The sequence below is a fragment of the Thalassophryne amazonica genome, chromosome 4 (genome assembly GCF_902500255.1).
Source record: "Thalassophryne amazonica chromosome 4, fThaAma1.1, whole genome shotgun sequence".
Lineage (NCBI taxonomy): Eukaryota > Metazoa > Chordata > Actinopteri > Batrachoidiformes > Batrachoididae > Thalassophryne > Thalassophryne amazonica.
Window position 1 is genome coordinate 54,730,145 of NC_047106.1, and position 72,089 is coordinate 54,802,233.

The following is a 72,089-nucleotide window of genomic DNA, read 5'->3' on the forward strand; positions in this document are numbered from 1 at the left end:
CCCCTATCAACACTCCCATCTCCGGCGCCTGCTAACGTCACTCCTTTCCCCTTTGGCGGGGGCAGTGCGGTTTTAGCTGCAGCCCCCGTTCTTCCCCAAGCTGACGCCGGCGCATCACAGGGTTGCTGCGTGGTCCTCACCCACTTGCCTCAATTCGGATAACGGACTTCTTCAAACTTAGTGCACATAAACAATGTCAAATGTGTATATGCTGTCTTTAATTCTGATGTGTGCCATTATTATGGTAAACAAGTAATAATTGTGGAATAATTGCTGTCTGAGGTACCTGAGTGTAAACTTAATTTCTCCACTGTGAGATCAATAAAGTATATCTCATCTCATCTCATAACTCAAAGTTCTTGTTTGACACAGTGGTAACACTTATTCATGGACAACCACCTGTAAGTTGCTCTCTGTTTACAGCACAGATTTTTTTAAAAAGGGAAAGTTCTCTGTGCTTCTGCCAAGCACAAAAATCCAGTGCAACCAGGTCTGGAAAAGACTTGGAGTAAAGGAGTACAGCTGGTGCAACACAGACGCGGGTACAAAAAACTTGATTGAGGTGCCAAAAAACAATGAAGAGACATCTTCCTCAGAGTCGAGATGTAATTTTTACACCGAAACGCTAAACTCTTCAATGTTTTTTGGCACCTCAATAAACTTTTTTGCACCCACTTCTGTGTTGCACCAGCCATTCTCTATTTCTTGATTACTTTGAGAAGAAAACAGAAGACATTCAGTTAAACATCCCAGCATGCCAGATTTACAGAATTTGATAATGTCACTCGGTGTGCTGACGAAACTCGTAATGTCTACAAAAAGCACAACCTGCTTATTTGTTTCCTTACCAACAAAACTGTTTAAGGACCTGTGGCCTACTCTTGGGCCAACTGTGCTGGGAATTATTAATCTTCTGGATTAACTTCTGGATCTGTTCCTAAAAGTTTCAAATCTGCAGTGATTAAACCATTATTTAAGAAATCTAATCTTAACCCTAGTGTATTGAAAAACTATCGGCCAATATCAAATCTATCATTTTGCTCTAAAATTCTGGAAAAGGTGGTGTCAAGGCAGCTCATGGACCACCTGACTGAGAATAATCTCTTTGAGCTACTGCAGTCTGCTTTTAGAAAATATCATTCCACAGAGACAGCTCTCACTAAAGTGGTTAATGACCTTCTGCTTGCAATGGATTAGTACACCACTACGGTTCTGGTGCTGTTAGATCTTAGTGCTGCGTTTGATACCATGGATCATCATATTCTACTCGATAGGCTTGAGAATCATTTTGGGATTACTGGGAGGGCCCTTGCATGGTTAACGTCATACCTGACCAGTTGTTCTCACTGTGTTTTGCACAATAACACTACCTCTAACCTTAGTGACATGAAATTTGGGATTCCACAGGGGTGTGTCTTAGGCCCCCTGCTTTTTTCCATTTATATAGCACCCCTTGGGCACATATTGTGGCGTTTTGGGATTGCCTTTCACTGCTATGCTGATGATACTCAGTTATACATGCTGATAACTGCTGGTAATCTCATCCACATAGAGTCCTTAGAAGATTGCCTTGCATCAGTGAGAAGCTGGATGTCTAGCAGCTTCCTTCTTTTAAACTCTGATAAGACTGATATGATGGTTCTTGGTCCAGTGGGACATGGCATCATTTTGACCATCTAACGCTTAGCCTGGGATCATGTGTCATACATCACACTGACAAAGTGAGGAACCTTGGGGTAAGTTTTGATCCTATGTTGTCCTTTGACCTCCACATTAGAGATATTACGAGGACTGCTTTCTTCCACCTACGAAATATAGCGGCCAGTGATCACCTTAGTATTTCTTCTGTTTTTCTTGTTGCTTAATGCTGGCAAATTATCCTGTATTTGTTGTCTTTCTGATGCCTGATTCAGTTTTTTTTTTCTCCTCTCTGTTTGAGGTGCGGCTGTATGCAGAGATAGGTGTGGTGTCTGTTTTTGAAAACCCTCCTGTCCTGTGTACCGACAACATTTCCTGTATATTCGTTTTGTGAATTGTTTTATAAATTGTGTCAGTAGCATGGCAAAAGCCCCTTTGAGTCTGGTCTGCTTGAGGTTTCTTCTTCAAATTATCAGAGGGAGTTTTTCCTTACCACTGTCACCTGTGTGCTTGCTCTAGGGGTTGGTAAGGTTAGACCTTACTTGTGTGAAGCGCCTTGAGGCAACTTTGTTGTGTTTTGGCGCTATATAAATGAAAATAAATACTTTTTTTTTTTCTGTATTTGGAAGAGACTTATTTGAAAGTACAAGGACAGTTTTTTTAACAACAAAAAGAAAAATAATGGTTTGTTTATTTTATAAATGTACTAAAAAGAGTTTAAATTGCATTTTAATTGCGTTGTACTTCCACCTCACATACGATGTGAGGCACATACACTGTTCAGTGGCTTCAAGAAGCAATTTGAGCATGTAACAAAAACATTAATTAGCTCTTAGCTTCCAATGGTAAAACAGTGTCTGTTGTAAATAAATAAATAATACACCGGGTTTCTAAATGTTTCATTGTGTTGTACGTTCAACTCACATATGATCAGCTGTTCATTAAGTGAAAGAAGCAGTTTACTCATATTTTGTGCCAATATATATATATATATATAATTCGCTTGTTAGCTGTGCTCCACAACACTGTGTGAGCCTTCTAAATACATAATACGGCAATTAAATCCATTTTGCTTCTTCTTCACACCATTTTGCTTCTTCTTCACACCAGCTTAATCAAATTAAGTGTCATGGGTGGCTGGAGCCTATCTCAGCAGTCACAGGGCATGAGGCAGGGTACACCCTGGACAGGACGCCAGGCCATCACAGGGCCACATATAGACAGACAAACACAGTCATACCTACAGTCAATTTAAAGTTTCCAATTCAGCCAAGCTGGATGTTTTTGGATGTGGGACGAAGACGGAGGACCCAGAGAGAATCCACACAAACATGGAACATGCAAACTCCGCACAGAAAGGCCACAGGTGGGAAGTAAGCCCACAACCTTCTTGCGGTCAGGCAACAGTGCTAACCACTAATCCACAGTGCTGCCCTAAATAAATTAACTGAAAATAAAATAATCTCACTGTCATTTTCAATAAAAAAGATCTGGCATCACTGATGCTGATTGTCACAGCACTGATAAACTCTTTATATCATCCCAGAGTGTCAAGAAGGATATAATTATGCAGTGTACTGGTCTCAGTTCATATACTGTATCTGCAATGCTGGCAGCAATTGCAGGCAGAAAGTCCAAATTATTACTACCAGCTGCAGTTGGAGGAATTAGTTTTGGATAGGAAAGAAACATGACAGTAATCAGTGCTCAGACACTACAAAATATTCACAAACTCAGTGTGGTCTTTCACTAAAACACAAGGAAGGGAAAGAGTCCAAATTCCACTCTATCACCCTCTAAAGGCACACCAATTTGGAACTATTTTGACTTCTTAAATAAATAAACCCCCCTTTATTTTCAATTTTAATTATTACAGGCATAAAACAGATCAATTGTAGTTTTGATAATAAATATTTGGTCTTTCTAATTTGGGCCAAAGGTTTGACATGATCCAAAAAACACTTCATGGAAAATATTCATTAAAAATCAGCTATTAAACCCAAACCACTTCAAATATTGTTTGAGATTCCCCCCACACACACACACACACAAATGATATTGGACTTGCTCAGCATCTTCACTTGAAGAGCAGGTGCGTCTGTGGGATAAGAAATGGAGTACCAACATACAGACAATGGGTACTGGCATTGGCTAGGGATGTAACCTGCAGATTACTGACCACTTTATGATCAGATGTCTGGGATAACCACAGGCCCAATGGGGCCTCAAGGTCTGTATAGGACTTATAAACACAATAGATCCACTTCCAAATTATAGATGCAAAAGCTGGTGTCATTGTTGTGTGGGCCGCCAGGAGGTACTGCTGGCCCACCACCAGAGGGCGCCCTGCCTGAAGTGCGGGCTTCAGGCACGAGAGGGCGCTGCCGCCATGGACACAGCCAGGGGTGACAGCTGTCGCTCATTACCTCTTGACAGCTGTCACCCATCTACTCAACATCATCTCACTCCATAAAGACCAGACGTCATCTACACCTCGTTGCCGAGATATCATACTTCATAGGAGGTAATACTCTCAGCCTTTTTGTGAGATTTGTAACTCTGTTATTGTGAGAATTTGCAGGAGAACCGGTCGTTTGTGAGGAGGCTGTGCAAGACGGCGCTCCTTTTCAGCTGAGACCGCTGCAACATATTGAATGAGAGGTGGAGGTGGCATTCCCACCGTTGTTGTTACTGGGTGTACACACACCCACACTTCACTGTCTTTGTTCTTCGCCAGCAGTACCAGATCCGACAGTCGGGGACGGTGATCACCTGGGAATTCGGGACTTGGCGGCTCCAGTATTCACCAGGTTCTGGGGCGGCGGAAATCGTGTGGTTCCGGCTCTTCTCAGGACAGACGTCTTCTATCCTCGAGCCTGCCCACACGTCACCTCTGTGTATTGACTGTTATGATATTCTGTGATTGTCTGTATGTTCGTTGTGCACATTCACAACATTAAATTGTTACTTTTTGGCTCATCTATTGACCGTTCATTTGCGCCCCCTGTTGTGGGTCCGTGTCACTACACTTTCCCAACAGTCATTTAAGTTTCAAATTTAAGGATTCAATAAATTTGACTGTATGAGGTCTGTCCAAAAAGTATCGTACCTTTTTATTTTTTTAAAAAACCATATGGATTCGAATCACGTGTGATTGCATCAGCCAAGCTTGAACCTTCGTGCGCATGCGTGAGTTTGCGTCATTCGCCTGTGGGCAGGCTTTGAGTGAGCACTGGTCCACCCCTCCCTTCGGATTTCTTTTGTCTGAGAACTTGCTGAGAGACTGCCGCTTTGCTCCATGAAATTTTTTTTCAGAAACTGTTAGAGACAGGCAGTTGGAAACCATTCGATAGATTCCGTTGGATATCGAAGATTCTGTCGGCGTTACGCGGATTATGGACTGTTAAAACCTTTTAAAGACGGCCCACAGCAGCGGAGGGCGCGTGGCGTGCCTCCGCACGTCTTTCATTACAAAATCTCCTGTAACAGTGGAATGTGCCGCAAAAGTGCTATGTCCAGCTCTGCTGCCATTTCTGTGGTAGTCACATGATGTCCCAGATCAACACAGCGTTCAGTTTAGAAATGATCTGGTTGATCCAGTCTGTCGATGGCCGCTCCGCACGCCGTGTGCCCCCCGCCGCTGTGGGCCATCTTTAAAAAGGTTTTAACAGTCCATAATCTGCGTGACGCCGACAGAATCTTCACCGATATCCAACTGAATCTATCGAATGGTTTCCAACTGCCTGTCTCTAACAGTTTCTTAAAAAAATTTCATGGAGCAAAGCGGCAGTCTCTCAGCAAGTTCTCAGACAAAAGAAATCCGACGGGAGGGGTGGACCAGTGCTCACTCAAAGCCTGCCCACAGGCGAATGACGCAACCGACAGGCGTGGAAAAACTCACGCATGCGCAAGGAAGGTTCCAGCTTGGCTGATGCAATCACACATGATTCAAATCCATATAGTTTTTGAAAAAAATAAAAAGGTCCGTTACTTTTTGGACAGACCTCGTATAGTGTCAGCAAGCAACTTATTCCACAAAGAAGGTAATCCCTCAGTAGTGAGGTAGATCGCCTTCCAATCAATCAAGAGAAGGAATATGTACATTCAGGGTCGATCCAGAGACTCCTGTGTGTTTGTGTGTGTGTGTGTGTGTGTTGAAAGTGGGAATGTTGTTGCACGCTGACAAATTGAATGAATGAATGAATGAATGAATTTATTCGGCAAACAAAGATCCAAAACAACAAAAAAACATATAAACAAAGAAAGAAAATAATCCAACAATGCACCCATGTGCCCGAAAGGGTGTAGGCAGAAGCAAAAGCTTGTAAATGTCTACCCCTTTAACCAAAAATAAAAATTATACATATGTATATAAAATTATACATATACCCATTGATCCCTGAACTAACATTTTGAAAACACAAATGCAAGCAGCGGTGCACCAAAAAACAAAATCATAATCTTTAAACTTAATTTAACATACTATAGCAAGTAATGAAATAGTTTTTGTAGAGCCTTTTAAAACCAATCAAAGCACCAAGTGATTTTATGTTATCCTGGCAATTATTCCAAATGTTAACACCTTTAACAAAAACACAATGACTTTTTAACAAACATGCGGTCCTTGACAGATCTTTATCCTGGTCCAATAACTGGGAAATCCAGATGAGTGGAGTCTTAGGACCTGCTGCAGCCTTCAGCTATTGGGTTACAAGCCATCAACTCCTCCACCTGATCCGCTGTAGAGGACTTTGTTTCGCCAGAGCCCCACTGGCCACCTTGTGGTCAGGCTTCCTGTTGACTCTTCATGCAATGTACCCACCGTATTTCACTACAACAGGCAATCCCCTACTTGATCTGTCACTGATGTGTCATGACACGGATGAGGGGACAGGACACCAGTATGTCACAGGGCCACAGACAAGCAAATAAACACATTCACACCTACACACACACTTACGGACAATTTAAAGTTTCCAATCCACCTAACCTGTAGGAGGAAGCCAGTGTACCTGGAGGGAACCCACACAAACATGGGGAGAACATGCAAACTCCACACAGAAAGACTACGGGGGGGGATCGATCCCATGACCTTCTTGCTGTGAGGCAACAGTGCTAACCACTAAGCCACTGTGCTGTCCTAAAAGCAATACATATTAAACAACTATGAGACACAATAAAACCTCTTGTACTTGTACACAGTGGGCCAGAAAATAATACATTACAATCAGGTGTTTAATGGCTGCCATTAATTTTTAGAAGCCCTGACTCCTGTCTGGGAAAATGAGGGCGTTCACATAAAAAAAAAAAGTTGAAAATTTCAGTTCATAAATTATTATTATTTACTATCTTTTTAAATACGAGGTCTATTAGAAAAGTATCCTACCTTTTTATTTTTTTCAAAAACTATATGGATTTGAATCACGTGTGATTTTATCAGCCAACCTTGAACCCTCGTGCGCATGTGTGAGTTTTTTCACGCCTGTCGGTTACGTCATTCGCCTGTGGGCAGGCTTTGAGTGAGGAGTGGTCCACCCCTCCCGTAGGAATTCCTTTGTCTGAAAACTTGCTGAGAGACTGGCGCTTTGCTTTATCTAAATTTTTTCAGAACCTGTGAGGCACATCGAAGTGGACACCATTCGAGAAATTCAGCTGGTTTTCGGTGAAAATTTTAACGGCTGATGAGAGATTATGGAGTGTTACTGTCGATTTAAGGACTTCCCACGGAGCGGGACGCCGCGCAGCGCTCCGAGGCGCCGTCGTCAGCCTGTTTCGAGCTGAAAACCTCCAAATTTAAGCCTCTGTTGACCCAGGACGTCGTGAGAGAACAGAGAACTTTCAGAAGAGGTCGGGATCAGCAGTTTATCCGGACATTCCACTGTTAAAGGAGATTTTGTAATGAAAGACATGCGAACGGATTGGCGCGTTGGCAAGCAGCCGGCGCGGCGCGCCGCCACACAGAAAACACCTCCGTGTTGATAACCATTTGTAAAAACCAGGTGGCTTTTGATGGCTTTCAGTTGAGTGAGTATCTGAGAAATTGTTTAACAGCTGGACATGTTCCAACTTGTCCTTAAGGCTTCCAACGGAGGTATTTTTCCTGTGGCGGTACGCCGTGCCGGCTGCCTGCCAATGCGCCAATCCATCTGCACGTCTTTCATTACAAAATCTCCTTTAACAGTGGAATGTCCGGATAAACTGCTGATCCCGACCTCTTCTGAAAGTTCTCTATTCTCTCACGACGTCCTGGGTCAACAGAGGCTTAAATTTGGAGGTTTTCAGCTCGAAACAGGCTGATGACGGCACCTCGGAGCGCTGCACGACGTCCCGTTCCATGGGAAGTCCTTAAAGCGACAGTAACACTCCATAATCTCTCATCAGCCGTTAAAATTTTCACCGAAAACCAGCTGAATTTCTCGAATGGTGTCCACTTCAATGTGCCTCACAGGTTCTGAAAAAATTTTGATCAAGCAAACGCCAGTCTCTCAGGAAGTTCCCAGACAAAAGAAATCCGACGAGAGGGGTGGACCACTCCTCATTCAAAGCCTGCCCACAGGCCAATGACGCAACCGACAGGCGTGAAAAAACTCATGCATTTGCACGAGGGTTCAAGGTTGGCTGATGTAATCGCACGTGATTCAAATCCATATAGTTTCCTTTTAAGAATCGTTAAGAAATGATTCGATCCCCCGACATCAATCGCCTTTTTGCTTAACGATTCCCTTATCGGTCCTTCAGCCACAGTATGCCAGAGCAGCCATTGATTTGAGGGTGTTTATTAGGAAAATTATCATTTCTCTATGTTTATTGCAGACCCACTGCTTCTGTAGCAAGAAAAGAGAATCATCCTCTGTTCTATTCCTGTTTTGTAGGATGAGGTGCACAGCTCCAAACGCAAATTTTAGTCGGAATTAATAACTTTAAAGTGAATTGGGATTATAAACCAAAGACACCTCTTTCCAAATGTTGTAATACAGACGACAAGCTATAACTGACCAAAACCATTTCTTTTTTCTTCCAAAATGAAACGTCCTCTGTTCCTCATGAAACATTGATGGTGATGTGTAGCACAGTTGCCTGCAAGAGCTCAGCTCAGAGTCTTTGGAGTTACATTTGTGTCATTAATATCTGAAAGGAAATGCTTTTGACAAAAACTACAGATTTTGTTTATTTCTATTAATGTCCAGAGATCAACGAACCAGTGACCATGTACAGATTTTATTCATTTGATTTTATGTCCAGAGATCAAGGATCCAGGGAGCAATTTCATATTTATTTCCTTTAAGACTCAATAAAATGTTGTTGACATAGAAACCAGTAAAGCCTACTTTTACAAAGAAAATTCACAAGTGGTATTGATAAGGGAATCAATAGAGAATCAGATCAATAAGTGGAATCGATAATGGCATAGATATTGATAAAATCTTATCAATACCCATCCCTACATAAGATGACGTACACTAAGTGCAACTATTATCAAAAGGATTTGCACATATTTACTTCAGAATGGCCATATACATAACCACTCAAAGGTTTGGACACATTTTCCCATTCAAATGAATGGGAAAATGTGTCCAAACTTTTGACTGGTCGTGTATAGTACATACAGATTTGAACAAAAATTACAGAAAAAAAAAAGATACGAGGTCAAAAATGCCTCACTGTTTTGCTAAATCTAAATTATTCACAGCTTTAGATCAGTATAAATCTAGACAAATGCAAAAGTTAACCAGAATAACAAAGACTAATATTGTGTCATAGTTGTCTCTTGAGGAAAATGTGGGAAATGTATGTTTTACTTGAACACAATACTGGAGACAGAGACTATTTAATCACAAAGAAGAACAGGTACCTCTGGGAAGAGCACGTGCCTGTATTAACATATATACATGCACATATATGCACATAAGCACAGACAAAAACACACCCAGAAAAAAATCAGTATGCCTCTGTTTAAGCAGACAGCTCTGTCCAAAGTCTAACCTTCTATGGTGTTTCGGAGTGAGCCATGCAATAACTCGTGCAGCCTAATTACACAAAGATTCATCAATCAGCTACAAAACAAGGCCAATACTGTGACGTTAACAAGGCTCAGGGAGGTAGCAGCTGGAGTCCACTGAAAGGCATATGGAGAAATTTAAGAGGTGAATCCAAATTGTAAAGAATAAAGTGGAAGAATAGGGCACTGTCCTTGTTTTGGAAGTGTTTCAATGGCTATTCATCTACAACCTATGTGTGTGTGTGTGTGTGTGTGTGTGTGTGTGTGTGTGTGCGTGTGTGCGCGCGCGCATGTGTTTTAATTTCAAATCTAATAAGCAGAGCCAAGGACATGCATGCTCACGTATTGTGTTTCAATGGCTATTCATCTAGAAACTGTGTGTGTGTTAATTTCAAATATGATGAGCAGAGCATGCACACATACATGCAACACACAACCAGTGATCACAGACAGGTGAAGTGAATAACACCGATTATTATTGCTTACTACAGAACATTCTTTTTTTCTTGCTTGTAAATAATGTATTCATTTCTACTGTATATGTTGCTGTTCCACATAGAACCTGACCTCTGTACTTTGGTATTTATCTATTTTCCTTCTTTTACCTTGTTTTTGTATAATTTGGACTGTTGTTCTGTGACTGTCCCCAAGCTGCTGTAGCATCATAAATTTCCCCATCATGGGACTATTATAGGATTATCTTATCTTACTGAGGCATTACCTGGAGGCTACATTTGCATGGACTCTACATGGAGTATATGTCTACATCTATACTCTACATCAGCCCGATTTTGGTGAGCTGATAACGAAAGGCGGGCCGATAACGTCATTATCTGCCAGTTGCTTTGGTCCACTTTGGAACACAGTGTTTTTTTTGTTTTTTTTTTAATACTGTGCCATCGCTGCACAATGTGGTGGTAACCCTGTTAAGCAGCAGCACCCACCACATCTCTCATCAAACCTCCCACCCCAAGGATTTATTTTTTTAAGTTAGACTTTAGACGTTGTAATTACTATGGCAGGTGGTGGCCAAGTGGTTGTTGCACTTGGTTTAAGTGCAGGAGATTCCCGGTTCAAACCTCATCCCTGCCACATTTTTCCATGTAATGTGGAGTTGCAGGAACGGAATTCAACATAATACTTGTACCAAATCAACATGCAGAGCCATCTCAGATCTGCTGTGGTGACCCCCAAGTAAAAACAAGGGAGCAGCTGAAGGGACTTACTTTTTATTTTGTAATTATTGTAAATTTGCCCTATTTTCATATTGTATCCACCCCACCCCACCTAACACCCATGAAACAGCTAGTTAGGACAAGATTATTAATAATAAACTAGTCTTGATAATTTCATTGGATTATCTGCAATGACAATAAATGATATTCATTCATTCATTATTCATTATAGTGTATAGTGTATATATATATATATATATATATATATATATATATATATAAACAGACAAAATCCATTATACGTATGTCACAAGTTAGTCACATTCACAAGGCGCCAAATGATCTACGGGGAATCCTGAAGTGGGACCTGCCCCATTTAATGGCCGGGTCAAAACTTCATCTGAAATAAATAAATAAATAAATGCCTGCCTTAAATAATTGCCAGACATTATGTGCATTAAAAATATTAAATTTGGATGAGTCACTCTTTTTTTCTAAGTCCACTGTGGAGTGGTAGCTTAAAATCCTAAAGCTTGACATGTTTCTGCAACTCTACCTCTGTGGACATGCAATGACATCGACGTGCGTGTTGATCTTTGAAAGTTTTCCAACGCATTTTATGCAATTTACCACAGGAACGTGGCTTTTTCTGGATTAATTTGTCCCTCAGTAAGCTTCTTTATACAATCATCAACCTCCAAACTGTTAGGATTTAGTATATTTTTGTGTTGGATTTTAGTTATTTTATGTGTATGTGTTCTGTGGGTGTTTATTCTTTTGTTGGTCTCTTTCCTGCTTGGGCTTTCTCTGCCCCTGTCTCTCGGTGCTTGGTGGTGGCCGTGTCACTCTGTCTGGCTAGACCCATGTTCTGGTGCTTTCCACACACCTGTTCCTAATCTGTAACTCATCACCTGGGTGTATATAAGCTAGACTGGTTGCACTTGTCTCTCACAACATTGATGCGCCTTGTGCCTTCTCTCCAGCTCTGTTCTTGTGTTTTCTCATTCTGCCAGTCTCATCATGTTTTCAGATCACCTGCCTGTTTGTTTGGCCACACCCTTGCCTGATGATTTTTGTACTGTTTCTTGTCCTGGACTGCCTTACCATGTACCGACCCCAGCTAAGTTCTTTATTAAACTGTTTTACTCTACAGAGCTGTGTTTTCAAGTCATGCAGTTGTGTCCAGGCATTTCTGTCCACCACGGTTGATACAAAACAAAGGTAAGGTGTACAATTTCTTCCATGAATTGCCGTTCATTACAGCATCATTTCTGACTTTGTGTTGTGAAGTTGGTCATATTTGCAGACTTTTCTGCCAAACGTATTTGATTCATGATTGAAACATGATCAGTGCCCACATTGCAAAAACTTTAAAACATGACGGGACAGGATGAGTGAAATCAGAAAAGTGACAAATCACAACCTTTTGCGGTGTCCGTCATTTAGCAGGTGCGCTTCTCCACAGTCCTGTAGAGGGGCTGTGATCGAAAGTGGTTTGGTTCACCTCACCCAGGGATATGTGTGAAACTTAACACCATATTACAGTGCAGGCAACAAGCAGCATTTTGTTAATAATCACCAGCCTTGAATTAAGCCCTGACTCATTTAGGTCCCATGTGTGGGCATGGTTAGAAAAAAATAAACAGCCAGTCTTTGAATGAAAGAAATATGGTACCCGCTTTCCTCAAATCGACCAGTGTCAGAGCTGAAACCTCATTTTATACCTCCATCACTGGGCACATCCAGACTGCTCTGTCCAGTATATGTGAGGAGTTTTTAATAGGAATACATTGCGATCGGACAGGACATTTTGTCTGATGTGAGGAAAAATCCGTTATACAAAATCCCTTATATACAGAGTTTATTACATGTGAAACCATTCAAAAGCATTGGGACTTTTGCTTTTATCTGGTGTGCAAATATTCGGTTTATACAAGTATGATGACGGTTTAGGCAAGTTTTTCTGTAAATCCTACTCACCGACAGACACTATGCCATTTTTTTAATGTCATTTCTGCTGTTATAGATTTTGAGTGACAATCAGCAAAAAAAAAATCCGGTCTGCATGGGTCTTCGCCCTCATCCGGGCCTTCAACAAAGCAGAACGGGCGGCACGCCACACCCGACGGCACTTCCGCAGGTGGGCCTGGACCGAGGGCACACCGACCTCTCCCTCAACCACCGGGAATAATGGGGGCTGATACCCCAAACACACCTCAAAGGGGGAGAGGCCGGTGGCTGATGACACTTGACTGTTGTGGGCGTACTCGATCCAGGCCAGATGAGTACTCCAGGCCGCCGGGTGCGCGGCTGTCACACAACGTAGTGTTTGCTCCATTTCTTGATTGGCCCGCTCTGCTTGCCCGTTGGTCTGGGGGTGATACCCGGATGAGAGACTGACCGTGGCCCCCAGTTCCCGGCAAAAGCTCCTCCAGACGTGCGAGGAGAACTGGGGACCGCGATCGGAGACGATGTCTGATGGTATCCCATGCAGGCGGACAACGTAGTGGACCAGGAGGTCCGCTGTCTCCTGGGCCGTTGGGAGCTTCGGGAGGGCCACGAAGTGGGCCGCCTTGGAGAATCGGTCCACTATCGTGAGGATGACGGTGTTTCCCTGGGACAGCGGGAGGCCCGTGACAAAATCCAGGCCGATGTGGGACCAGGGGCGATGAGGCACGGGCAGCGGCTGTAGCAGTCCCGGAGCCTTGCGATGGTCGGCCTTACCCCTGGCGCAGGTGGTACAGGCCTGGATATAGTCCCGGACGTCGGCCTCCAGGGACGCCCACCAGAAGCGCTGCCGGACAACTGCCACGGTTCTTCGCACCCCTGGATGACAGGAGAGCTTAGAGCCGTGACAGAAGTCCAGGACTGCAGCCCTTGCTTCTGGTGGGACGTAAAGTCTGTTCTTTGGTCCAGTCCCGGGGTCCGGGCTTCGTGCCAGGGCCTCCCGGACGGTTCTCTCTACGTCCCAGGTGAGGGTGGCCACGATAGTGGACTCCGGGATGATGGGTTCCGGTGGATCCGACAACTCCGTTTTGACCTCGTCTTAGTGTACCCGGGACAAGGCATCCGATTTCTGGTTCTTGGTCCCGGGCCGGTAGGTGATGCGGAAGTCAAAACGGCCGAAGAACAGTGACCAGCGGGCTTGCCTGGGATTCAGCCGCTTGGCGGTCCTGATATATTCCAGGTTCCGGTGGTCAGTGAAAACCGTGAATGGCACGGACGTTCCCTCCAACAGGTGTCTCCACTCTTCAAGAGCCTCTTTCACCGCAAGGAGTTCTCGGTTGCCGACGTCACAGTTCCGTTCAGCTGGGGTCAACCTGCGGGAAAAATAGGCACACGGATGAAGGACCTTATCGGTCTTCGCACTCTGGGACAGCACAGCTCCTATCCCTGAGTCCGAGGCGTCCACTTCAACCACTAACTGGCGACTAGGATCGGGCTGCACCAGAACGGGTGCAGACGAGAAGCGCCGTTTCAACTCCTTGAACGCGGCATCGCAACGATCCGACCAGGTGAAGGGGACTTTTGGTGAGGTCAGGGCTGTCAGGGGGCTAACAACCTGACTGTAGCCCTTAATGAACCTCCTGTAGAAATTCGCAAAGCCGAGGAACTGTTGCAGCTTCCTACGGCTTGTGGGTTGGGGCCAGTCTCTCACCGCCGCAACCTTGGCCGGATCAGGAGCGACGGAGTTGGGGGAGATGATGAACCCCAGGAAGGACAAAGAGGTGCGGTGAAACTCACACTTCTCGCCCTTAACAAACAGCCGGTTCTCCAATAACCGCTGCAGGACCTGACGTACATGTCGGACATGGGTCTCAGGATCCGGAGAAAAGATGAGTATGTCGTCTAGATATACGAAGACGAATCGGTGCAGGAAGTCCCGCAAGACATCATTAACTAATGCTTGGAACGTCGCGGGAGCGTTTGTAAGACCGAACGGCATGACCAGGTACTCAAAATGACCTAACGGGGTGTTAAATGCCGTCTTCCACTCGTCTCCCTTCCGGATCCGAACCAGGTGATACGCATTCCTAAGATCAAGCTTGGTGAATATCTTGGCTCCATGCAGGGGCGTGAACACCGAATCCAACAAGGGTAAGGGGTCTCGGTTACGAACCGTGATTTCGTTCAGCCCCCTGAAATCGATGCATGGACGTAATCCGTCATCCTTTTTCCCCACAAAAAAGAAACCCGCACCCATCGGGGAGGTGGAATTCCGGATCAACCCGGCAGCCAAAGAGTCCCGGATGTAGGTCTCCATTGATTCGCGTTCAGGTCGTGAGAGGTTGTACAGCCTACTGGACGGGAACTCAACGCCTGGAACCAAATCAATGGCACAATCATACGGGCGGTGCGGGGGAAGGGTGAGCGCCAGATCCTTGCTAAACACCTCTGCAAGGTCATGGTACTGCACCGGCACCGTCCCTAGATTGGGCGGGACTCTGACCTCCTCCCTGGCCTGGGAACCGGGAGGAACCGAGGAACCTAAACATACCCGATGGCAGGTTTCGCTCCACTGAACCACTACCCCGGACGGCCAATCGATCCGGGGATTGTGTTTCAACATCCAGGGGAAACCTAAAATCACACAGGAGGTGGCCGGAGTCACGAAAAACTCGATCTCCTCCCGGTGATTCCCCGACACCACCAGAGTTACTGGTGGTGTCTTGTGAGTGATTGGAGGGAGTAGGGAGCCATCTAGCGCCCGTACCTGCACAGGCGAGGTAAGCGCCACCAGAGGGAACCCTATCTCCCTGGCCCATTGGCTGTCTAGCAAATTCCCTTCTGAGCCCGTGTCCACCAGTGCTGGGGCCTTCAGGGTTAAATCCTCATAAAGGATTGTAACTGGGAGTCATGTGGCGATGTGGGTGTGTCCCACGTGCATGTCTCGGCCCACCCCTAGCCCAGTTTCTAGGGGTGGGCGTTGGTGTTTAACCGCTCGGGGCAGTCTCTTAATTGATGCTCAATCGAGCCACAAACAAAACACGCCCCGCGGGCCAGCCTCCTTTGTGTACCCGGTGCCCTAAATGTTGCCCTACTCGTGTCCATAGCTTCGTCAGCAGGGGGGGCTGTAACCGCACGGAGCACAGGGGCCGTGGAGCATGGGGAGGGCGGAACGCGGTCGGAACCGGAAGGGAGAGGGACGACGCGTGCCTGGCCACGCCCTTCGTCTCGTTCCCAACGGCGCTCATCTAACCGATTGTCTAATCGTATGACAAGATCGATGAGCCCATCTAAATCCCGCGGTTCGTCCTTAGCCACCAGGTGCTCCTTGAGGACCAACGACAGTCCGTTTACGAAGGCGGCGCGGAGGGCAGCGCTATTCCAGCCGGACCTCGCAGCCGCGATGCGGAAGTCGACTGCATAGGCAGCTGCGCTCCGGCGCCCCTGTCTCATTGACAGCAGCACGGCTGAAGCGGTCTCTCCTCTATTAGGGTGATCGAACACTGTTCTGAGCTCCCTCACAAACCCATCATATGTCAGAAGGAGACGTGAACTTTGCTCCCAGAGCGCTGTAGCCCAAGCGCGTGCCTCACCACGAAGCAGATTTATCACATAAGCTACTTTGCTAGCGTCGGTCGCGTACATGACGGGACGCTGTGCGAAGATGAGCGAACACTGCATAAGAAAATCCGCGCATGTCTCCACACAGCCTCCGTACGGCTCTGGGGGGCTTATGTATGCTTCAGGGGAAGGTGGGAGGGGTCGGTGGACCACCAGTGGAACGTCGCTGTTACGCACAGGGTCGACGGGAGGGAGAGCCGCAGCGGCGCCCGGAGGGCGCGCTTCCACCTGCGCGGCGAGAGCCTCCACCCTGCGGTTCAGGAGGACGTTCTGCTCGGTCATCAAATCCAACCGAGTCGTGAAAGCGGTGAGGATCCGCTGCAACTCACCGATTACCCCTCCTGCGGACGCCTGTGCGCCCTGTTCTTCCATTGGCCGTTCAACAGCCGGTTGACGCCCCTCGGGATCCATGACACTGGCCGAGATATCCTGTTGTGAAAGTGTAGGAACACGGACCCACAACAGGGGGCGCAAATGAACGGACAATGGAGTAAGTCAAAATAACAACGCTTTACTGTTGTGAATGTGCACAACGAATACAACCAATCACGGAAATGGACAACAGTCAATTCACAAAAGTGTCGTGTGGGCAGGCTCGAAGATAGGAGACGCCTCTCCAAGGTAAGACCGGAACCACACGGCTTCCTCCGCCACAGGACCCCGGGAATACTGGAGCCGCCAAGTCCCGAACTCCCAGGTGGCCACTGCCTCCGCGTGTCGGACCTGGTACTGCTGGCGAGGAACAAAGAACAGTTAAATGGGGGCGCGTTTGCACCCAGGACTCCGAACAGCAGGGAAGTTACCTCCACCTCTCGTTGGAACAGTAACCCACAAACTAAGCACAAATCCAAAAGGATACACTCCGTCAGCTTTGATACGTTACCTCTCAGGTAGAAACGATATCTCGGCAATGAGGTGGAGATGCCGTCCTGCTGATATACCCCACTGATGATTGCTGTCAGCTGTCTCAGGTGATGGGTGACAGCTGTCACCTTGGCTGCTCCCGTGAGGCGGCGGCGCCCTCTGGTGCCTGGAGCCCGCACTCCAGGCAGGGCGCCCTCTGGTGGTGGTGGGCCAGCAGTACCTCCTCTTCAGCGGCCCACACAACAGTTTCAGACTTGATCGACATCAGACGTTGCATCCCGATCAGGAATCCGATATAGATTTTATCCTCATTATTTTGATCAGCGCTATTTCAAGCTCATTATTGCAGATTAATGGGCCTTTCACGCGTCAGAAGCTTCAGAGGCATCAAGAATCGATCTAAAAAGCATTATTTTCAATGAGACGTGTTGCTTTTTAGAGGCATCAGAAGCATTGCATCAAAAGCCAATTTAAAGCAACGCTTCTGATGAAAGTGCGCATTGCGGCTTGTCAGCAGGCTGACGCGGTCAAAGTTAGACCCATTCTTTTTTTATTATATTATTATTTATTTTTTTATTGAACAAAAGAAAAAAAACATAAGTTCAACCCAATCCAACTTTCAACGCTCTGAGCTGTGACGTAGCTTCGTTCTGTTCAATAGGAACGACGCATCGGGCCAAAACATGGAAGACTAGTGGCAGAAACCACTGATCTCTACAAAACAGATCGTTGCAGAAACCACTGATCTCTACAAAACAGAACCGTGTCACAGGACTGCTCATTTACAGAGCAGTTTTCTGAAGAAAAATCCTTGGAAATGTTTTTTGTTGTTGTTTGTTACCTCAAAATTTCTGATTACTGTTTAAAAACGTTTAGAACACTTGTAATTAAAATAGCTAAATCACTAAATTGTTCTTTAGAAATCTTTCATCTGTCAATTAAAACCACCTGTTATTTCAGATTAGATAATTTCTTGTTTAAAATAAGGAACCTTGGACATTTATTTTTAGACAAATAAAATAACATGGAAATTTGTACATTTTTTAAGTCTGGTAGATTATTACTTGATTGTTCAAGCTACCTCAAGGAGAAGTGCACTGTTTAAGTGATAAATAATAAAATAAGGTGATTAAAATGAAATTATTATATATTTAGCACTTTTTGCATTGTTCATTCAGTTTTTTAAAGTATCAGATCGGGACTCGGTATCGGCAGATACTCAAAATCAGATGACTCGGAATCGGAAAGGGGCCAAAAAACCTGATCGGGACATCCCTACTTCTCACCCACTGAGTGTGTGTTTGACATTGGCCTGAGCATATAAGCACAGCTATATTGACAGCTAGACAGGAACTGAACAGCCTATAGAAAATGACAGGGCCCTATTTTACCACAAAACACTCACACAAGACATCCATCCATTCTTTGTTCCTTGCTTACCCAGGCTAGGCTTGCAGTGGCAACAGGTTAAGCATGACGGCAAGATGTCTTTCTCTCCAGCAAAATCCTGCAGCGTCATGATTTGTGCCTTGGGTCACTTCCTGTGATGCTTTTATTTTGAAGTTCCTGCTTCTTGTGTGTTTCTGTAGCTTGCTTTCTGTGTTTCACTTCAGGTCTTCCCTGTTCAAAGTACTCCCTAGTGTATTTACACCATTGTCGCTGTCTCATCCGTTGCCAGAATGTTGAGCATTCATGCCAGTCTTTTTGTGTTTTGTCCTCAAGCTTCATGTTTGACTTCAAGTTGCAGACTGTGTTGTCCTTGTGATTCCATAATTTATCCTGTCATGTTGACACCATTACCTGCTACATGGATCTACTGTGTTTTGATAATAAGCTTAGCTTCCCGGACTGGTCTAATGCTTTACCCTTCATGGACACATTCACACAATTGTTTGCTTACTTGGTGCACCCTGACCTACTACCTGGATTACTTTTTTGCTACTGTAGAATGTTCTCCTGGTACTGGACTGTTAAAAAAGACTTATTGCTTTGCCAGACAGTGTGGTTTTATGCATTGGTGTCCCTTGCCATGTTACAATCTTAACAATTCCAATGTTTTCTCTGAGACCTTCCCTGAGGAGGACATGCCTGGAAACCTTTCACATGTTGCCATCCAGGAGCTATCCTATTCAGATACTGGAACATCCTCTGTTAACTCAGTTCTATGTGCCAGGTCATCTAGATGCGACAAGTGGGCTGTCTCCCTGTCCTTAAAGGTGACCCCTAAAATCCTGGAAAGGAAATAAATTTCTTTCACCTATGTCAGTGATCACATTCTTTCAGTCACTATCCAAATTTTATGGTCAAAGGTGAGGGTTGAGACATAGACAACGTGGTAAATTAAGATATTTGTCTTCTGCTTAAGCTCGTTCTTCACCATGACAGTCTGACGTATGGCCTGCATGACTACAGACACCATTCCAATCTGCCTGTCTATCTCTATTTTTCCCCATCACTCCTGCACAAGACCCCCAAGACACTTAAACTCCTTCACTCTGAAGGTAGAAAAATAAGTCAGCAGACCATGGGATTTTCTCTTACCATTTTCCTTTTCTGTGGAATAGCTTGTTCACTTAGACAGTACAGTCCAATTTCATTGAGTCTTTTCAAGCCAGACTGAGGATATCTTTTCTCTTTCACTTATAATTAGTTGTCGTGCATCGTTGGCTTGTCTCTCACTTTAATTAATTGCAACATCCATGGGAAAGAATCCAATCTCATCAAACACTAATGTTGGGTGGTATTAGAGTATAGCACTGCCAACAGAGATGTTAAATACATGCTAAAACAGTATTTCCTTCCTCATTATTAATCTCTGTTCTGTTTTCTGTCCAATCTGTTTCCTCATGATGTGTGGGGATGTTAAGTGGATATTCAGTTGATGGTAAAATGGCAACGCCTTATCACTACTAACAATGTTCTGTTCTTTCTGTCCAAACTGTTGCCCAGGGGACATCTATGGGCGTCTGCCAGAGTATGATCAAGCTGCCATGTCATCTACCTCATGGCCACCATGCTACCCCCTTTACCCCTCGTCCCAATCAAATATTCAAGCTTCCTTTTTGACTCAGATCTAAGTGATGGTGAAACCAACCACAGCCCAACATAATTCCCCCAGTCGGCACCGCTACTCATATACACAGACTATGTAAGAATTGTAACTAGGATGAGTGGCAAGTTATCATGTCTTGAACACCAACAAGAAGATCAGTTGGTGTAGTGTAAACTTTGTGGATATCTCCCACCTGTATGACCTCCTGCATTGTCACACAGACTTTAGATATTCTGTTTCTCTTGAACCATGATCAACATCTCATTGTTCTGTTCTTATTTATGCTATCTCACTGATATTTGGTTATCTCAGTTGCAACTCTCCCGTTATAATCTACAGCATGTTCTGGCAATCTTTTTGGATGCATTCTGTTCTGAGTTGATTGTAATGTCAGTGGCAGATGGCCACATGACTGAGTCACATCTGCTTAAGGTTCACAAAATGAGTGAACAAAATGTAGCTGTATTAGGTGGCATTTGAGAGAGACATCATACATACAACACATACAACACAAATACTTGAATGAATGGGACTCCACTGTCAACAGGTCCACACCGAGAATGCTTTGGCTAACTGGAAATTACTCTTGAGCTCTGACACATGTAGCGGATATAAGTTAAAACAATATTTAATTAAATTTGAAATTTAATTAAATAACTTGAAAGGGGCACCACCTGCATAACAACATGAACATAATCATGTTATGATCAATATTAATTAGTTGTTGATCTGAAAGTTATAACGTCCATATACGATTGATTAAACATCTGTCTTCACCTGGACACAAGACAAACAATTGGTGTAATATTTACATATGAAAATTCAGTAAGGTATATCTTAACCTAAACCAGTCTGCCGGGGTAATGAAACCACCAAGCACAGAACTAGAAGTTAAGTAGCTACATGAAAATTCAGTAAGGTATATCTTATACAAGGTCTATTAGAAAAGTATCCGACCCTATTTTTTTTTCAAAAACCATATGGATTTGAATCACGTGTGATTACATCAGACATGTTTGAACCCTCGTGGGCATGTGAGAGTTTTTTCACGCCTGTCGGTTACGTCATTCGCCTGTGGGCAGTCTTTGAGTGAGGAGTCGCCCACCCTCTCGTCGATTTTTTTCATTGTTTAGGAATGGCTTTGTTTGATCAAAATTTTTTCAAAACTGTAAGGCACAACTGAGTGGACACCATTCGATAAATTCAGCTGGTTTTCGGTAAAAATTTTAACAGCTGATGAGAGATTTTGGTCTGGTAGTGTCGCCGTAAGGACGGCCCACGGCGCCTGACGGTGATCTGCGCTTCGAGGCGGCAGCGTCTCGCCGTTTCAAGTTTAAAACTTCCACATTTCAGGCTCTGTTGACCCAGTAAGTCGTCAGAGAACAGAGAACTTTCAGAAGAAGTCGGCATGAGGAGTTTATTCGGACATTCCATTGTTAACGGACATTTTGTAATGAAAGAACGTGCGGGCAGAGTCGCATGTCAGGCCGGACCCGACCGCGGGGGGTCGCGACAGGAAAAACACCTCCGTTGGAAACCTTAAGGGGCAAGTTGGAACATGCCCAAGCTGTTAAACAATTTCTCAATTACTCACTTGTTGAAAGCCATCAAAAGCCACCTGAATTTTACAAATGGTTTTCAACACGGAGGTGTTTTTCCTGTCGCGGCGCACACAGATTCGCCGAGTCGTCACGGAAAGGACTCGGCGAATTTGCGCGCACGTCTTTCATTAAAAATGTCCTTAAACAGTGGAATGTCCGCATAAAGTCCTCATGCTGGCCTCTTCTGAATCTTCTCTGTTCTCTCACGACGTCCTGGGTGAATTAAGCCTTAAAGTAGGATGTTTTCAGGTCGAAACAGGCCGACGATGGGGCCTGGAAGCGCTGCATGACGTCCCGCTCGGTGGGAAGTCCTTACAGCGACAGAAACACCCCATAATCTCTCATCAGCCGTTAAACTTTTCACCGAAAACCAGCTTAATTTCTCGAATAGTGTCCACTCGGATATTCCTCACAGGTCCAGAAAAATTTTTGATAAAGCAACATGCGCCGTCTCGAGCAGTGTGTGAAACAAAGGAATTCAGCTGAGAGGGCGGGACCACATCTCACTCAAGGCCTGCCCACAGGGAAATGACGTCACCGACACGCGTGAAAAAACTCACACATGCGCATGAGGGTTCAAGCATGATTTGTGTAATCGCACGTCTTTCAAATCCATATAGTTAAAAAAAATAATAAAAGGGTCGGTTTGTTATCTAATAGACCTCATATATTATATTCCAATTCTAAGGTGGAACTATATCAGTATACAAAGGTATATCTAAATATATACAAACAGTATATGGACCAGGTACAAACAAACGTGACTGAGATTTTGAGAGTATGAATAATGATTCATAATTTTATTGCTGAGACGACCTGTTGATGATGGGATGTGAAAAACAAGAAAAATGAAATAACAAAATATAGCACTGAACATAGAAATTGATAGGAATAAACCTGGTTGGAATTTAGCAGTGAATTTCGGGTTTGAGTTATTCTTAGTATTATTTTAAACATGAACAAAGAATGCCACTTTGTATCACTGACAGCAAAGACCAATGGGACACTTGAAGGCTCACTGTGTCTTTTCAACTGGGTGGAGCAAGAGGTCTGGTGTGGTTTCCCGATCAGCCTTTGCTGGCATGATTTAAGTGACCTGCATCAAGGTAAACCCACGGGTCTCTGAGATGACAACAGTTGTGGATCTGGCTCATTTTCCCAGCAGGATTGAACGTGATAGTTCGGCGGTTCCGTTGAAGCTTGGTTCACCGACTGACCCAGGATGAAGTTTTTGGTGTTTGCAATCAAAAATGTTCCAGCAGCTTCCAAAACTTGTGGAAGATCAATTTAAAGTCTTTATAAGAATGTAGTGAAAGTTCAAGACTTTGCAAAGAATGCTGTGGGGAAAATTAAAGTTTAAAAAAACCCACTTTTGGCATTGAGCTACTAGCTCTTAGCCGGTTTAGCATGGCGGCTTCTCCTGTCTCTCCCGCACTTTTCTGCTCTGGGTGTGAAATGTTTAGTTATTCCTCAGCCTCCTTTAGCAGTAATGGTACTTGTAATAAGTGTAGCTTATTCGTAGCTTTGGAGGCCAGGCTGGGCGAATTGGAGACTCGGCTCCGCACCGTGGAAAATTCTACAGCTAGCCAGGCCCCTGTAGTCAGTGCGGACCAAGGTAGCTTAGCCGCCGTTAGTTTCCCTCTGGCAGATCCCGAGCAGCCGGGAAAGCAGGCCGACTGGGTGACTGTGAGGAGGAAGCGTAGCCCTAAACAGAAGCCCTGTGTACACCGCCAACCCGTTCAATCAATCAATCAATCAATTTTTTTATATAGCGCCAAATCACAACAAACAGTTGCCCCAAGGCGCCTTATATTGTAAGGCAAGGCCATACAACAATTATGTAAAACCCCAACGGTCAAAACGACCCCCTGTGAGCAAGCACTTGGCTACAGTGGGAAGGAAAAACTCCCTTTTAACAGGAAGAAACCTCCAGCAGAACCAGGCTCAGGGAGGGGCAGTCTTCTGCTGGGACTGGTTGGGGCTGAGGGAGAGAACCAAGAAAAAGACATGCTGTGGAGGGGAGCAGAGATCGATCACTAATGATTAAATGCAGAGTGGTGCATACAGAGCAAAAAGAGAAAGAAACAGTGCATCATGGGAACCCCCCAGCAGTCTACGTCTATAGCAGCATAACTAAGGGATGGTTCAGGGTCACCTGATCCAGCCCTAACTATAAGCTTTAGCAAAAAGGAAAGTTTTAAGCCTAATCTTAAAAGTAGAGAGGGTGTCTGTCTCCCTGATCTGAATTGGGAGCTGGTTCCACAGGAGAGGAGCCTGAAAGCTGAAGGCTCTGCCTCCCATTCTACTCTTACAAACCCTAGGAACTACAAGTAAGCCTGCAGTCTGAGAGCGAAGCGCTCTATTGGGGTGATATGGTACTACGAGGTCCCTAAGATAAGATGGGACCTGATTATTCAAAACCTTATAAGTAAGAAGAAGAATTTTAAATTCTATTCTAGAATTAACAGGAAGCCAATGAAGAGAGGCCAATATGGGTGAGATATGCTCTCTCCTTCTAGTCCCCGTCAGTACTCTAGCTGCAGCATTTTGAATTAACTGAAGGCTTTTTAGGGAACTTTTAGGACAACCTGATAATAATGAATTACAATAGTCCAGCCTAGAGGAAATAAATGCATGAATTAGTTTTTCAGCATCACTCTGAGACAAGCAGTCCTACATATTTGTTTAATATGCGCTTTGAATGACATATCCTGATCAAAAATGACTCCAAGATTTCTCACAGTATTACTAGAGGTCAGGGTAATGCCATCCAGAGTAAGGATCTGGTTAGACACCATGTTTCTAAGATTTGTGGGGCCAAGTACAATAACTTCAGTTTTATCTGAGTTTAAAAGCAGGAAATTAGAGGTCATCCATGTCTTTATGTCTGTAAGACAATCCTGCAGTTTAGCTAATTGGTGTGTGTCCTCTGGCTTCATGGATAGATAAAGCTGGGTATCATCTGCGTAACAATGAAAATTTAAGCAATACCGTCTAATAATACTGCCTAAGGGAAGCATGTATAAAGTAAATAAAATTGGTCCTAGCACAGAACCTTGTGGAACTCCATAATTAACTTTAGTCTGTGAAGAAGATTCCCCATTTACATGAACAAATTGTAATCTATTAGACAAATATGATTCAAACCACCGCATCGCAGTGCCTTTAATACCTATGGCATGCTCTAATCTCTGTAATAAAATTTTATGGTCAACAGTATCAAAAGCAGCACTGAGGTCTAACAGAACAAGCACAGAGATGAGTCCACTGTCCGAGGCCATAAGAAGATCATTTGTAACCTTCACTAATGCTGTTTCTGTACTATGATGAATTCTAAAACCTGACTGAAACTCTTCAAATAGACCATTCCTCTGCAGATGATCAGTTAGCTGTTTTACAACTACCCTTTCAAGAATTTTTGAGAGAAAAGGAAGGTTGGAGATTGGCCTATAATTAGCTAAGATAGCTGGGTCAAGTGATGGCTTTTTAAGTAATGGTTTAATTACTGCCACCTTAAAAGCCTGTGGTACATAGCCAACTAACAAAGATAGATTGATCATATTTAAGATCGAAGCATTAAATAATGGTAGGGCTTCCTTGAGCAGCCTGGTAGGAATGGGGTCTAATAAACATGTTGATGGTTTGGATGAAGTAACTAATGAGAATAACTCAGACAGAACAATCGGAGAGAAAGAGTCTAACCAAATACCGGCATCACTGAAAGCAGCCAAAGATAACGATACGTCTTTGGGATGGTTATGAGTAATTTTTTCTCTAATAGTTAAAATTTTGTTAGCAAAGAAAGTCATGAAGTCATTACTAGTTAAAGTTAATGGAATACTCAGCTCAATAGAGCTCTGACTCTTTGTCAGCCTGGCTACAGTGCTGAAAAGAAACCTGGGGTTGTTCTTATTTTCTTCAATTAGTGATGAGTAGAAAGATGTCCTAGCTTTACGGAGGGCTTTTTTATAGAGCAACAGACTCTTTTTCCAGGCTAAGTGAAGATCTTCTAAATTAGTGAGACGCCATTTCCTCTCCAACTTACGGGTTATCTGCTTTAAGCTACGAGTTTGTGAGTTATACCACGGAGTCAGACACTTCTGATTTAAAGCTCTCTTTTTCAGAGGAGCTACAGCATCCAAAGTTGTCTTCAATGAGGATGTAAAACTATTGACGAGATACTCTATCTCCCTTACAGAGTTTAGGTAGCTACTCTGCACTGTGTTGGTATATGGCATTAGAGAACATAAAGAAGGAATCATATCCTTAAACCTAGTTACAGCGCTTTCTGAAAGACTTCTAGTGTAATGAAACTTATTCCCCACTGCTGGGTAGTCCATCAGAGTAAATGTAAATGTTATTAAGAAATGATCAGACAGAAGGGAGTTTTCAGGGAATACTGTTAAGTCTTCTATTTCCATACCATAAGTCAGAACAAGATCTAAGATATGATTAAAGTGGTGGGTGGACTCATTTACTTTTTGAGCAAAGCCAATAGAGTCTAATAATAGATTAAATGCAGTGTTGAGGCTGTCATTCTCAGCATCTGTGTGGATGTTAAAATCGCCCACTATAATTATCTTATCTGAGCTAAGCACTAAGTCAGACAAAAGGTCTGAAAATTCACAGAGAAACTCACAGTAACGACCAGGTGGACGATAGATAACAACAAATAAAACTGGTTTTTGGGACTTCCAATTTGGATGGACAAGACTAAGAGACAAGCCTTCAAATGAATTAAAGCTCTGTCTGGGTTTTGGATTAATTAATAAGCTGGAATGGAAGATTGCTGCTAATCCTCCACCCCGGCCCGTGCTACAAGCATTCTGACAGTTAGTGTGACTCGGGGGTGTTGACTCATTTAAACTAACATATTCATCCTGCTGTAACCAGGTTTCTGTTAGGCAGAATAAATCAATATGTTGATCAATTATTATATCATTTACCAACAGGGACTTAGAAGAGAGAGACCTAATGTTTAATAGACCACATTTAACTGTTTTAGTCTGTGGTGCAGTTGAAGGTGCTATATTATTTTTTCTTTTTGAATTTTTAGGCTTAAATAGATTTTTGCTGGTTATTGGTAGTCTGGGAGCAGGCACCGTCTCTACGGGGATGGGGTAATGAGGGGATGGCAGGGGGAGAGAAGCTACAGAGAGGTGTGTAAGACTACAACTCTGCTTCCTGGTCCCAACCCTGGATAGTCACGGTTTGGAGGATTTAAGAAAATTGGCCAGATTTCTAGAAATGAGAGCTGCTCCATCCAAAGTGGGATGGATGCCGTCTCTCCTAACAAGACCAGGTTTTCCCCAGAAGCTTTGCCAATTATCTATGAAGCCCACCTCATTTTTTGGACACCACTCAGACAGCCAGCAATTCAAGGAGAACATGCGGCTAAACATGTCACTCCCGGTCCGATTGGGGAGGGGCCCAGAGAAAACTACAGAGTCCGACATTGTTTTTGCAAAGTTACACACCAATTTAATGTTAATTTTAGTGACCTCCGATTGGCGTAACCGGGTGTCATTACTGCCGACGTGAATTACAATCTTACCAAATTTACGCTTAGCCTTAGCCAGCAGTTTCAAATTTCCTTCAATGTCGCCTGCTCTGGCCCCCGGAAGACAATTGACTATGGTTGCTGGTGTCGCTAACTTCACATTTCTCAAAACAGAGTCGCCAATAACCAGAGTTTGATCCTCGGCGGGTGTGTCGTCGAGTGGGAAAAAACGGTTAGAGATGTGAACGGGTTGGCGGTGTACACGGGGCTTCTGTTTAGGGCTACGCTTCCTCCTCACAGTCACCCAGTCAGCCTGCTTTCCCGGCTGCTCGGGATCTGCCAGGGGGGAACTAACGGCGGCTAAGCTACCTTGGTCCGCACCGACTACAGGGGCCTTGCTAGCTGTAGAATTTTCCACGGTGCGGAGCCGAGTCTCCAATTCGCCCAGCCTGGCCTCCAAAGCTACGAATAAGCTACACTTATTACAAGTACCATTACTGCTAAAGGAGGCCGAGGAATAACTAAACATTTCACACCCAGAGCAGAAAAGTGCGGGAGAGACAGGAGAAGCCGCCATGCTAAATCGGCTAAGAGCTAGTAGCTACGCTAAGCTAGCGGATTCCTAAAAACACGCAAAGTGAATAATGTGTAAATAATTTAGAGGTGATTCAGCAGAAGGAGTGCTTTAGTTAAGGCACGTAAAGATTACACTGGGAAACAAATCGTAATCTAGATAACTAGATCAATCTAACTGCGCAGATTAAACAGCTAACAGATACAGAAAAACACTGCTGTGCTCCGGAACAGGAAGTGATACAATACCGCAGTGAGAGCCAACCACCAGTAGAGGCAAGCAAGAGGGTTCACATTTCTAACCGTTTTTCCCCACTCGGCGACACACCCGCCGAGGATCAAACTCTGGTTATTGGCGACTCTGTTTTGAGAAATGTGAAGTTAGCAACACCAGCAACCATAGTCAATTGTCTTCCGGGGGCCAGAGCAGGTGACATTGAAGGAAATTTGAAACTGCTGGCTAAGGCTAAGCGTAAATTTGGTAAGATTGTAATTCACGTCGGCAGTAATGACACTCGGTTACGCCAATCGGAGGTCACTAAAATTAACATTGAATCGGTGTGTAACTTTGCAAAAACAATGTCGGACTCTGTAGCTTTCTCTGGGCCCCTCCCAATCGGACTGGGAGTGACATGTTTAGCCGCATGTTCTCCTTGAATTGCTGGCTGTCTGAGTGGTCTCCAAAAAATGAGGTGGGCTTCATAGATAATTGGCAAAGCTTCTGGGGAAAACCTGGTCTTGTTAGGAGAGATGGCATCCATCCCACTTTGGATGGAGCAGCTCTCATTTCTAGAAATCTGGCCAATTTTCTTAAATCCTCCAAACCGTGACTATCCAGGGTTGGGACCAGGAAGCAGAGTTGTAGTCTTACACACCTCTCTGCAGCTTCTCTCCCCCTGCCATCCCCTCATTACCCCATCCCCGTAGAGACGGTGCCTGCTCCCAGACCACCAATAACCAGCAAAAATTTATTTAAGCATAAAAATTCAAAAAGAAAAAATAATATAGCACCTTCAACTGCACCACAGACTAAAACAGTTAAATGTGGTCTGTTAAACATTAGGTCTCTCTCTTCTAAGTCCCTGTTAGTAAATGATATAATAATTGATCAACATATTGATTTATTCTGCTTTACAGAAACCTGGTTACAGCAGGATGAATATGTTAGTTTAAATGAGTCAACACCCCCGAGTCACACTAACTGCCAGAATGCTCGTAGCACGGGCCGAGGCGGAGGATTAGCAGCAATCTTCCATTCCAGCTCATTAATTAATCAAAAACCCAGACAGAGCTTTAATTCATTTGAAAGCTTGACTCTTAGTCTTGTCCATCCAAGTTGGAAGTCCCAAAAACCAGTTTTATTTGTTGTTATCTATCGTCCTCCTGGTCGTTACTGTGAGTTTCTCTGTGAATTTTCAGAACTTTTGTCTGACTTAGTGCTTAGCTCAGATAAGATAATTATAGTGGGCGATTTTAACATCCACACAGATGCTGAGAATGACAGCCTCAACACTGCATTTAATCTATTATTAGACTCAACTGGCTTTGCTCAAAATGTAAATGAGTCCACCCACCACTTTAATCATATCTTAGATCTTGTTCTGACTTATGGTATGGAAATTGAAGACTTAACAGTATTCCCTGAAAACTCCCTTCTGTCTGATCATTTCTTAATAACATTTACATTTACTCTTACATCTTCACTTAGCCTGGAAAAAGAGTCTGTTGCTCTATAAAAAAGCCCTCCGTAAAGCTAGGACATCTTACTAATCACTAATTGAAGAAAATAAGAACAACCCCAGGTTTCTTTTCAGCACTGTAGCCAGGCTGACAAAGAGTCAGAGCTCTATTGAGCCGAGTATTCCTTTAACTTTAACTAGTAATGACTTCATGACTTTCTTTGCTAATAAAATTTTTAACTATTAGAGAAAAAATTACTCATAACCATCCCAAAGACGTATCGTTATCTTTGGCTGCTTTCAGTGATGCCGGTATTTGGTTAGACTCTTTCTCTCAGATTTTTCTGTCCGAGTTATTTTCATTAGTTACTTCATCCAAACCATCAACATGTCTATTAGACCCCATTCCTACCAGGCTGCTCAAGGAAGCCCTACCATTATTTATGCTTCGATCTTAAATAAGTTCAATCTATCTTTATTAGTTGGCTATGTACCACAGGCTTTTAAGGTGGCAGTAATTAAACCATTACTTAAAAAGCCATCACTTGACCCAGCTATCTTAGCTAATTATAGGCCAATCTCCAACCTTCCTTTTCTCTCAAAAATTCTTGAAAGGGTAGTTGTAAAACAGCTAACTGATCATCTGCAGAGGAATGGTCTATTTGAAGAGTTTCAGTCAGGTTTTAGAATTCATCATAGTACAGAAACAGCATTAGTGAAGGTTACAAATGATCTTCTTATGGCCTCAGACAGTGGACTCATCTCTGTGCTTGTTCTGTTAGACCTCAGTGCTGCTTTTGATACTGTTGACCATAAAATTTTATTACAGAGATTACAGCATGCCATAGGTATTAAAGGCACTGCGCTGTGGTGGTTTGAATCATATTTATCTAATAGATTACAATTTGTTCATGTAAATGGGGAATCTTCTTCACAGACTAAGGTTAATTATGGAGTTCTACAAGGTTCTGTGCTAGGACCAATTTTATTCACTTTATACATGCTTCCCTTAGGCAGTATTATTAGACGGCATTGCTTAAATTTTCATTGTTACGCAGATGATACCCAGCTTTATCTATCCATGAAGCCAGAGGACACACACCAATTAGCTAAACTGCAGGATTGTCTTACAGACATAAAGAATTCATGCATTTATTTCCTCTAGGCTGGACTATTGTAATTCATTATTATCAGGTTGTCCTAAAAGTTCCCTGAAAAGCCTTCAGTTAATTCAAAATGCTGCAGCTAGAGTACTAGCGGGGACTAGAAGGAGAGAGCATATCTCACCCATATTGGCCTCTCTTCATTGGCTTCCTGTTAATTCTAGAATAGAATTTAAAATTCTTCTTCTTACTTATAAAGGTTTTGAATAATCAGGTCCCATCTTATCTTAGGGACCTCATAGTACCATATCACCCCAATAGAGCGCTTCGCTCTCAGACTGCAGGCTTACTTGTAGTTCCTAGGGTTTGTAAGAATAGAATGGGAGGCAGAGCCTTCAGCTTTCAGGCTCCTCTCCTGTGGAACCAGCTCCCAATTCGGATCAGGGAGACAGACACCCTCTCTACTTTTAAGATTAGGCTTAAAACTTTCCTTTTTGCTAAAGCTTATAGTTAGGGCTGGATCAGGTGACCCTGAACCATCCCTTAGTTATGCTGCTATAGACTTAGACTGCTGGGGGGTTCCCATGATGCACTGAGTGTTTCTTTCTCTTTTTGCTCTGTATGCACCACTCTGCATTTAATCATTAGTAATTGATCTCTGCTCCCCTCCACAGCATGTCTTTTTCCTGGTTCTCTCCCTCAGCCCCAACCAGTCCCAGCAGAAGACTGCCCCTCCCTGAGCCTGGTTCTGCTGGAGGTTTCTTCCTGTTAAAAGGGAGTTTTTCCTTCCCACTGTCGCCAAGTGCTTGCTCACAGGGGGTTGTTTTGACCATTGGGGTTTTTACGTAATTATTGTATGGCCTTGCCTTACAATATAAAGCTCCTTGGGGCAACTGTTTGTTGTAATTTGGCGCTATATAAATAAGATTGACTGATTGAATGGAAAGTGAATTTGGAGACTCGCAAATTCGCTCTTAATTTGACAAACTCAGCTCGGAAGTTGTCTACAAAATGCAAAAGATTTGGCTCATGCCTTAAAGTTATTAAAAGCTGGTGCACCAAACAACAAAAGTTATGGAACAAAAAGAAATAATGAAACAAAAACCACAAGCTAAGACTAAGGATTAAGAGAGTGTGGAAGAGGGGTGGAAGAGAGTGGAAGAGCCAAAGAGAGCCCAAGAGAAAAACAGACTGGAAGAGAGAATTTCTTTGTTCCAAGGTCATTTTACAGAGGCTATGCACATCAGATACAGTGAATGAACTATACCTTCTTTCTTCTTTGGCTAAGAAAATATAAGCTGACTCAACTTCCAGACCACTCTATAATTAGGGACGTGATTAACAGAAACACCCTTTACACCATGACAATCCATTAATAATTCAACAAATAGCATTCAAACATGCACCAACACAGTTATAACAGGAATACTCATGATGTCACATGAAAGAAACATGTAACTGATTAAATTGGAATCTTTGGTTAACTATAACAACAGGAAGAGAAATTACAATTTCTCTCTTTTGTTAAAAGAAAGTATACTCGCATATTGGAGGGTCCGTGTCCTTCCTGCAGGTGACACTGTGGTCCCATCCCAATGTTTGTTTTTATGACCTTTGGTCTTTTGTCATCCTGCTGATTGGGATTTAAGTTTACTGAGCTGTTATCTGTTGGGAGAATCCTGTTGGTGTCTCGACGTTCTCTGAATTTGGACAGGTTTCATTAAACTGTCTAGTAAATTCAGCTTGAACTGGAGATGCCTGGAGTTATTTCAACAAGTATCTTTGATCCATAGGGACTGCTTGCTGAAGCTTCCCAGAGGTGTCGTAACTTTGGCCAGGAAGTGTTTGGAAGACTGGTCACTTTGTGAAAAGGTGGTCTCTAAAAGCAGTAGCTATTGAAAAACTGGGCAAAGGTTCAAACATTGCAAGCAGCTATCGACCCATGTCACTGCTCAGTGTCTTATACAAACTGTATGAGTATGTCATTCTCCAGCTGATCTCACCCATCTATGAGGAGATTCTGAGTCCTGACCAAACAGGCTTTGGAAAACACTACAGCATTTGTGACCAAGATGTAGCTCTCACAACGTACATAGAAAATGGTTTCCAGTCCAAACTGAAGCCAGGAGCTGTTTTCCGAGATTTAATTGCAGCCTTTGACACACTATAGCATACAGGTATTCTGTATAAAATATCACAAACTATGCCACCATGGTTCACACATATTTTTAGCTTGCTTTTACAAAACAGATTTTTCCATGTTGATATGGGATGTGACACCAGCCAATGGAGATCTCAGTTACATGGTCTTCCCCAAGGGTCAATTCTGGCCCTAATACTGTTTGGCCTATACACCCACAACCTGCCACAAACACAGGCTCACAAGTTTGAATATGCTGATGATATCTGCCTCTGCAGTCAAGCTGAGTATTTTTTTACTTTTTATTTTTTTTTACCAATTTGGAAACACACTCACTGTTGATGTTGCTCTCATGAAAGGTTTCTGCCACACATGGAGACTTAAACTAAACCCATCCAAAACAGTGGTCAGTGTATTTCATCTACATAATGTGCATGCTAACAATGAACTAAATGTTTTCTTGGATGGGAAACAAATAAAACATGATAAGCACCCAGTTTATCTTAGAATAACATTTGATCAGACACTAACACAGAGTATCTTAAAGTGTCTAAGAAGCCGAAAACCTGCAATAACCTGTTGCTGAAGCTAGCATGTTGAAACATGGGGTGAGAATGCCTGAACATTAAAACTTCAGCCTTAGCGATGTGCTACTCTGTTGCAGAATATTACTGTCCCATCTGGGCTCATTCTGCCCACACAAAGGTGATAGATATACAACTTAATTCTACCATGGGACTCATATCTGGCATGTTACAACCAAGGCCAGATTTTTTTTATTTTATGGTTTACGGACCAGCCGACACGATTTTTGACATTTTAAAATAAATTTAAATTCCGATTTTAGGTTTTTGTTTTTTTTTTTCCCGCCAATACTAAATGCTCCATCATGGCCAGTGATAAATGAAAAATAAATTCCGTTTGCCATTTCGCACTTTAGGGCCTTTCACACCGGATGCAAAGCATTATTTTCAATGAGAGGCATTGCTTTTTAGAGGCATCAGAAGTGTCACGTCAAAAGCCAAGCTAAAGTGACGCTTCTGACGGGAGCGCGCATTGCCGCTTGTCGACAGGCTGACACAGTCAAAGTTCAACCCATTCCAGTTTTCGCTGCTCTGAACTGTGATGTAGCTTCATGCTGTCCAACAGGAATGACGCGTTGGGCCAAACTAGTGGCAGAAACCATTGATCTGTACAAAACAGATCAGTGCAGAAACCACTGATCTCTACAAAACAGAAACGTGTCACAGGACTGCTCATTTATAGAGCAGTTTTCTGAAGAAAAATCCTTGCAAATGCTTTTTTTTTAAATTTCTGATTACTGTTAAAAAAAAGTTTAGAACACTTGTAATTAAAATAGCTAAATAAATAAAAGGTTCTTCAGAAACCTTTCTTCATCTGTAAATTAAAACAACCTATAACCTTGGATATTTATTTTTAGACAAATAAAATAACATGTAAAGTTGTATATTTTTTTTTAAGTCTGGTAGATTATTTTATATCTCATTTCAACCAGAAAAACAGACACTGTAAATAAATACAAATGTTTATTATAAATGCAACAGGAGATAATTTAAGAATGACTACAGTGTGACTGTAAAGTAGGATTTCTGTGACATAAACCTCATGATGAATTTTTTTTTTTTTTAATTGAGTCATTTCAACTTGTGATTTCATCAAAATTTGTGATTGCTTTTAATGTTGTGATCAGGACAGAATTTCTAAAATATGAATCTGACTAGTGATTGTGAATGTTTTAAAATTATGCACAATAAGGGAGAGCTTCTACCTGTGCAAATGTCTTTTGACTTTGATTTCATGGACATTTTTAATGATCCATTCATTTATTGTTAAAATATAAAATGAAACAGCTTTTTTTTAAAAATAACAAAATAGTTGCTGTTTAAAGAGCCTTTTATTTAGAAGCAGGTGATGTTATGCTGGATTCTCTGGACCAGATGAAGGTCTCTTCTGCAGCTTTGACCTCTGTTGTTGTTGAAGACACTTTTCTCCTATTTTGAGGAATTTTGAATTTGCGAAATACCTGTGTACAAACACAGGAGAAATTTAAATTTATTTTTATTCTGAATCCCAACACCAAATTTTGATTGGAAATGTCCATAAAGCAAAAATGTCTGGCCCAACTCAAATACAGTGGCTACCAGTTCTGGCCAACATTGAACCGCCAGAGCTTCAAAGCCAAATAGCTAGTGCGAGACGAGGTGAGAAAGCAATCAGTGACACATCCTGGCCACTCCACAAAGATGTTGTCAAACACCCAAAACTACTATCATGCAAAACACTATGGACCACACACCCATCGGTCGATATCATCAGTCCATGGCAGCAAGCCTGGAACTTCGTGAATGTGGTCAACAGTGCTCTAGTAGCTAATCCAGCAGTCCAACAACCTGGTTTTGGCCTGCCCCGATGCCTGTTGTCCCTTTTGAACAGTTTTAGGACAGGACAAGGCCACTGTGGTGTAATACAAAAAATATGGGGTCTGACAAACAATGATCTGTGCTGATGGTTTTGAGGTCAACTGTGTTTTCAGCTCTCGTATTCTACTCCTTTTCAGTAAGTTTAAACGGGTTTCAGAAGTCCCCAAAACATGTCTTTGAAGATTCTGGCTAAAAATCTACTCCAATCCTGTTTTTTGCATGTCAATAAACCCGGTTTCAGCTCTGCTCAAAACAGGTGGTTTCCTTGTCTGTAGCTTCAAATGCCAGTGCCTGTGTTTGACCATGCTGCTCTCTGGAAGAGGATGTGGCTGACCTTTTTGTACCAGATCCATACCACTTGCATGCAACTACATACGCAAAATATTTGGTGGTCAACCCCAACAACCAAGTGTTTTCTGTTTATGTAGTTTGCAGTAGGAGTCTGTTATGTTCAGAAATATGAAGACAACTTGATGCGAATTATTGCTGATCCAAAACCGTCTGACAGGTGGCACACATCTGGTACTGATAGGCTTTCTGGTCCACTAAGGCAGACAGAATTCATGGAGGTGGTGAGGCAGACTCTGGGAGATAAATGAACACCCTCCTGGAGAAGGTGTTATTTGCATAGATGAGAAAATCTCTGATTAGCCTGTGTGAGCGCACATTTTCTGAAATGTGCAGCAGGCAAAACATGGAGAGGATGGACTTTTATTTTGGAGGGTTTATGGATAGGCTCGGGACACTGTTAGAAAATCATGGTTAAGTGCTTTTTTTGGATAATAGCTAAGCTTTTGTCAGGATTTGGGTTTTGTTTTCGGTTTTCTGGTTTTTGTTTGGTTTTGTTGAGTCTCTTGCTGGGGTTTTTCCTGTGGGGGTCTGTCTGTCCCTTTCTCTCTTGTCTCTCTCTGCTGACTCTTGGTGGTGGGTGTTTCCCTTGCTCTCTGGTCACACCCCCCCTTCTGGTTTGTTTCACCCACACCTGTTCTCAATCAGTACCTCATCACCTGGGTGTATTTAAGTCCCTCAGTCCTCTTGGTTCTTCGCCAGATTGATGCGCCTAGTGCCCTCTCTCCAGCTCTGTTTGCATTCTCGACCTGCTTGCCTCTTGTGTGTTCTGACTACCTGCTTGTATCCTCGACCACGCCTTTGCCTGATGTTTTTGGTTTTGTTATTCTTGTTGGACTGCTTTACTGTGTAACAGACCTCATTTACTGTTTCAGTAAACTGCTTTTACCTACAGAGCTTGTTGTCAGAGTCCTGCATTTGCATCCAGCCGAACCAGTTATCCAGACCTGATAGATCAATCTGGCCAACAATGGATGCAGCGGATTTGACGCCTTTCCAGCTTGCAGTATGCCACCACATTAAGCAGCTTGCCCAACAAGAGGATCGGCTCGTCACTCTCAGCATTGGCCTCAGTGAACTAGCTCAGCGACAGGACACCTTCATGTCCTCCATGAGTTCACAGTTAGAACAATTCCTGTTGAAGTTTTCCATTCAAGCCAGCCAGGACCCGGGAAAGGGCAATGTCAGTTCTCCGTCACCACATCCTTGGCTTCTGTACCAGAGGCCGCTATCTGCACCCAACGTTCCCACCCGAAGCACTTCTCCGGAGAGACGGGTGACATCATGCCCTTTATCACACAATGTGAGTTGCATTATGAACTAATGTCCAGTATGTTTCTGTCTGACAATACGAAGATAGCATACATGATCTCCCACCTGTCTGGCCGGGCTGCAGCATGGGCTACCGCGGAGTCGAGCCATCAGTCGCCATCTTGCTCCTCCCGCCGAGCATTCACCACAGCGCTTCAGCAGGTATTCCAACACACATCTCTGGGACGCAAGATGACACGCTTCCTGTTGACGCGAAAGCAGGGCACTTGCCGAGTGGCTGACTACACAGTGGACTTCCACATTCTTGCCACCAAGCGAGTGGAATCCAGCTGCACTTCAGGACATTTTCTTTCAGGGACTGGCCGCAGAGATTCAAGATCAGCTTATCGCCACCGAACTACCCGGACACCTGGACGAGCTAATCACCCTGGCTATCCGGATCGACCGATGTCTGGTGGAACATCCGCAACGCGAGCCGCATCATCTGCCCTGGAGCACCTCCTCGTTGCACCCGAATCGAACCTCTGTCCACCACTCTGATGTCAATGTCGCATCTCCTGGAACTGAAGAACCGATGCAGCTTGGCCGCAGTCAGGTCATGTGATTTCTTGTTGTCCAGTCAGGGGTGCCTCTGCGAGGTCCCGAGCCTCCGTGCAGATGAGTCACAGTTTAATTTCTCTCTTGGGCTCTCAGAATGTAATTTCTGCTAAACTGGAATCTGATCAGGACCTTGAAATGGTGCATGCTTTTGTGGATTGTGGCTCTGACGCTAATTTGATGCTATCCTCTCTCGCCAGGTCCCTGCACCTTAGATTGTTTTGCCTCTCACGACCTCTGGTGGTCAGGGCGGTGGATGGCCACGGACTTGGACAAATCACACAAAGAACTCACTCAGTCCATCTCACCATTAATGAGAACCATGTGTAATCAATCAGCTTCTTTGTTCTCGATAATATAACTCACTTGGTAATTCTGGGGCAACTTTTTTTTACTGCACGTGTTTTGTAAACCTCTTGTGATCCATGGACATTGCCATACTTCAGTTTTCTTGTGTATTATTTAATTGGACAGCTTTTGTCATATAACTGCTTACATACCTTCAGAAGTATTTCAGATGCATTGTTCATATTGTTTTCTTGGTTATAATGCTTTCCAGTTGTGCTCGAATAATTCATTCCTGGATGTGTTTACTGATTCCCATATTGACTGATGGAAGAGAATGAGCAATCAAGTATACAATGTTCTATTATCCTTACAGTGGTAAGTGGTGGCCTCAAAGATAGCGTAGCATACCTTTGACAAACCAGACAAGACAATCACGAAAGTCTTGCTTCTGTGTGCAGTGACGCACCTTGTATGGCAGCACCCAGTCATGAGTGTGAATGTAAGGCAGCAATGTAAATTGTTTTGAGCATGCTATAGCATGTTAAATAGAAAATGCAATATAAATGTAGCATCTTTGCTGTTTTAAATAGGAACATGCTGATGAGCTGTGAAGACAAAAATCTAATTTCTTTGAAAGGGAAAGAGCATATTAATGAACGTCATAAAATAAAATATGCATGCAAATATTCCGGAATTAGCATAGCTGCCAATTTAAGTCTGTAGTGCCTGATCAGTTGTTGGACAATGCAATTTATAATCATACAGATTATACAAAATAATAATAATAATAATAAAAATACAGGAACAAAAGACAACACGAAATACAGATAACATATTTCACAGATCATAAAATTGCAGTAACAGAGCTGTAGGTTTAAAGTGCACAGTATAAAGTGTGGTTTGCCTTATTTGCCTATCAGCTGTGGTTTGTTTAAGCCATTGCTTTGCATGGGTTTTGAAGTGTGTGTATGTGAGGCATTCCCGTATCACAGGTGTCATGTTATAGCAGCTCTTACTACCTTTAACTCACAACATAAAATGCGTAAACATGGTGTGTCTACAGGGCACCTCACGATCCCCTCTGGTAGTAGGTGTGGTGGTTTTGTTACAGTTTGCTTTTAACTTAATACAATTAGCTAGCAGTGGAGGTGCAAGTCCATGTAGTATCTTATAAACGGAGCGAGCAATACGTGAAAAAAATTGAAATGATCAAAATTCAAAATATTTGGTTTCTAGGGGATATGACAATGGTGGTCACACCAGCAAGTGACCAGTTTGTGAAGCATTATTCAATAGGAGACAAGATCATGGCATAGAAAAGTGCTGTGGTCACTTTTACTATCAGCAATGACTTGATATTATCTGAAAAACTGAAATAAATTTGATCATGCTAGAGATTTATTTAATATTAAAATTTATTTCATGTGATTTTGGAAAGTAATTTTAGAGATGTGGCAATGGAAAGGTTGTCAACCTGGTTGGTTCATTCTTTCTTTCATCCTTTCTTTCTACTTAATACCATGCATGGGCCAGTCCTGGGTCATCATTGATGTAAGTGTGAGCAGCTTCTAGGATGTTTTTTGCTGGTGTAAAATTACATTTCCACTTTAATGTCATTGTATGTATTTGGTAAATAATTGATACAGAGGAAAAATAAAATGGGTATAAGCATGGAACCTTGAGGGACACCTACTGGAGACTCGAAGTGAGGAGATTTGACATCGCTGATATAACACTTTTCTATTTGATAAATAAGACATCATCCACAATTGCTTGTCCAGAAAAAAATCAAAGTGAATTAATTTAGCTGAAAGAATTTAGTCATCAATGGTATAAAATGTCTTTTTTTTTAATGCAAAGAACATCAGCAAAACCACTCGTGTGAAGCCTTTAGTGGACCATCACATTTATGGCAAGTATTTTGCACAGCATAGCTTTATAAAATGTAAGTACATTTCTTCCTTTCTCTATGCAAGAAAAGCAAACCTACTAATGATGAATGGTGCAGCTGATGGTAGGAGATTTTTTGGTCACTCTTTGCCTCACCTCTCTCACTTGGTGAAAGTTATTGGCTGAACTTACCTGTGAAGAAAGAAGAAAACATATCAAAACTGACTAACTAACTTTATTATATTGATCATACTGTTTAATAAATGTGTAGTGCATTCTCTTAGTTGTCATCTATTGTACAGCATCAAAGTGTTGAATTTCAACAATCAAGGATGCATTTGGTCTCAAATTCCTTATATTTGTTAGGTTTTATTACATATATTTGTTACCAATTTGTGGCAAATGGTTGGTGATTTTATTGCTGTTGAAGTCTTCCAAAGAAACCAGCTACCTGCAAGATTATCAAATCAACTCCATCTGGGAGGATATGTGCATGTTTTATCCATTTATTAGTGAGATTATCCTCATGTACACAATTAAAGGTAGCGACAATAAAAAAAAAAGGAGGTTAAACAGTTAATTGGTTTATTAGCAGCACCATGCAACCTTCATTCAATTAAAAAGCAACTCTGCTACAGTTTAAAACAAATTATAACAGTGCACGGAAATCAAGCAACAAGGTGCTGTCGCACACAGCAAACGCTCTCTCAGCTGCCATCTACAAACTACATACACTTCATGAATGATGAGGTGCATCACGATCTGTCACACTCAGGAAGGCATCACCTCATATGAAAAACAGTGAATGCAAATCACTCAATCACTCACATACAGCTGGATGTTTGAAGAAAAACGTGCTATACAAATACAGGATTTTAAGCAGCACTCCATTAACAAACAGCAAAATCAATTTGGTAAAAATTTTCTCCAACATCAGCATGTTTTAGCCAGGATATTTGACATGCATTTCAGTTAGACACTGACTAGCAGGATTTCTATTTTCCCCCACTGGTAACAGTGCAGTGCATGGACAGTGAGCTGTACATAAGTGGGTGAGTGAGTTTGTCCATCCAAGCCATCTCATGTAAGCGGTAAATCAAAGCCACTGAATGCAGTCATCTTGTATCTCACTAAATTAAAAAAGAACACAGAACAAGGAAGAACTTTGATGCACTAACTTAATCCCAACCATTCCTTAGAGCCTATAGATGTGTCTGCTCCTCACCTTCCATTACCATCATTCACAGAGCGGAGTTAAGCTAGCTCCCACCGACAGAAACACGATTAAAAAAACTTGAACAAATTTGAGACAAATCTACTGCTACAAGCAATAATTTTGTCATCTTGTCAATAAGCAGCCTGTACTCAAGATTCTTGAAATAGAGCAATATCGCTACCTGGTGGATATTTACAATTAATGCAGGTACAATTTTTAATTTTATTTTATTTTATTTATACAGTGCCAAATCACAACAAAAGCTGCCTCAAGGTGCTTCACACAAGTAAGGTCTAACTTTTATCAACCCCTAGAGAAAGCACACAAGTGACAGTGATAAGGAAAAACTCCCTCTGATGATACTGAGGAAGAAACCTCAAGCAGACCAGACTCAAAGGGGTGACCCATTGCTTAGGTCATTCTAACAATTACAAGGTTTTGCAAAGATTTACAAAGCTGAAGAAACAGAAAACAGAAAATCAAACAACATAATAATATAAAGAAGATAAGTCCATGCAGGAGTCAGCACCACAGGCAGGGGTCATCCAGCATTCCTCACAACAGAATTTCTCCAAGGGCTCTTGTATAATATACAACAGAATGATAGAGTAAAATAACAACTCAAAACATTGTTTTAAAATGTTTCGAAACCTTTCAAACATCCGTGTTTCAAACAATGTTTTGAAGTCTACCTATAAAAGAAGACGGACATCCTAATATGAGCTGAAATACACAACAATGTGGAAAGCAAACCCAAAATTCAACAACAGACAGAACATGTGGCTGGGACGGTGAGAAAATGTTTCATCAGTACTGCAAAGACTAACTCAAAACACTTGTCAACACAAACTGATATAAATTTCATGCAACAATCACTCTCCTTTCCACTCGTCCATTCGCTTGAGTCAGTTTTCTCTTCAGTGAAAATCTTTCAATCCAACAGATTTTGAAAACTAAGGCCATATGTGTCAAAATCAAATTTATTTCTAGCGAAAAAATGCTGACTGCCCACAAACCAACTGCCATCTTGTTTTTCAAGATGGCGCTATTGACGCAGCAGCCTGCTACTTCAGCTCTGGTCTCTCTTTTCCTACTTTTGCTATTTTTAATACTTTTTAATGGTGCTTATTTGTTTTTATTTGCAGTGGGTGGTACCCTGTCCAAGTATGCACATGGGAAACCCACTTTTAGTACTCTTGTGATTATTGTTATGCTGCTCTCTGCACTTTTTGAGGCAGCGTGGGGAAATCCCTTTGTTTCCAGCTCCGGACGTCCCATTGTTTATAGCCGGGATCAGCTGCTTGGACTAAGAGACTCAATGTACAGTGAGCCGGGCCCCCACTATGCTGAGCACCCGGACGTACTTGCAGAGATTCGGAAGAAATGAGGGGCTGCAGGGGCGGAGGGACGAAGCAAAGAAGGACTTATATTCCATCTGTGGTCATGGGGAATGTAAGATCTCTCTGCAACAAGACCGAGGAGCTATTAAAAGCCAGTTTAAATAAATAAGTCTTTAGCTTTGATTTCAAAAGTGCTAGGTCAAGAAAATAGTGTAGAAATCAGGATGTAGCTTGTTCCACAGTCGAGGGCCAGCTACCGCAAAAGCACGATCACCCCAGAGTTTGTATTGTGACTTCGGAACATCTCAGCAAAGCTGACCAGCAAAACAAAATGTCCTACTGTAAGCACGGAGAGTTAAAATTTCAGAAAAGTAGGAAGGTGGGCTCAAACTGCTCGAACACAGTAGAGTGTGCACGAGTAACAGACAGCTCAAAATTACATTTCTGATCAGTATTCTGTCTGACTGATGAGACTTTGTCAATGAAACACTGAAGGATCTGCTCACAGGCCGTTGTAGCATCCATCAAAACAGAAGTACGCGGGTTTACAACTGAGTTTATAGTCTGAAACAACACTCTGGGATGATGAAAACTGCTGAAAATAATAAGATGCAGATATTGAGCTTTTGCCTCCTTCACAGCCTTCTGGTTGTCAGACTGTCCTTCAGAATACCCAGAGACACCTGTAGTTTGTCCTTTTTCCACCTTCTCCCCGCCTGTCTGCAGGGTTGCCTGGGAGCACAGGTCGTGGCATTTAACCAGGGGTCGGATCTTGATTTTCGCCTGGCATAAATGTTTTATTATTGCTGTTAAAAGCTCACCCTACATCCCACAATCAAGTGGTATGTCTCTTTTTTTCAGGACAACCTGTACTTTCAGAATATATGCGCTATAGTGTTTTTTAAGTGTAATAAAGGTTTATAATCAGAAATAAGAAAAGAAAAAATAAAGCGGATTATTTTCACACACATTTTTACACAGCATAACTAAAATGGAGTGCATTTATAAAGTGCTTTTTCATCTGCATCAGACACTCAAAGGGCTTTACACATCAATGCCTCACATTCACCCCGATGTCAGGCTGCTGCCATGCAAGGTGCCCACTACACACTGAGAGCAATTAGGGGATTAAGGACCTTGCCCAAGATCCCTGAGTGATTTTGCGGTTAGGCTGGGATTTGAACCGAGGATCTTCTGGTCTCAAGCCCAATACTTAACCACTAGACCATCATCTCCCCCACTTCATACGGACAAATGGTGTACTGTTTTGCTTTCGGCTGCAATCACTGAATCAGTCACGAAAAGTCTTTTTTTTTTGGTTCCCATTGAAGAAGGGAAGACAAAGTAAGTGGGAGACATCATGTCGGTAAGTGTTAGCCTGCAAAGCTAAGCAGAGTAGCTTTGTTCTCTCGCCTGCAAAACCGCCTCGACATGTTTGTGCATTTTCTTTGCATTTTCACTTTGTGTGTAATTTGCCCAAAAACCCAGGTTTTTCCCCCGGAAGTAGGGAAATTACGTCATATGTGTCATACTATTTTACTCCTTTAGCACCCACCCTCAAACAACACTGCGGTGCCCTATAATGACATTGTTAAGTGATAACTTTTTATTTCGATGCAGGAACAGTAAAAGCAGCAGCTGCTCTCCACTGTGAGAAGACAGTGTGTGCACGTCTATTAATCATGACTGCAGCCTGTTAGAAACAGTCTCTGCTGGAGGCTCAGCTTTGTGCAAGTTAATAAGTGTTGTCAGTGATATAACTGTGAAAACTATCAATACATAAAATTCACAGCGGCAGTAAAATAGCGCCATGTGACACAAATAGCAATGTCACCACACGTTAGGATCCAAAAGCCAACAGACTCTGAAAAAGTTAAGTGTTTTGGGGTAAAGTGGGTCGCAACCCTGTCTGTACATGCTATGTAAAATCCAAGCCAGCATTTTCGAATGAAAGCTCAGGAGCTTCATTTCTGGACATAGCAGAGTTCGTTTCACTCTGTCTGTCAGCCATCGGAATTTTTCTGGTTTTCCTAAAATGTACATCACACGCTGAGAAATGCAGAGTAAGACATTTTCCAGAAATGCACCTGCTGATTCACCGAGCGAGAGGATAATTATTAATAAAATACATTAGTGACCATTAATAGGTCCTGCATGTGCACAGAGAGAGACTAAGAGATGTTGATGTTGTGTTGATACCTTGAATGTTAAATAATGTGCAACATGTCCTTGTTTTTGTACTTGTGTCTTATTTTTTTAGATCTAAAGGTTAATTTTGGAGTTTAGAGCTAAAGGTTAATTTTGGAGTTATTTTATTATTTATTAGTTATTTTATTTATTTATTTATTTCCATTCCATTTTTTCCATTGTTCTTGGAAGAAAGAAGGCATGAGTACTTTTTAGTCTGTGTAAAGTGGTTTCAGCATCAAATTTAGCTGTTTCTTATGTTGCAAGTTCGTCGTAAGCACTTACATTTTTGGGGGAGGAGGAAAGTTGGACCTTTAGTTTTTTCTATCTATAGAGTGGTGTCAAAATCTGAATCACAAAGACAAGGTGATAATTTCACACTCTGAAGTGAATGCCCCCAGGCTGTTGATATTGTGACTTGGGAATTCAAACATTTCAAATTGAAAATTATACAGGGGAAATGTGTAAAAAAAAAAAGTCTGGAATCTCCCACATTTTCAGTTATATTTCTGTACATTCTTTCAAATAGGTTTATTGCACATTCGCAACATGCATACAGTGTGTCAATGAAATACAAACATTTTTGATAAATTTCGCAAATAAACAATTCAGCACAGAGTCAGACCAGAAACAGTACTAAAATATTTTCATTTTTGTCATAGGAATTCAGGACACAAGGTCAGATGGGATCCCAAGTGGAAGCGACGTGCACTGCTTCAGGTGACAGTCATCGACAGCACCGCTATACTAAAAGATTTTGGGGAGAACCCTGATATACAAGCCTCCATGACCTCACCCATTGGTTTTCTATAGAGACCCGGAAGAAAAAACAAACAAGCAAAACAAAAACAAAAGAAAAATTATATGGCTTAACCTGGATGGATGACTTTATTTTGCAGGAATAACACCCAAGTGTCAGCTGTGGCTCCTCCCATTCTCCCGAAATACCACAATTTCACCAAAAACACGTGCTGGTATCCTTCTTCCTCCTTTCTAATCCACTCCTTGTGACAACACTGACTATTCACTTCCCGGTCAAATCTTAAACTCGAATAACCTTGGGTCAGCCCCATCAACCTTTTCACCCCCAAAGTTTGTGAACTTGCTTATAGTAGCAAGTTTCACTTAGCGGAGGACATGCAAGACATAAATTAAAATTAAGATGACAGGTCCTGTCAATTATAGAGGAGGCAAGAATAACAAGTAAAAAAATCTAGCTGGATTGACTTTGTCACTTATGGTCACAGAGTGTCAGTGAGGGTGAAATAAAAAAAAAAAAACGACAACTGTCTCCATATAATCTGTCAAACCTCTCAAAAGTGAGACAGGAATTAGTTTTCACCTTACACTTCAGTGTAATTAGATGTCATTACCAAGCAGAGAACTTAATGCACGTTGAAATTAAGAGGTTGTCAAATAAAATGGAAGAGTTAAGAGAACGGTTGAAGGTTCTTGCCAAATTTAATTACACACTTTGTAAAATATTGGGAGTGTCACAGGGAGCTTTTTATGGCAGCAATCACACTCAGCCACTTTATTAGGTACATCTGCTTGATAATGGGAAAAAAATGATGGCACTTCAAAACATTAAGAAATAGTCTCAAGTTTTGCTTCTAATAAAACGAAATATTAGAATGTGCAAGAAATTTCATCCACCACCTGGAGATGGCTGGTGAAGCAGATGGTTTTAATGCCAAATTCCATCTGAAAACCATTAAGGAGCTACAGTTGTCAGCCACTAAAATACATATTTTATGATTATTCACATCACTTACTTTCTCCTAAAGGCCTGATATTTTAATTTAAAAAAAAGGTGAAATATGGTTAAAAAAAACCCGAGACTGGCAATCAAGAACACACAGCTGATGCTTCGCATCCCACTCATCACTGTGTAACACTTTATGATAAAACACCAATGATGCATACAGAATCAGCAATCAGCGCATAATAAAACAATATGCTACAACATTACACACATGGACTTGCATGTCTTTGGAGTAAAGTCTGCATTATTTTTGGAGTTAACACAAATTGCATCAAGACTATGTGATTACTTTGTGATTACTTTGAAGAACACAACAATGTTGCTTTAACTACAATACACCACAGAAGAGCAATAATTAGAATAATCCAAAACATATTTAACTCAAACATAAATATTTTAAAGTGACCTTCTTGGCAACTTATCAAGTATATTCAAGAGCTTCACAATTTATGCAATTCAAACGTGAGCACACCAGCTTCAAGAAGATGCATCATAACTAAATTTTGTGGTGAAATGTACAGTAATATAATGCTTGCGTGTGCTTATCGTGCGAACAGGTTCACAGAGGACGCCATCATTACAGCTCTACATGTGGCTCTGTCCCACCTGGAGCAGCAGGGGAGCTACATTAGGCTGCTCTTCGTGGACCTTAGCTCAGCGTTTAATGCCATCCTTCCAAGAAGACTGGTGACTAAGTTGTTGGACCTGGGGGTGTGCCACTCCATCTGTCGGTGGATCTTGGACTTCCTCACGGACCGCTCACAGAAGGTGAGAGTTGGCCCTCACATCTCCTCGGCAGTGGTGGGCACAGTTCTGCTAATCCACTAACCGCTAATTATCGAAGATAATGTTTTCATTATCGGATTACCTTTTCAGATAACTTTGATAACCATCATCGGACCAATTATCTTCCGATAAGTTTTGGTACAATAATTTTTAGACCACTAACATTTTTGCAGATGTAGTTTTTGTAGTAGATGCGCAGTTCTTTCCTCTACAAACAGAGAAGAACTGGTTACAGAATAAATTAATAATTCCAACACACGAGAACATTTTTTGACAGTTATTGTTATTGAAAGAAACCTTGTCTCCCTAACCGGACAGAGCTGTGATGTTATCACGCCTGCGCTTAGGCGCTGTCTAGTGGGATCTTGAACATTTCTTTCTTTTTTTTATACAAATAAAAAAAAGACATATTTTACAAAAGCATGTTTATTTGTAAACACCAACATGTTACATTGATTCACTTGTGTTGGTTTTTACATAGAATGAATGAATCAACCAATCAGTATGAGCGGAGGCTTAGTTACCCATAATCCCCTTCGGGGATCTGTGTGTTAATGTTCAAATCTTCAGAATTAAGTTAGCTGTGCCCACCACTGCTCGTCAGCCATTAGCCTCAGAACCAGCTCTCCTCAGGGCTGTGTGCTGAGCCCTTTGTCCTACACTCTCTATACCTACGACTGCACCCCCTCTCACCCAGGCAACATCATCATTAAGTTTGCTGATGACACCACCATGGTGGGACTCATTTCTGGAGGGGACGACCGCCTATAGAGAGGAGATGCAGCAGCTGTCTGCGTGGTGCAGGGAGAACAACCTGATCATGAAAACCTCAAAGACAAAGGGATGGGGTGGACTACAGGAGGAGGATAATGAACATTCAGCCACTGGTCATTGGTGGGGACTGTGTGGAGAGGGTCTCTGACTTCTGGTTTTTGGGCGTGAACCTGAGGGATGACCTGACTTGGAGCACCAACACCATGGCTACCATCAAGAAGGCACAGCAGAGACTCTACTTCCTGAGGGTTCTCAGGAACAACCATCTTCCACAGAGACTGCTGTTGGCCTTCTATCACTGCTCCATAGAGAGCATTCTGACTTACTGTCTGTGTGTGTGGTTTTCCAGCTGCACGGTCGCAGACAAGAAAGCTCTCCAGAGGGTTGTCACCACAGCCCAGAAGAGCACTGGCTGTCCCCTGCCTTCACCAGAGGGACTGTACACTTGTCGCTGCCTCAGGAAGGCAAAAGGCATAGTCTGGGACCCCTCCCACCCTGGACATCATCTGTTTGAACTGCTGCCATCAGACAGACGGCACAGGTCATTGAAAACAAAAACAAACAGACTGAAAAATAGTTTTGTTGCAAGAGCCATTTGTGCAATTGCTGCACTGTGAGGATGAATTTATGTGTGTTTTTAGTCATAGTTTTATTGTAGTAATTTTAGTATCATTTTAGGGTTTATTTATTATGTGTATATGCATCCTGAGGAGAAAATTCACTTTCAGTTTCGTTGTGCTCACATGCACAATGACAATAAAGACATTTACAAGTAAGCAGCAAGGCCGAAAACCAACACTGAACACCTGTGACCTTCGATCCCTCAGGAGTCACTGCATTAAAACCCGACATCATTGTGTAAAGGATCTTACCCCGTGGGCTCAGGAACATTTCAGAAAACCATTGTCAGTTAACACAGTTCATCGCTACATCTACAAGTGCAAGTTAAAACTTTACCATGCAAAGTGAAAGTCATACATCAACAACATCCAGAAACACTGCTGCCTTCTCTGGGCCCGAGCTCATTTGAAATGGACAGACGCAAACTGGAAAAGTGTGCTGTGGTCTGATGAGTGAACATTTCAAATTGTTATTGGAAATCATGGACGTCGTGTCCTCCAGACAAAAGAGGAAAAAGACCACCCAGATTGTTACCTGCGCAAAGTTAAAAAGCCAGCATCTGTGATGGTATGGGGGTGTGTTAGTGCCCATGGCATGGGAAACTTACACATCTGTGATGGCACCATCAATGCTGAAAGGTACATCCAGGTTTTGGAGCAACACATGCTGCCATCCAAGCAACGTCTTTTTCAGGGACGTCCCTGCTTATTTCAGCAAGACAATGCCAAGCCACATTCTGCACGTGTTACAACAGCGTGGCTTCGTAGTAAAAGCGTGCAGGTACTAGACTGGCCTGCCTGCATTCCAGACCTGTTGCACACTGAAAATGTGTGGCGCATTATGAAGCGCAAAATACGACAATGCAGACCACACAGACTGTTGAACAACCGAAGTCATACATCAAGCAAGAATGGGAAAGAATTCCACCGACAAAGCTTCAACAATTATTATGGACAAAAATACACTGAACAGTGATTGTGGGTAAATATCATGTGACCGTGGCACGTGTAATTGTAAAGCTTGCTTACTTTGTCTAATATTTTATTACTTACTTCAAAATTTTTTATTTATTTATTTATTTTAGCGCAACTTTTACTTGTTCATTTTATTTTAATGCACTGAAAGAAAGGAGTTGATGAGAAATTATTTTTCGTTTCATTCAGTGTATGTGTATACTTGGAATGACAATAAACCAAATCTCGAATCTTGAATCTTGAACAATTAGTGTCCTCAGTTCCCAAAAGCTTATTGAGTGTTGTTACAAGGAAAGGTGATGTAACACAGTGGTAAACATACCACTGTCCCAGCTTTTTTGAAACATGTTGCAGGCATCCATTTCAAAATAAGAAAATATTTGCACAAAAACAATATAGTTTATCAGTTTGAACTTTAAATATCTTGTCTTTGTGCTGTATTTAATTGAATATAGGTAGAAGAGGATTTGCAAATCATTGTCTTCTGTTTGTATTTACATTTTACACAACCTCCCAACTTCATTGGAATTGGGTTTGTATAAAAACTGAAAATATATGCAATTACAACAGGTGCCACAAAGTCCATTGTTGTGATAGGAAAAAAAACACTGTACATTTCTATGTTTTAATTTTTGTAGTGCCAAATACATAACAAATTCCTTATTTACATGATTTATTTATGTAAGACTTAAGACTTTCAATGACAACAAAAAAGCAAATATGATGAAAGTATGTTCAACAATTTCAGTTTTCAGTCAAAGTCTTCTTGTTCAATTTGACCTAAAACTCATTAATTAAATGTACTTATGCAATATAATAACCACTGGCTGGGTAGATGGATGGATGGACAGACAGACAAGCAGGCAGACAGTGTATATGCTACTGGTCTTCAAAATATGTCTCTCAGAATTGTCAGATAAGTACAAGTGCTGGATCCCAGATATTGACATTCAAGCCCATCCTCTTTTTTTAAAAAATGATGGGGATAAACTTCAGAGAGACTAACAAATGAAGATGTGAAGAAAAATGTGAATCAGGTTTCAAATGGATAAACTGCTGCATGTCCTCTGTCGTAGAAAGACAGCAACTTGAAGCAAATTGCCTTTTTTGCATCACTTGACTTCTTTTTAATACACTGAGAACTTTGACAAATTTTCCAAAGGCCAAAATGTAAATTAAACAACATACAAAATAATAATAAAAATATGTCAGCCATTTATTCTGAATAGAACAAAGACAGCATGAGAAATATTATGGGGAAAAAAAACGAAATCTCCATGTCTCTCTCAAACAAGCACTCTACCAAAAGCCAAACAAATGGTTTTCCTTAAATGGTACCAATATTCCATTTGTCCAACTTGAAGGAATATGTCTCTGACAATCACCTCTGTATGACTGGAGCTAGTGCTAATTTGATTAATACCTCATGGGGTGCAGTCAGCCTCATACAGACTCTTAATTCTTGGCCTGTTCCAGCTCACTCGCTAATGCTGCAACCCTAGGGCTCTGTTGGATTACATGTAATTAGAACAGCTCAATGAGCATTTACACTTCAATTCCATGAGGGAGAACGAGGCCTCTAGACATAATAACATATCCGACATTTAGATGCAGTAGCTGAGAAATATTATCCTGCTGAATAAAGCTGGTATGGTACAAAGATGTGTAATGTATAACAATTAGGGGAGGTGATGGTCTAGTGGTTAAAGCGTTGGGCTTGAGACCAGAGGATCCTTGGTTAAAATCCCAGCCTGACTGGAAAATCACTAAGGGCCTTTGGACAAGGTCCTTAATCCCCTAGTTGCTCCCGGTGTGTAGTGAGTACCATGTATGACAGCGCCCTCACATTGGGATGAATATGAGGCATTATCTGTAAAGCGCTTTGAGCATCTGATGCAGATGGGAAAGCACTATATAAATGCAGTTCATTTACCATTTAACGCTGGCCTTCAAACCAGAGTCTGTCAGAATTCTCAAAGTTGACAGTTTACTTTAGTGTATTTAGTTTATATATAATGCCAAAGCATTATATATAAACTAAATACACTAAAGTCAAAGTTGCCTCAGGGTGCTTCATACAATTAAGGTCTAACCTTACCAACCCCAAGAGCAATCACACAGGTGACAGTGGTAAGGAAAAACTCCCTCTGATGATTTGAGGAAGAAACCTCATGCAGACCAGACTCAAAGGGGCGACCCATTGCTTAGGCCATTCTACCAAAAAGGCTTGCAATACAGAACACAACACAACAACAATTGATGAGAGCCCATGCAGGCATCCAGTTCACTGTCAGGGGAGGGTTGATAGACTTGGTATATTTGTTGGACGGATTAAGAAGCCACAAAAAAGGAGAAACAATTGCTTTCTATGTATGACAAATGGAAGCTCTAAGCACGCAAAACAAGAGATCAGCTGAAGACGTACATGCCTGAGAGTCAGCTCTGGCCTCTCATTGAAGACTTTGAAAAGGTTATGGAAGATATAATGAACATGTACTATGAAATTGGAGACCTTGTCACGCCCCTTCTGACGTAAGGAAACGAGTAGATACATGTGAATCAGTGACCAAGGAAATCAACAGCATTGCTCATAGCAGAACTATACAGTAGATATCAAAGAGGAGTTTAATGAGCAAGATGAAAGATGCTGCCTTTGTGAACTGCTCATTCATGAGCATGCAAAGTCTGTTTATGGATCTGCAACTTCTTTCTTCAGTCAATGCAGGTCTGATCACCACTCCATGAGTTCATCGATAGCAGCCAAGCATGGAGAAGCAGCGGCTGACCTAGCATTGAGGAAAGCAAATTATCAGATGCAGCTTGAGGAAGAAAGTCAAAAGGAATCAATATGGGAGTTGGAGGAACAGCAAAGGAAGGTTCTAGAAGTCCAAAAATAAAAGTTGAAATGATTGCAGGCAGAAAAGGAAGTAAGGGTAGTTAAAGGTCTATGATAAGGAAATGAAGCATGAAGTTTACGGTGATAACAAGTAAGCCAAGAGTGGGCCCAAAGCTGTAGTCCACCAGTTGCCTGTTATGACGCTTCCTCATGCAGATATTTGCTCTCTTGCTAAAGTCTTTCAAGACAGCACAGCATTAAACAGGCTCCCAGCTCCAGAGCCATTTATCTTCAATGGTGATCCCATGCGGTTCTTTGAATGGCAAAGGCTCATCCTATACATCAGTGATTTTGCCACTATGGGTGTCATCTATCAATAATCCAGATGCTGAGCAACTTGTCTGTGCACTTATCGATACTCAGAGTGACACTACATTCACCGACCAAGATGTTAGTGACAGTTTAACTGCAAAAAAATGCCCAGTGAAGCTTAAGTTGCCAACCATAAGTGGAAAGGGCACTGTCATGAGTGAAAGAGTTTCTGGGCTTCGTATAAGAGGATATAATTATGCCATTCTGGTTGATCTTCCAGTTGCCTACACAAAGGACTGTATTCCTGTAAACCATGCACATATTACCACTTGGGAGACTGCAAAGCAATGGAGTCATCTCATGGAGATAGCAGATGGCAAGACTGTGAAGTAGGTCTTCTCATTGGCTACAACTGCTCTAGAGCCATATCACCAAGGCAGGTCATACTAGGAGGAGATGAGGAGCCCTATGCAATACGGACAGATTTAGGATGGTGTATTGTGGGTCGCTCGTCACAATGCCACTGAGTACAGGTCATGTGTGTTACAGAACCTCTGATAGAGAGCTCCCTCCAGTAACTCCTGTCAATGCTATTTGAATTCTAGAATCAGACTACAAGGATGGCAATGAAGACAGCAGAAGAGTGTCCCAAGATGATGTCACCTGTCTCAATATATTAAATGAGGGCATACATAAAATATTCACATCAATACCAAATGCCTCTGCCATTCAAGGTCAGACCCACTTTGGCTGACAACAAAGGGTCAGCCATGATACAGCTCAGTCACCTCAAAAGGAAGCTGCAAAGGGATGAGAAATACAAGGAGCAGTATACGAGGGCTGTCAATAAAGTATAGGTCCTTTTTATTTTTTTCAAAAACTATATGGATTTCATTCATATGTTTTTACGTCAGACATGCTTGAACCCTTGTGCACATGCGTGAGTTTTTCCATGCCTGTCGCTGACGTCATTCACCTGTGAGCACTCCTTGTGGGAGGAGTCATCCAGCCCCTCGTCGGAATTCCTTTGTCTGAGAAGCTGCTGAGAGACTGGCGCTTTGTTTGATCAAAATTTTTTCTAAACCTGTGAGGCACATCGAAGTGGACACAGTTCGAAAAATTAAGCTGGTTTTTGGTGAAAATTTTAATGGCTGATGAGAGATTTTGAGGTGATACTGTCGCTTTAAGGACTTCCCACGGTGCGAGACGTCACACAGTGCTCCCAGGCGCCATCGTCAGCCTGTTTCAAGCTGAAAACCTCCACATTTCAGGCTCTATTGATCCAGGACATCGTGAGAGAACAGAGAAGTTTCAGAAGAAGTCGGTTTCAGCATTTTATCCGGATATTCCACTGTTAAAGGAGATTTTTTTTAAGGAAAGACGTGCAGACGGGTCCGCGCGTCGGGACGCAGCCGGCGCGGTGTGGCGGCACAGGAAAAACACCTCCGTGTTGATAACCATTTGTAAAATCCAGGCGGCTTTTGATGGCTTTCAGTGGAATGAGTATATAAGAAATTGTTTAACAGCTGGGCTTGTTCCAACTTGTCCTTAAGGCTTCCAACAGAGGTGTTTTTCCTGTGGCGGCGCGTCGCGGCGGCTGTGAGCCGATGCTGCAATCCGTCCGCACGTCTTTCATTAAAAAAAATCTCCTTTAACAGTGGAATATCCAGATAAAATGCTGAAATCGACTTTTTCTGAAACTTCTCTGTTCTCTCACGACGTCCTGGATCAATAGAGCCTGAAATGTGGAGGTTTTCAGCTTGAAACAGGCTGACGACGGTGCCTGGGAGCGCTGCGAGACGTCCCGCTGTGTTGGAAGTCCTTAAAGCGACAGTATCACCTCAAAATCTCTCATCAGCCGTTAAAATTTTCACCGAAAACCAGCTTAATTTTTCGAACCATGTCCACTTCGATGTGCCTCACAGGTTTAGAAAAAAATTTTGATCAAACAAAGCGCCAGTCTCTCAGCAACTTCTCAGACAAAGGAATTCCGACGAGGGGCTGGACGACTCCTCCCACAAGGAGTGCTCACAGGCGAATGACATCACCGACAGGCGTGGAAAAACTCACGCATGCACACGAGGGTTCAAGCATGTCTGACGTAAAAACATGAATGAAATCCATATAGTTTTTGAAAAAAATAAAAAGGACATACTTTATTGACAGACCTCGTATAACATTTATGGAACAGGCCATTGGGAAAGGAGATGCAAAGCAAGTTGAAGATGGTGGGAGTGAAGAGGAAAGATGGTACATTCCACATCACAATGTTCACCATCCTAAGAAGCCAGATAAACCTTGAGTGGTGTTTGATTGTTCTGCCAGATGCAAAGGAACTAGACAAAATGACCATCTTCTCACTGGTCCTGACCATGCTTCTCGAGGCTTGACGTCCAGTGAGCTTCTTTCATCCACCTGGTTCACTGGACCCACATTGTTATGGAAAAGGAAATCAAAGTTCCAGCAGATGAAGTTCCAGAGTTATTAACTGGAGATCCAGAGGTTACAAGTGGTGTAGTGCTCAACACCAGCTTAAAAGGAAGACGCAAGCCTCATTAATCACCTGTCCAAGTTTTCATCTTGGTTGCAGAGTACTCTAGCTGTGGGACGTCTTCTGAGCCGCATCAGCAAAAACAAGTCAAACAGCCTCACCACTGCAGCAGAACGTGAAAAGGCAGAGCGATGCATAATCAAAGAGCTACAGAAAATTGTGTATCAAGAAGAGCTGAGCTTGTCCTGACTGAATCTGCTCACTCCCTACAGTTAATACTTTCCATTATGTCCATATGTTGCATTCAGACTTCTTGTTTTTTTTTGTTGTTGTTGTTTTTGTCATTTACCAAGTAAGCAAATCATTTTCGTCTGAAGTCATTCATGCCTGTAAACTGTCTGCAGTTACATTATTTACTCATGACTGGTGGGAACCATCAATACGCTTCACCATTGTCTGGCCAGGGTTTAGCTACAGTGACCCCCTGATTAGCACTGTTGCCTCACAGCAAGAAGGCCCTAGGATCGCTTCCCACCTGGTCCTTTCCGTGTGGAGCTTGCATGTTCTCCACATGTTTGTGTGGGGTCCCTCTGGGTGCTACGGCTTCCTGCCACTACAGACATGCAGGTTAGGTGAAATGGAAACTTTAATTTGACCGTAGGTGAGATTTTAAATGTTTTTGTCTGTGTTTGTGGCCCTGCGATAGACTGGTGGTTTGGCCAGGGTGTACCTCACCCTTGCCAAATGACCACTGGGATAGGGTCCAGCAACCCTGTGACCCTTACTTGCAATAATCAATGATATAAATTGAAAGAATGAAACATTATTCTTTTAAAGGATGCCAACAAAAAGACATGCCACTGTGAACCAGAAAAGTGTCAGAAAATGAATAAAAGAATGAATGCCACCAAGGATTGAAATAAGAGGTTCAGTAGTTTGTATCTCTCAGTCGTGAATGCCATCTGGCTTCATCAAGCATTTGCTTTTCAAAGCATTTAAGCATTTAAAAGTTTGAAATGATACTGCCATATAGTGGGCACAGAAGAAAACAACAAATGATTCATGGGGCATCATTTGCCCACCACTGTTGACCAGAATACAAAATTTCAGAGCTGAATATGACGTAGCTTTAAGAAAGTTACTGACAGAAGGTTTGTGGGCAGACTAACTCCCTCATTCACTGACTCCATAATCCTATGTATGCACTAATAATCACAGGAAAGACACTGTTGTCAAACATAGAATAGAATGCCTTCTATTGTCATTATACGATGTACAACAAGATTAAGAGCCAACTCCAAAATCAGTGCAGGCAAGTAAGGAAGAAAGGCAGCAATATCAAATAATAAGTATTTATATATATATATATATATATATATATATATATATATATATATATATATATATATATACACACACACAATGTAAACATTAGAAGGTAAAGTGCACGGTCTAGGATGGTATGTACATTGCAGAATAAGTATGCTATTATATACACTGTTAAAAATTATAAATATTGCACATTATGGGATGGAATCTTGCACATTATTGCCGGTGCATGTGGGAATTCAGGATGGTTACCGCTTTGGAAAAGAAACTGTTTTTGAGTCTGTTTGTTCTGGTCTTAATACACCTGTAGCGCCTCCCTGCGGGCATCACGTCAAACAGTTCAAAGCCAGGGTGAGAGCTGTCTTTAGTGATGTTTAGGGCTCTGCTAAGGCAGCAGGAGCTGTAAATATCCATCAGGGAGGGGAGAGGGCAGCCAATGATCTTTTGGGCTCTCTTTACGATTCTCTGTAGTCTGACCATGTCTGCAGCAGTACAGCTGCCGTACCATACTGTGATGCAGTATGTCAGCAGGCTCTGAATGGATGCTCGATAGAAGGTCAACAGCATGTACATTAATGTACATGCTGCTGACATTAATGTACATTAACTTTTTGTTTTTAAAATATTGCATTTAAACTGCATTTATAGACAGAATAATCATACGAGTATATCCTACAAAGGTGAGAGAATATATGCAAGTAACTTTGTTTTTTCTAGATCCCACACTTTCACTCCACAGGCAGAACTCTATTTACTCTAGCAAGCAGTTCTTACAACAAAGCTATTTATGATTCTGTTTACAGCTTGGGGAAATACGACTGAGGGTTGTTGAATTCATTACGCATGGGCTCCTCCGTAACCAGAAAAATCCCACACAGTACAATTGGAAACAAGTTTCACTACTCTACATTTCCTCATTACACGGTCCACCAGCCTTCACTCATGGCTGAGGTTTTCTACACAGACCAACCAGGCTTTATTTTCCATGTCAATCAGCAATGTAGATAGAGAATCAGTGGCTGGCATCATCACATATGTCACACCATTGAGGTATTGGGAGGAGGAATGAAGTGGCATTATTGAAAAAAAAACAAACAAACTTGAGAGCTGTCAGCAACAAATATAAAAGTAAGTGTTGTCTTTTCAGATAACTGTTAATGCCAACAGAATCAACACAACATGACTCACATTAGCACTGAATTTAACAAAATCTCTAAATAGCTCCAACATCTCCAGAAAAGTAAACTGTCATAGCAAAACAGACTTTTTAAAGACACCATTTTATGAAGCATCCAAAGATTTATGGTCCCACCATTTCATTTAGCTTGATGATAGTGTATTCTGACAAAATTAAACCCAATATATAGTACCTCCATCACCATGTAATGTAATTTAAATAAAGCCCACATCCCCCATGCAACTCACTGACACATGGGATAAAAAAGAAACAAACAAAAACCAGTGATGTAATGTATTGATTACATGTTTTAATAGCAGTCTGTGTATTTATGCATGTGTGCCAATAGATGAGTTTTTGATCACTCAATTTTTTTAAAAGCTGGAGATCAAGAAGGCATGGATTAGGCTTTATTTACTACATTCACCAAGTACAGTTGTGACTGACAGGTCTTTTTAAATTAATGTTGGCACATTTGGTTCTAATGATGATATTTGTGCATTAGCAGCAATGTTACCTTTACAACCCCAAATCAGAAAAAAAAGTTGTGACAATATGAAAAATACAAATAAAATAAAAGCACTGTGATACTGACATTGACTTTTTACTTTGATTTCATTTCAGACAGTATGACCCCAATATGTTTTGTGTCCAGACATGTTTTGTGTGTATTGTGTGCAGGCATGGAGACCTTACTTTCAGAAGGATATAGATAACATAGAGAAAGTGCAGCACAGAGCCACAAAGATGATAAGTAACCTTCAGGAAAAGGACTATGATACCAGACTGAAAGAGACAGGCCTGATATCATTGGAAATGAGGAGACTTAGAGCAGACCTTATTGAGGTGTTCAAGATTGTGAATGGACTAGAAAGACATAGATCCAGATGTCTTGTTTGAGTTTAGGAGAGGTCACCAAGGTACTAGGGGTCACTGTCACAAAATGTTAAAGGAAAGGTCTAAGCTCCTTCTTAGAAAGTACTTTTTTACTCAACGCATTGTAAAAGAGTGGAACAGTTTACCAGACAGAGCCACAAGTGCCACATCAGTAAATGACTTCAAGAGTCAGAGCAATCCCTTATTCAGGAAGAGGAGGGGGTTCGCATAAGTTAGCATAGACCTCCTGCCCCTGTATTTACTGCCGTACGAGACGACAACTTTGTCTACGAGGTGTAGTGTCGACGGTGGATTCAAGGTAAATTCAAGGTGTGACTAGTTTCATTTCCTTTGTTAACAAGCACACTGATACCTATCCCTACAGGATGGAAAATTATTAAGTGGTTGTCTAAAGGAATTAATCAACAAACTTTTTATGGAAATTGATTTATTAGATAGGATATCAGTGCTAAAGCATCTTTATAAACAACGATTTTAGCGTTATTGTCCTTCACATATATAATAGTGCAGCAGACAACTGAAACAATCCTTCAAACTGTAATACAAGCACCAAATTTGGCATAAATACTCCTTAGACATTACTCTTAGAATCAACATTTGAATTTTCAATAGGCAACCAGGTAGGGGTCAATGACGAATTACACAGCAGTCAAAATTTACAAATGCCCCAATCATACTGAAAATTGCACCACATTATTTGACTGATCATAAAGATTCCAAAAAGGTACAGTTTGAACTATCTATGACTAAATTGTATGGAGTTATGGGGTTAAAAAAAAAGCAAAAATGGTGACAAAGGTAATTTCAGTTTGTACAAGGGTCAAAATTTAAAGTTGCGCCAATTTTGGTAAAAAGTAATGCAAATTATTAGTTGAGCTAATGGGATTAATAAATGAAATAGTTTTGACCATGCTGAATGTTTCCTGTCCAAAATAAAGGTCAAACAATGTTGCCGTCCATTGGATTGTATGACATACGAGGTCTGTCCAAAAAGTAACGGACCTTTTTATTTTTTTCAAAACTATATGGATTTGAATCATGTGTGCTTGCATCAGCCAAGCTTGAACCTTCGTGCGCATGCGTGAGTTTTTTCACGCCTATCGGTTGCATCATTAGCCTGTGGGCAGGCTTTGAGTGAGCACTGGTCCAGCCCCCCCGTCAGATTTCCATTTCAGAGAAATGGCTGAGCGACTGCCGCTTTGCTCCATGAAAATTTTTTCAGAAACTGTGAGACAGCCAGATGGAAACCATTTGGAAAATTCAGATGGCTTTCGGTGAAGATTCTATCGGCGTCACACAGATTAAGGACCATTATAACCGGATTAAAGACGGCCCACACCGGCGGAGGGCGCGCCGCGCTCCGAGCGGCCATCGACAGGGTGAAACGACCAGATCATTTCCAAAATGAAGGCTGTGTTGATCCGGCACATCGTGTGACTACCAGAGAAATGGCAGAAAATGTGGACATCAGCACTTTTGCGGCACATTCCACTGTTACAGGAGATTTTGTAATGAAAGACGTGCGGAGGAATTCGCGCGTCGGGACGGAGCCGCTCATGGCGCACAACAAACACCTCCGTGTTGGAAACCATTTGGAAGATTCAGACGGGTTTCGGTGGCTTTTCAGTCGAGTGAGTATCCGAGAAATTGTGTAACAGCTGGGTATGTCACAACTTGTCCTGTGAGACTTCAAACACGGAGGGCCGTCTTTAATCCGGTTGTAATGGTCCTTAATCTGTGTGACGCCGATAGAATCTTCACCGAAAGCCATCTGAATTTTCTGAATGGTTTCCACATGGCTGTCTGTCACAGTTTCTGAAAAAATTTTCATGGAGCAAAGCGGCAGTCGCTCAGCCATTTCCCTGACAATGAAAATCCGACGAGGGGGCTGGACCAGTGCTCACTCAAAGCCTGCCCACAGGCGAATGACACAACCGACAGGCGTGAAAAAACTCACGCATGCACACGAAGGTTCAAGCTTGGCTGATGTAAGAGCACATGATTCAAATCCATATAGTTTTTGAAAAAAATAAAAAGGTCTGTTACTTTTTGGACAGACCTTGTATGTTACCCCGTAACATGATAACTAAGCATGACAAATGGTGTAAACAATGCCTTTTTAAAACCCTATTAACTAACCAATAATCTGCATCACTTCTTACCAAAATTGTAGCAACTTTAGCTTTTGACACTGTACAAACTGAAATTGACCTTTGCCATCATTTTTAACTGTTTTTACCACATAAATTCATAACATGCATTCACAGATAATCTAAACTATACCTTTTTTGGAATCTCTATGATCACACAAATAATGTGGTATACGTTTCAATATGACTGGCCACCACATTGGATTTTCAAGTGTTGATTTATGAAGAAGATTCATGCCACATCACCAAGTGAACAATTCCAGCCAAAAATCAGACTTATCTGCTCGACTATGAAGAACATGGCCTATGATTCCTGGCACATGATTCCTTTCTGAAACATCCTTTCCAGAAAGGAAAGCATGTTCTGGATAAAAAGTCAAACCTACCACTTTTATTGTTTATCCCTGAGATTTAGCAAGGGAAAGTCAGTATCTGAGGGCATCAATGAAATATATATACATAAGCAGAACTGAAGTAACATCAATACTTATGGAACTGACATATTAAAATATTCTTTGACTGTAAACAACATGATAATAAAATAATCAGTGGACTAAATATGCATCTGCACTACATTCACTTACAACAGCACCTTTTTCTTGTTTTTAAAAAAGGCTAGACAATCAAAATACCTGTAATGAAAAACTGATGGAAGGTTAGCAATGATTGTTTTCTACAGAAGTATGGTTACACAGTTATAAGACATTTCATTGTTTCTTGGCACCACAAATTCTGTTTTTTTTTTGTTTTGTTTTGTTTGCATAGCTCTATTTATCTATCTAGGAAGCTGACCTCTGTTCAGTCCAAAAATCTTCTAATAGTATGCTGAATAATGTTCAAATCAAATTATTGAAATGCCATGTTATTCAAATAGCAACAGCTTGTGCAAATATGTGGATGAGTGGCAAATTTAGCCACTTTTAATTCATTGAGCTTTGCCTACATTAACAAGCCAAATTAGTTTCGGTTCACTGTAATGCCCACACCACAATCGATGCCTGGGAGCAGGCAGAAAATACTTAACGTGCAATATTTAAACAACAACTGTGAATTCAATATAAGTGTGAATTAATATTAAAAGGTAATAACTTTAGGGTTTTGTGAAGTGTGAGTAGACTGGCTGAGCAAGTCCTGCATGCATTATTTATTAAATAAAATGACACGGTTGAATTTTTTTTAAAGGGCAAAGCTTAGATACAGTAAATACAATAGCTCCAACATTAGCTCTGTAAAGTTCTAAATATAGATCAGCATTGCACAAGATATTTTAATATATAAATCAAAACTAACAGTGTGGAAAGGTGAATGCATTTTTTCTACAAATGACTGAAAACTAGGGATGAGCGAGTACACCGCTATCTGTATTTGTATCTGTATCTGTTCAACCATCTAAATTATCTGTATCCGTATCTGTACTCGTACAGGGTGTGGCCTAAACCAGAAGTGGGCACGGTTTAACCCGAAATGGCTGGGGCTTAAATCAGTACATTATTTTTTTTTAAGTCTGAAATTTATATGGATTGATCAGACGTTGCCATATTTATTGTTTATTTGAAAACTATTTACAGAACAGCCTCAAAATTGAGTTTCAAATCAATGTTTTTGATCACAAACGTGAGAGAACTATTTGCAGAACATTTTTTTTTAATGAACTCAGAACATGAATATTCTTAAGTGTATGAATGAATATTTACATAACAGCCTGAGAATTGAGAGTCAATGTTTTTGATCACAATAGTAAAATAACTATTTTACAGAACAAGTTTTTTGGGAACTCAGAACATGAATATTCTTAAGTGTATGAATGAGCAACAGAACAGCCTCAGAATTGACATTCAATGTAGTAGGAAATGAAAATGAACTACTAAGTATGCATGAACAAGAGTTGTCATACTCAACACAACTTTCTTTTTTTATTTTATGATCAAACTGTGATTTTTTTTTCCCAATTATTTATTTATTTTTACTACCTAACTTTCTTGTCATTTTTTTTCCACATAAAGTTAAACAATATTATAAGGTTGAGCCGGATGCTTGTCTGAAATGAGTATCCGGCTCAACCCTACTGAACACCCTACTGAAAACCTTGAGCATGTTTGGGCACATGGTTCCATTTTAGCATCACTAAATATTTAAGCCTGTGTCTGGGCTAAATTGTAGCTCCAACTGCAACAATTAGTGTAGTCCTGTTTGGGAATTAGACCATGATTTACTGTTTTAGAGCTTTTTCCAAACTCATTACAGAGATTATGGAAGTTCAACCAAGAGTAAGCAAGTTCCTTTGGCTTCTTCCTTTTGTAATCATGGTCACTATAGCAGGTGGATCTGCATGTTGATTTATGTTATGTCAGATGCCCTTTGTAACTCAACATTACATGGAAGATGGGTGATCTTGAATCTGGAAACTTCTGATCTAAGAAACAAGAGCACTAACTGCTTGGTCACCACGCTGATAAAGATCCAACCAATAGTCCTTCACCCAAATACTTTATACTCTTGAAGCATCTCATCTTGTGGAAGCTGAGCATGTTATTACAGACAACAAAGCAACTTGTCTTTCAGTCATGTCATTACATACTCTTACTTTAAAGCTTTTGGAAGAGGTTAAAACATATTTTCTATTTTTGATTTAACATATTTTCATAACAAACATGACCCCCCTTGGAGACTACAATTCTGAGCAGCTAGCTTATTAATCATTTTCCACTTCAGTAATGGCACCACACCAATGGACTATTTTCAATCTCTATGGGGAATACAAATTAATTTCCTCCATGATAGGCAATCATGAAAAACATACTAAACAAGACATGAGAAAACTAATTTCTGATCTAGAGATCCTGATGCCTTTTGGACCGATTAGTTCTGGCAGACAAAATGTAGGCAGAAAGACACAAACTGGTGAGTAACACTGCAGAACCTCAATGCAACAAAACATTTCAGGCATATACTCTGAACAGTCCAGCTTTGACAAATATGTACATTACATCTTCAAATATATGAGCGCAATCATTTTATCACTCTTTCTCCATCATCCGACCTGCTTCTCAGCTGTGATTTGATCTGAAGTATCAGGATGTCATTTAAATCCTCCCTCATTTCTTCCCAACCACTATGCTCACTCCATGTTTCCATCCTGGCCTCTAATACTGTGTCAGCCTGCGCTGTGTCCTCGGACATGGCTAAAGGCTGTTAATACCAGTGGGTTAGTTCAGCGACAAAAACCTTTAGCCCATTGAATAACCTCTGGCTGCTAGCACTATGTGCTGTAACCTCTGCGGCTGAATACCTCCCGTGTCTCTGTTAACCTCTTTGTGGGTCACATACACCCCTGGGGGTACTTGTGACACAGTTAACATAAAGCATAACATTGCAGCCACAGATACTGATGGCATGTCCAACCTATGGTGTGTGCACCATGTGTGGACAGACCTGACACAGTCACGTTTGTTCTCATCAACTCACTGGAGCAACACTGCTCACATCAGAATGAGAGAAGAAAATGCACCCTCCACACACAAAAACACGCCATCAGTAAGTTGACATACTGTTCAATGTATGGATCAAACTCAGTCATTTTAAAGTCTAGACTTGTAGTGTTCACAGGCAAGTATTCCTTAATCTGAATTTTATTAGGAAGCAGTGCATTGACATCCTGTCACTATATGACTGAAGACTGCAGATTTAACATTATATGGCATGTTATAATGAAAGAAAATGAAAAAGTATTAGGTATGTGTCTACACCAGGGGCCATACTGTATGTATAAATAACACGCACTCATGAAACCCTAACACCATGTGCACTTGCTCACTTTCTAGTGTTAGTTTTGTATTCGCTAAGGTTGTATTTTTTTTTCAAGCGTTATCTCTTATGTGCCATATTTCTGGCATTTTTCTTGTGCTTTTTGTAACTCCAAGTGAAATCTTTTTTTTTTTTTTAACAGATTGTTCCTTGTGTATTTAGATAGTTTTAAGCCTCCCCCACAACTCGGCATACATGCTGCTATGAGCTATCTATAGGTGAAACACAAGCGTCACCTATGTGTGTTGAGCACCGTAGAAAGCCACAGACTGGCCGTGGAGACCTTCATTGCTGCACATGCAAATTTTACAGTGTGTATACTGCCACTGCACACCTGACCCGATTCAGGAGCACAGGTTGTGCAATGACAGTAAGACGCATCCTCATTGCACAGGAGCCATTCATCAGAAGTTCTGCACAGGTGCTCCACACCTGGTATTTTTGTAGCACAGAAGACAGAAGCACATCTCAGTCACCACCCCTATGTTTGGCATGCACACAACCTCACAAGCCACACAAGTTGCAAGACCAGACATATATACACTGTAATGAGGATAGTGTGTAGCAATAAAAACGGGATTATATTCCATAATGTGCAGCCTGAGGATGGCAAAAGGCTGTGTCACAATGACTGACAAAGCAAAAAAGATGAGTTAATATGTTGTCTGTTGGCAAACTTGTCATTCTCCCGCAGAGCTGGGGCTCTGATGGATACATAACATCATATTTCCTCACTGTACATGCACAAGGAGATTATAAAAACAAAACAAATCAAACAACAACAACAAAAAAAACTTTGCACCTCCTCGCTGAGAGAAAGAGCTGCACCGCTCCTTTCTCCGCTGGTGCTGGATCTTTGGCCACTCAGAACCCAGAATGAACTGTCAGACAGCCGCAGGAAAAATACAAGACAAGCAGTGGACAAAACGCAAATAAGCATGGAGGCAGTGGAAAAGCTCTCCACCTGCTTGCCGCTCAAAGTTTTGAACAGGCACAAAACTTTCTGACTGTTGGGTAGTATGCCTCATGGCTACTTTGCTATACAAATAATAACTTCATATCTCCTCTGGAACGCCATGATGTATATTGTTGTTGTGCTTACTATGCTACACAGGCAAAACACAATTTTACTTTTACCCATACCATTTTAAATAATACAACACAAGCAGTCACCACATATAAAGCTCAAATGCAACATCTTTCAACCAATCACATACCTTTATTCATCCACGCTGTGGGGAACGGCCCGCCCATCTGAGTGCGGTGCTGGAGAGCAGGTGGAAGAGCAGGCAGAGCACTGTGTGGTCAGCTTGCAAGCTGATGTAGCCACTTTCTGTTAGTGAAGGCATCTTTCAATACAACATATGAAATTGAAGTCCATTTCCTATCAGTTTTTGAAAAATTGGGAAAAACCACCCCAACATGACAAACTTGGTGGACATCAGCTGACAAGGAACTCATTTTGTGGATGGGAAAAGGATTTTTGTTGGACTAAAACAAAACAGAAACTTGTAGCATTAGTGAGTTATGGCTTTCCGTGATCAGCCAGTGTGACTGGGGCACACAGCCTCTCCCTCCCCCAATAATTTGATGCAGGTTTGTTTATTTATTTATTGATTAATTTTTAAAGATTAGCTGAAAGGTTCTGTCCAAGGTCCTGAAAGGAGGAGGTTACTGGCTTTGCTGACATGCTAGTCAGGAGTGATTGTCTCATGACATCCATATGTGTCACAGGGGTGGGCCATACTCCTGGCTGACGGGCGTGGTAATTTGCAAGTCATACACACTCCATATACACTGCACACACATTGTTTACGTGTGTGTCAGACATGTGATTGCCATGGGCTGACGACATAATATTCCCCATACCTCATGTACAGCTTGTATGCGACAAGTCAGACACCTGCACCCTTTCACAAAATTTCTCTGTGGCATGCCTGTGGGCTGTCACTCCCTGCAACCTGCATGTGTCCACCACACGTGCAGTGAATTGTGAGGCAGGCTTTCCCTTCAATTTTCATGCACATGCACATTTGCAGGTTCATGTACACACTCATTTCTTTCACTATTTAACTGTCACAGCCCTAACGCTAATGACATACCCTCACCCATATGACAGCTCTTTTGTGTTTGTTTCCCATGATTGTTTCTGAGTTGCTAACTTCTGCTGCCTCCTTGTGCCTTCATAGTTTAATCTGCCCTTCCTGGAATTTTTCACCTGCTGTGTTTGATTCCTGCCTCTGACCCTGTGCTTGTGTTGCTGGGTTATCCATTTGCTGCTACTTTCACAGACACTGTTGCCATTTAGACTGCTTACCTGTATACCAAACTCACGTCTGTGGTTTCAACTATGACACCACCTTGTTCTCACATGTTCTCATATGACGACTCCTTTTTTGATTTCTTTGGGACTTCACCATGAAGTCAGTTCCCAGTCATGTCAGTGGCATGCTTGTTCTGAGAAATGGAAAGAATCTCTCTTGCAGGAGATTTTTCCCCCTTTTTTTTCAACAAATCAAGGAGGTTAACTAACCCTTCACTTCTAACAGTGATGTATTATATATATATATATATATATATATATATATATATATATATATATATATATATATATATATATATATATATATGTATTAGTGTTGAGAATAATAGTAGTGCTATGTGACTAAAAAGATTAATCCAGGTTTTGAGTATATTTCTTATTGTTACATGGGAAACAAGGTACCAGTAGATTCAGTTTTTTAGATTCAGTTTTGTCCCTGGTGTCCTTAGACAGGTCTCTGGTCTTGGCTATGGTGGACAGGTTGGAGTGTGATTGATGGAGTGTGTGAACAGGTGTCTTTTATACAGGTAACAAGTTCAAACAGGTGCAATTAATACAGTTAAAGAGTGCAGAATAAGAGGGCTTCTTAAAGAAAAATTAACAGGTCTGTGTGATCCAGAATTCTTGCTGGTTGGTGGGGAGGTCAAACATTTATTTGCAGCAGTAACATACAAATAAATTATTAAAAAATCATACATTGTGATTTCTGGATTTTTTTATATATTATGTCTCTCACAGTGGACATGCACCTAAGATGAAAATTTCAGACCCCTCCATGATTTCTAAGTGGGAGAACTTGCAAAATCGCAGGGTGTTCAAATACTTATTTTCCTCACTGTATATACAGTAGTGTTCAGAATAATAGTAGTGCTATGTGACTAAAAAGATTAATCCAGGTTTTGAGTATATTTCTTATTGATACATGGGAAACAAAGTACCAGGAGATTCAGTAGATTCTCACAAATCCAACAAGACCAAGCATTCATGATATGCACACTCTTAAGGCTATGAAATTGGGCTATTAGTAAAAAAAAAAAAGTAGAAAACAGGGTGTTCACAATAATAGTAGTGTGGCATTCAGTCAGTGAGTTCGTCAATTTTGTGGAACAAACAGGTGTGAATCAGGTGTCCCCTATTTAAGGATGAAGCTAGCACCTGTTGAACATGCTTTTCTCTTTAAGGAAAATAGGACGTTCAAGACATTGTTCAGAAGAACAGCATAGTTTGATTAAAAAGTTGATTGGAGAGGGGAAAACTTATACGCAGGTGCAAAAAATTATAGGCTGTTCATCTACAATGATCTCCAATGGTTTAAAATGGACAAAAAAAACAGAGACGCACGGAAGAAAACGGAAAACAACCATCAAAATGGATAGAAGAATAACCAGAATGGCAAAGGCTCACCCACTGATCAGCTCCAGGATGATCAAAGACAGTCTGGAGTTACCTGTAAGTGCTGTGACAGTTAGAAGACGCCTGTGTGAAGCTAATTTATTTGCAAGAATCCCTCGCAAGGTCCCTCTGTTAAATAAAAGACGTGCAGAAGAGGTTACAATTTGCCAAAGAACACATCTACTGGTCTAAAGAGAAATGGAGGAATATTTTGTGGACTGATGAGAGTAAAATTGTTCTTTATGGGTCCAAGAGCCGCAGACAGTTTGTGAGACGACCCCCAAACTCTGAATTCAAGCCACAGTTCACAGTGAAGACAGTGAAGCATGGTGGTGCAAGCATCAGGATATGGGCATGTTTCTCCTCAGGCTTTCAAAGAGAAAAGCATGTTCAACAGGTGCTGGCTTCATCCTTGAATAGGGGACACCTGATTCACACCTGTTTGTTCCACAAAATTGACGAACTCACTGACTGAATGCCACACTACTATTATTGTGAACACGCCCTTTTCTACTTTTTTTGATGGCGATGCGCGGAATTCCTCCGCACGTCTGTCTCAATGTGCTGAAAAGGTGCTGATGTCCACATCTCTTCACAATTCCTGTGCTAGTCAGACGACGTCCCGGATAAAACACAGCGTCCAGTTTGGTAATGAACGGCACATTCCACTGTTACAGGAGTTTTTGTCATGGAAAGAGGAGTGGAGGCTTCGTGCGTCACGGCGGTGCCACATGGCACACAGTAACGCCATGATGAAGCCTCATGGGACATGTTCTGGCATGTCCAGGCACATCCACAATTTTTCGGATAATCACTCGATGGAAAAACCACCGACAGCTGTCTGAACGCAATCTCAAAGCTGTCCTGTGAAACCAAAACGGAGGTGGTTTTGTCTCGCTCCAGTAGCGAATCCATCGTGACGCGCGAAGCCTCCGCTCGGCTTTCCATGACAAAATCTCTTGTTAAAAGTGAAATCTGCCGGAAAATGGTGGATGTCCAGCTCTTGTGATAACCAGAGAAATGGCACACGATGGTCACGGATCCAGACAGCCATCCGTTTAGAAATGAAATGGTCGTTCAGCCCGTCGATGGCGGATTCAGAGCGCGACGCGCCCCACAGCCGCTGGGGGCCATCCTTAAAGCGACAGTAACACTCCTTATTCTCTACCAAGCCTGTAACATTTTCACCGAAAGCCAGATAAACTTTTCTAATGGTTTCCAGCTGCCAGTCTCTAACAGTTTCTGAAAAAATTCTGATGGAAAAAAAGCCCAAATCATTCCGCCATTTCCTGACAATGAAAAACCACCGAGGGGGTGGACCACTCCTCACTCAAAGCTTGCTCACAGGCGAATGACGCAACCGACAGACGTGGAAAAACTCACACATGCGCATGAGGGTTCAAGCTTGTCTGACGCAATCACACGTGATTCAAATCCATATGGTTTTTGAAAAAAATAATAAGGTCGGATACTTTTCTAATAGACCTCGTATATTCTCTGGGTTTACAGACGTTGTTATTGCGTTTGTTTTATGTAAACATGCGAGAATCACAGGCTGTCTGTCAGTTATTTTCAATGGGAGCTGCTATGAGCTATACTCGCTTCCTGATCATGTCGTTCATGTCGTTTTTCTCTGGGCCCCTCCCCAATTGGACCGGGAGTGACATGTTTAGCCGCATGTTCTCCTTGAATTGCTGGCTGTCTGAGTTTTGTCCACAAATGAGGTGGGCTTCATAGATAATTGGCAAAGCTTCTGGGGAAAACCTGGTCTTGTTAGGAGAGACGGTATCCATCCCACTTTGGATGGAGCAGCTCTCATTTCTAGAAATCTGGCCAATTTTCTTAAATCCTCCAAACCGTGACTATCCAGGGTTGGGACCAGGAAGCAGAGTTGTAGTCTTACACACCTCTCTGCAGCTTCTCTCCCCCTGCCATCCCCTCATTACCCCATCCCCGTAGAGACGGTGCCTGCTCCCAGACTACCAATAACCAGCAAAAATCTATTTAAGCATAAAAATTCAAAAAGAAAAAATAATATAGCACCTTCAACTGCACCACAGACTAAAACAGTTAAATGTGGTCTATTAAACATTAGGTCTCTCTCTTCTAAGTCCCTGTTAGTAAATGATATAATAATTGATCAACATATTGATTTATTCTGCCTTACAGAAACCTGGTTACAGCAGGATGAATATGTTAGTTTAAATGAGTCACACTAACTGCCAGAATGCTCGTAGCACGGGCCGAGGCGGAGGATTAGCAGCAATCTTCCATTCCAGCTTATTAATTAATCAAAAACCCAGACAGAGCTTTAATTCATTTGAAAGCTTGACTCTTAGTCTTGTCCATCCAAATTGGAAGTCCCAAAAACCAGTTTTATTTGTTATTATCTATCGTCCACCTGGTAGTTACTGTGAGTTTCTCTGTGAATTTTCAGACCTTTTGTCTGACTTAGTGCTTAGCTCAGATAAGATAATTATAGTGGGCGATTTTAACATCCACACAGATGCTGAGAATGACAGCCTCAACACTGCATTTAATCTATTATTAGACTCAATTGGCTTTGCTCAAAATGTAAATGAGTCCACCCACCACTTTAATCATATCTTAGATCTTGTTCTGACTTATGGTATGGAAACTGAAGACTTAACAGTATTCCCTGAAAACTCCCTTCTGTCTGATCATTTCTTAATAACATTTACATTTACTCTGATGGACTACCCAGCAGTGGGGAATAAGTTTCATTACAATAGAAGTCTTTCAGAAAGCGCTGTAACTAGGTTTAAGGATATGTTTCCTTCTTTATGTTCCCTAATGCCATATACCAACACAGTGCAGAGTAGCTACCTAAACTCTGTAAGTGAGATAGAGTATCTCGTCAATAGTTTTACATCCTCATTGAAGACAACTTTGGATGCTGTAGCTCCTCTGAAAAAGAGAGCTTTAAATCAGAAGTGCCTGACTCCGTGGTATAACTCACAAACTCGCAGCTTAAAGCAGATAACCCGTAAGTTGGAGAGGAAATGGCGTCTCACTAATTTAGAAGATCTTCACTTAGCCTGGAAAAAGAGTCTGTTGCTCTATAAAAAAGCCCTCCGTAAAGCTAGGACATCTTACTACTCATCACTAATTGAAGAAAATAAGAACAACCCCAGGTTTCTTTTCAGCACTGTAGCCAGGCTGACAAAGAGTCAGAGCTCTATTGAGCCGAGTATTCCTTTAACTTTAACTAGTAATGACTTCATGACTTTCTTTGCTAATAAAATTTTAACTATTAGAGAAAAAATTACTCATAACCATCCCAAAGACTTATCGTTATCTTTGGCTGCTTTCAGTGATGCCGGTATTTGGTTAGACTCTTTCTCTCAGATTGTTCTGTCTGAGTTATTTTCATTAGTTACTTCATCCAAACCATCAACATGTCTATTAGACCCCATTCCTACCAGGCTGCTCAAGGAAGCCCTACCATTATTTAAATATGATCAATCTATCTTTATTAGTTGGCTATGTACCACATGCTTTTAAGGTGGCAGTAATTAAACCATTACTTAAAAAGCCATCACTTGACCCAGCTATCTTAGCTAATTATAGGCCAATCTCCAATCTTCCTTTTCTCTCAAAAATTCTTGAAAGGGTAGTTGTTAAACAGCTAACTGATCATCTGCAGAGGAATGGTCTATTTGAAGAGTTTCAGTCAGGTTTTAGAATTCATCATAGTACAGAAACAGCATTAGTGAAGGTTACAAATGATCTTCTTATGGCCTCAGACAGTGGACTCATCTCTGTGCTTGTTCTGTTAGACCTCAGTGCTGCTTTTGATACTGTTGACCATAAAATTTTATTACAGAGATTAGAGCATGCCATAGGTATTAAAGACACTGCGCTGCGGTGGTTTGAATCATATTTATCTAATAGATTACAATTTGTTCATGTAAATGGGGAATCTTCTTCACAGACTAAGGTTAATTATGGAGTTCCACAAGGTTC